Source organism: Haliotis rufescens, unplaced genomic scaffold (assembly GCF_023055435.1).
Source record: "Haliotis rufescens isolate VD_foot unplaced genomic scaffold, xgHalRufe1.0.p SCAF_83, whole genome shotgun sequence".
Classification (NCBI taxonomy): domain Eukaryota; kingdom Metazoa; phylum Mollusca; class Gastropoda; order Lepetellida; family Haliotidae; genus Haliotis; species Haliotis rufescens.
This window is the reverse complement of record NW_025964376.1, coordinates 953,753-1,025,841: the sequence shown is the minus strand read 5'-3', so window position 1 is coordinate 1,025,841 and position 72,089 is coordinate 953,753. Positions and strand designations below refer to the sequence as shown.

At 41.2% G+C, this 72,089-nt stretch overlaps 2 protein-coding genes across 14 annotated transcripts; both read left to right on the top strand.

The window, feature by feature from the left end:
- The first annotated feature begins 32,796 nt into the window (after window positions 1–32,796).
- Window positions 32,797–52,143, top strand: LOC124145344 (calpain-A-like). 7 transcript variants are annotated; one of them, XM_046515073.2, is made up of 13 exons: window positions 34,199–34,279; window positions 35,897–36,063; window positions 37,464–37,754; window positions 39,122–39,253; window positions 39,598–39,794; window positions 40,368–40,551; window positions 41,855–41,920; window positions 42,555–42,643; window positions 44,863–45,026; window positions 45,942–46,055; window positions 46,479–46,573; window positions 49,984–50,195; window positions 50,457–52,143. In XM_046515073.2, the coding sequence occupies exons 3-13, from the start codon at window positions 37,482–37,484 to the stop codon at window positions 50,503–50,505; spliced, it is 1,575 nt and encodes a 524-aa protein (XP_046371029.2). In that variant the 5' UTR covers window positions 34,199–34,279; window positions 35,897–36,063; window positions 37,464–37,481; the 3' UTR covers window positions 50,506–52,143. The 7 variants fall into 7 exon arrangements, with proteins under 7 accessions (XP_046371031.2, XP_046371033.2, XP_046371029.2 ...); XM_046515071.2 differs by lacking the exon at window positions 34,199–34,279 and adding an exon at window positions 34,744–34,860; XM_046515072.2 differs by lacking the exon at window positions 34,199–34,279 and adding an exon at window positions 34,789–34,896.
- Window positions 52,144–52,577: 434 nt separating this feature from the next.
- Window positions 52,578–71,147, top strand: LOC124145345 (calpain-9-like). 7 transcript variants are annotated; one of them, XM_048390116.1, is made up of 13 exons: window positions 52,578–56,811; window positions 57,143–57,418; window positions 57,890–58,021; window positions 60,053–60,249; window positions 61,669–61,852; window positions 62,622–62,687; window positions 63,051–63,139; window positions 64,900–65,063; window positions 66,783–66,896; window positions 67,386–67,471; window positions 68,129–68,340; window positions 69,756–69,771; window positions 70,112–71,147. In XM_048390116.1, the coding sequence occupies exons 2-13, from the start codon at window positions 57,161–57,163 to the stop codon at window positions 70,145–70,147; spliced, it is 1,554 nt and encodes a 517-aa protein (XP_048246073.1). In that variant the 5' UTR covers window positions 52,578–56,811; window positions 57,143–57,160; the 3' UTR covers window positions 70,148–71,147. The 7 variants fall into 7 exon arrangements, with proteins under 7 accessions (XP_048246073.1, XP_048246072.1, XP_046371041.2 ...); XM_048390115.1 differs by having other exon boundaries at window positions 52,579–56,811; window positions 69,756–69,790; window positions 70,131–71,147; XM_046515085.2 differs by having other exon boundaries at window positions 52,579–53,816; window positions 69,756–71,147.
- The last annotated feature ends 942 nt before the right edge of the window (window positions 71,148–72,089 follow it).

The window sequence follows — 72,089 nt, the reverse complement described above, 5'->3', positions numbered from 1 at the left end:
TACGTTATTGAATATTTGCTGCAGATATACAGACCGAGGGTCGTCTAAGACGCCACAATTTGCTGTTCAGAGGTACGTTCTTCAGGCGTGCCAGAAACCTTGTTCGTTGGTTCGAATCTCAGATTCGCGTTGTTTATGTTTCCCGGTATGTCAGCACAATACCCGTGATAGTGGGTTACACGTCAAGGACGTGCATCTTATTTGGATGTCTTCACACAATCAAGCTGACAGGCGTTGATGTACCAGAAATACTGCTCCAAGTGGCTTTAAACCAGAACCACTCTCTTCCTGCAGATACAATTTCTAAGACATACTTAGTCCGTGTAAAGTGCACGCACGGACCTCATAGTCATTTCGAAACAGGAACAAGTGGTATATTATATCACATTAAGGACAGATTTCCATATATCTGTTTGTTTATATGTATTATTTAAATGCCATGGAAGATAGAAAAGAATATCCAGATTTACTCTACAAAGACATTTCTCTTCAGTCAGTATATTGCATGATACAACATCATCAATCTGTGACAAGTACTTATTTATCTCAACAGTATGGCAGTATTGTGGAATGGAAAACCGGTGGTTTAATCCCCTGGCCGCGGCATAACAAAATACGGCGTTGCGGGATAAAACACTGACTGGCTGGTTCGGAGTCAGTACAGTGTGTCTGAGTTGGGGATCCATGTTAAACTGTTAAACTGTTAGAAACTCTCGAGCTCGGGTATGTGCAAACCTAGAAACATATTCGGGGCAAAACCGGGATTCGAATCCATAATCATAGGTTTCTGGCGTGCCCAAGCGACGCAACTCTGCACAGCGAATCGCGGCGCCTCAAACGACTGGGCCACCCCTGACCCCCTTGTGCTGCCATGAGACATTTACCTTATTTCATATCAGATGTCTCTCTGTGGTAGTTCAAATAAACGTAACATGTTTTGTTCACAGATGCTCAGGGCAAAAAAACCATTGCAATAACACCAACAGATAAACATCCTTTTTCGATGAATACCAAGCTAAGTAAAACCTTGGCTAGCAACAAATTACGCATTGTAGATGATTAGTATCACGCAAACTTGGTACTAGACATTTATTTCAAAGAATTTGTCATGGCTTTTTTGTCATGAATGATATTCTGGTTAGTAAAACAACATCATTATTGTACTTTCCTTAACATATGTCATATAAGTTGATTAAAAACGCAATGACATGTATAAACCTAATACATAATATCCTAATTGCATTGTCTTTTAGACCCATATGTTTCTGTTTATAGTGCTTTGGACATACAGCGTCACTTCACATCCCTAGTGCTATTATATTGCCTCTTAACACGACAATTATTGTAAGAAAGAGTGTGCTTATCCGATTCGATTAATAAATTATTTTGTAAAACTTTTTGTTATTTCCGCAACGTTATAAATTAGATTCCTGTTGAGAGTAAAAATATGTTTGGAAAAACAACGTAATTTGATTTGAATTATTGGAGTTATTATTTGTGTGTTTGGTTTCTTATACATCATGTTCTAATTAACGGAAACCGACGATTTCCTTCTTGACGGATGCTGATCGATTATCTAAAACCTCAACACTTCTTCTCGCGCCATTTACAGTGAGCAAAGCGATTAGCATTCCAAGCACAGAAATCAATTTTCAAATGGATATGTCTTATGGCTAGGATGGTTTACTCGAGTACCCGGGTCGGGTGGATACTGAGTAGGACCCGGGTACCCACAGGACTCCCCGAGCCCTTGGTTAGTCACGTGATATATTGTCTAATGACTAAAATTATCTCGAACTCTATGGTTACACTACAAGTACTTAATGTTCGCATTTCCTTCTGACTATAATGCACCCATTCCTTCTGATTTTTCATATGGTTGAAGAAAGATATTACTTAATTCAACTTCAGTGTTGCATGACCAGATTATTTAAAACATGTATCAAAATACGTTTTGCCAGGGCTATGCTCAAAAAAGTTCCCAATGGGACATTTTGAGACATCTGAGACCTACAGTGGGTACCCGGGTAGGGTAGGTCAATAGGGGGGCGGGTACCCGGGTAGGGTAGGGTAATAGTACGGCGGGTACCCGGGTAGGGTAGGGTAATAGGGGGGCGGGTACCCGGGTAGGGTAATAGTATGGCGGGTACCCGGGTAGGGTAGGGTAATAGGGGGGCGGGTACCCGGGGAGGGTAGGGTAATAGGGGGGTGGGTACCCGGGTAGGGTAGGGTAATAGTATGGCGGGTACCCGGGTAGGGTAGGGTAATAGTGCGGCGGGTACCCGGGTAGGGTAGGGTAATAGTGCGGCGAGTACCCGGGTAGGGTAGGGTAATAGTATGGCGGGTACCCGGGTAGGGTAGAGTAATAGTATGGCGGGTACCCGGATAGGGTAGGGTAATAGGGGGGCGGGTACCCGGGTAGGGTAGGGTAATAGTGCGGCGAGTACCCGGGTAGGGTAGGGTAATAGTATGGCGGGTACCCGGGTAGGGTAGGGTAATAGTGCGGCGGGTACCCGGGTAGGGTAGGGTAATAGTGGGGCGGGTACCCGGATAGGGTAGGGTAATAGTGGTGCGGGTACCCGGATAGGGTAGGGTAATAGTGCGGCGGGTACCCGGGTAGGGTAGGGTAATAGTATGGCGGGTACCCGGGTAGGGTAGGGTAGGGTAGGGTAATAGTGCGGCGGGTACCCGGGTAGGGTAGGGTAATAGTGGGGCGGGTACCCGGGTAGGGTAGGGTAATAGTGGGGCGGGTACCCGGATAGGGTAGGGTAATAGAGTGGCGGGTACCCGGATAGGGTAGGGGAATAGGACTTGCCCCAGCCCTAATATGTCTAAGTTTGACTTTGTATGCGTTCAAGGTACTTTTGTCTGATAAGACTTACGTGATCCATGTTTTGAGTGTGTCATAGCGACTGATTTACGACAACCATTGTCTGAAGAACATTTGATTCCACAGGCTAATTACCCTGTAACAAAGTATGTTGTAACAAGGAATCTTGTTGTTTTCGAAGTAAAGAATGATTTTAATGTGTTTTCAGTGGATGTACAATAACATTCTTTAAACATTGGTGAGCTGTGCTCGAGTTTTCTGAGCATTTATAGCCAAACACTTCAAAAGATGTTCCTACTTGTTACCCTGCGTGGCGCAGGGATAAAAGAAGGATAGATCAGTTCGTTGTCGGTACACTGTTGTCTCAGTGTGATAGCCACGTTTAACTGCGGCATGGTATATCGGTGGGAAAGCACTATAAAGCGACATGAGTCCGGATTCGTACAGCAGCCATCCTCACGTGCATGCACGTCGCTATATAGGTGAAACAATCTTGAACGCGACGTTAAACCATATTTCGCCTCACCTTCTGAGCATTAGGTGTGCATTGAATATTTCCGTTATGATTGTTTTAAAGCTGCGATACTGTCTTCTGAAGTTAGTTCCAGGATTATTGTCCCCCTGAGAGGGAATGTAAGACCACATCATGCTAAGTAGCTGTCTTCCTACTACCGTTTTTAGTCGTAGTATACTTGTTTTTTGGCTTAACTTGATGATAATCGCCAGCAGCTAAAGGTTGGTGTAAATCCTGCTGGGGAACCGTGCAGGTAGCAGAAGTATTGTAAGTCCCCACGGTTCCTGGTAGAGTGGCCTACCTTAAGTTGCTGGCGATCCCTAGCCGCGTTTTTATGATGTATTGCTATTTATCGTGATATCTTTTTATAGTTCCATACTAGTTTTAAAATATACATCTGTGGTAATCTTGTTATTTAACTGTCCTTTGCCGAAAGGTTTTATAATCAAATTGTATCTGTTACTGTCTAACTTGATTGAGTCACGATTTGGGTGAAATATTGCCGATGTGACTATATATATTCATCCACTACATCACTCACTAGTTCCAGCAGTCTAAAGGTGACAATGCAGGTAACACTATGTCACAGATATTGGAGTTCCACACACGATAGACATTACTGTGCGTTAATGAAATATAAAACGTTTAAGGCAAAAGAACAACCAGTCCCCGAAACAGATTCTATTTGGCGTAAGCGGTGAAAATTATTTGAACGGATTACGGGGAATCAGTGATGACACCAGGTGTGCGCGAAAAGGGCAAGAATGGGTAAGCACTCAATGGTGGAAACGTTTTGGGTCGGTCTACTTTCTTTGAAACACAAAGAGTATTTCTCCGAATCGTTGAGTTCCTTTACTTGGGCACACCAGAAACCTATGATCATGGGTTCGAATCCCGGTTCGCTCTGATTTTGTTTCTAGGTTTGTCAGCACAATCCAATGCTCTTGGGTTTTACCATATTGTTCACTTTCTTGCCCTCATCAAGCTGACACGCCGTGAAAAACCTGGAATCCTGTTCAAAGCAGCGTTAAAACCAAACTCAGTCACTCGCACACGTTATATATATGTAAACGGTACATAAGCTTGCGTTACTTTTGCGTCGCCTTAAATGAAGTAAATCTTACACTATTATACTTCTAGTTGTCACGACAACATGTTCACATCTTTTCAAACGAGGGTCCACGATGTTCAGTGTAGAAGAAAACGATAATATGCCAACTTGAAAGAAGATGAATCTGTTAAATGGCGAAACCTAATTAAGATTGACCTTCCTTGTCCTGTATGTCAGGGTCAATTTTCGTTTTACTGTCAGTGCGCGTGTCTCGATCATGAATTTGACAAACAGCTGTCAGATGTCATCAGTGGTGTCAGTTCGAAACATCTTCTGGCACGATTGATTTGAGATGTTAAGTTTTCGCTCCTATTCGCATATTTAAAACAATGTCAGAAACTGAGTCAACACTTTCTGTTTTAAAATATACTTTTTTACGTTCCGTTTTTTGCCACAAATATGTCCAAGTCCACGTCTTTAACGCGACATTCTGCTCCAATCCATTAGTGTCGAAGCACCTCCGGGTCCCAGACGCCGACATCTCTGGTCCTATAAAAATGTAGTCATCACAGCAATCTTTTTTTCATGTCTGCACCTTGAGGAAATTGTAAAACCGCTGAATATTGATGTTCCTCTTCTTGCTCTAGGGTAATTGCCTTCGTCGAGTCTTTTTCCTGTCCATCAAAAACATTTTTGAAACACTTGCAACAGGGAACCCCTACAAGGTACACCTCTTAACAATTTCTGCGAGAAAGTATAAAAAAATTGTGTGTGTCACGGAGCTGTGCTCCAGAGACCAGGGTGTCATTAAACAAGAATAAAGTAGGTTTCAAGGTTTGTTGCTATCAGCTATTTGTATCAACAGACGACACTAAAAAGGATTTAAAACCAAATGTACACTGACCATGATCACTGACTTATTAAATCAGAGCAAATACACAAGCTGTTTAGCGAAGCAACTGTATAACAGTAACAGTCAACACTTTGACAAGATATTGACAAGATGCATAGACAGAAAATTAATTCGGCTGCAACCATTTACCACCCAAGAGTTAATTAACTCAACACTCTACTGAGTGAATAACCTCGGCTGGGTTATACAGCGGGAAATAAACACAGACTTATTTTAAGCCATCCCTAAAATAAGTCTCCTGGACATGAAAATAGACGGAAACGCCTGAATACTAGGAAACTAGTCTTATAGACAAAATACTCAGCCAACTTGACTAGGCAAGGAAATTCGAAACTTCCCCAAAGTATATGGTACTTGACCTACGGAGTACTTAGAATTACAGTTATGCATGAGGTACTTGACCACAAGAATAACTTGACTGAGTCTCTCAATTGTAAATAGGTAAATAGTTGGTTTTCACGGATTACTAGAAAAACGAAGTACGGAAAACCCTAGCTAAAACATTCAGAACAAAACAACCAGCATAGGTCAGAACCAGAGTAGCGCTGCCCCGTAATTACTTACGAACGAAACCTGAGTTTCGAATGACCACCTAGAAGCAAGACGACCTGTAGACGGACTAGCGGAGCCGGACGTTAAGACACATGACTTGGACAAGGGTCTTAACCCACGAGCACGTTCGTCGTAGATGAAAACCTGTCCTGGTCAGCAGTGGAAACAATAGCCTGGTGAGCTGACAAAAGTGTCTTTCTTAACACAGGAAAACCCGAATAGCAAACTAACTACTAAACCAATACGGAGGATGTTAGTACCAAACCTTAAGTGGTAAACATGAGCTGCACACGGTACCACTAGAGATTAACAACCAGATATGTACAGTTGTTGAGGTGGAAGAAATGACCATGGATACTTCATAATCCCGCTAATGCGTGCAAATCAAAGTTACAAAAAACATTTTTAATACATTAATAAGGTAGCAAACATATATGAGAAAACGTATTCTTTTCAGCGTATGTCTAAGTTGGTATTTCTGCTATCCAAAATGTCTTATTGTTGATATAAATGCGATGTTTAATAATGCGACCAAAAGCCACTCGCATTTTTCGCATTTAATTCACGCTCGCGTTAATATCAAGATTTACAGTATCAAATGATTACATGATAAAAGTGTGCTATTAAACCGCTAGAGAATGAAATTTACAGGTCATCAATTTTCTAACATGAATGTAAAGGAACTGGGAATCGATGACCGCGGAGCGGTGCGTTCACTAGACCGTGACAAGACTGGTTTTACGACCCGGTGACACTGAGTTACATCAAACAATGTTCAATCAATATTTTTAAAAAAATGATATGGTAGATGTCTGCGTTCTACATAAGTACGCTTCACCTTATAGTATGCTCTCCATACATATGTGCATATCTGATAATACATGACGATACTTATTCCATATTCCATCTTTTGTAAAACTGCATTGGTAGTCACAATTTGACACATTTGGCTCACATATACATCATCCATTGTCCGTTCAGCATCGTGTCCTGATTTCCTCTACATAATTATGCATAAATCAGAAAACATGTACAATGGAGATAATTTCATATTTTATTAGCCTCTGCGATTCAACGGCTGTGGCAGCGTTAAAACATTTGATAATGACACCGAAGTACAGTACATGTACAAGTTTCCATGTCTTACTTTAATACTTCATTGCATTGGTTTTCGTTTGAAGGAAATAAATTTCCCGTGTTTTACTTTAAACGAATTAATCGAGGGAGGTCTATCACATCCTGAAGGGACTGGCTATTACACATTGTGATGCAGGAAGATCTTCAAAATGGAATTTAGTGAAAAAATGTCATCAACATCATGATTTTTTTTAATTTAAATAAGTTTGGATAAAGTTTCGAAAATAATTTGTTTGATCAGGGATTTGTAATTTGGCAGTGCTACACGAGATATTTTGATGATAAAAGTTATTTTGATGAGGAAAATAATGGAATGAGCAGTGAGCATCGATCCACGCAATTGGGAACGATGACATGCATCAACCAAGTCAGCAAGCCTGACCACCCGATCCCGTTAGTCTTACAACAAGCATAGTCGCCTTTTACGGCAAGCATGGGTTGCGGAAGACCTATTCTACCCCTGATCTTCACGGGTCTATTACCATGTAACGTAGTTATCAGTGCGAGACAATACATGACAGGCTGCTAATGTTCTCAACAAATCAAATAGTTTGATTTCAAGGTGATGGAATTTGCAATTTGGGTAAACTGGTCATGTGAAAATACGGCATGATAGTGGCAGGAAACGACAGACATGCAGATTAGTCGGGAACTGTGAGAGATAGACGTTAAGCGTCAAGGGAAAGATTTTTTTTTATCAAACATAAAAGTGAAAAAAGGCAATTACTGATTGGCGATTAAGTGACTTTGTAACCGGTTGAAAGATGGAGGATGAAAACGTCTTCGCGGTCGCATGTAATTGCGATCAATATAACTAGTAAATCAATTCATGCGATCACTTATTTTCTTCAACGAGTATACTATAGCCCAGGAACGAACTGAAGGTCAAGATGTCGATACGTTTGTGCTAACGACGGTATGCTTGAAGCTGGAAGCACAGGTACGCATATATGAAGAGAACATCGGAGACATAACTGTTTAAGGGGGGAATCTTGTGAAAGTGTAAAAAGACATTGTTTTCTGGAGTGTACATTTAGATCTCTTGTTTTAACGTTCAACAATTTATAGAACTGGTGACTTCACTTATCATATGCCTTGGAAGCATTTATATCCACGAGTCGGTCAATATCGTTGTGGCCACTACATGTTTTGTTTGTTTGTTGTTTAACACCGCACAAAATTCCAACTATATGGCGGCGATGTGTAAATAATCGAGTCTGGACCAGATTATCCAGTGATTGATATCATGAGCATCGATCCACGCAATTGGGATACGATGACATGCATCAACTGAGCAAGCCTGACCACCCGATCCCGTTAGTCGCCTCTCACGCCAAGTATGGGTTGCTGAAGACCTATTCTAACACGGATCTTCACGGGTTACATGTCATTTGCATGTATATTGCATACCACTATGTTTGACGTGTGTGTAGTATCGTGTCTATCATCAACCTCAACATGTAGGGTCCCTGACCGACAGAGATGTCAACTGCGATGTAGCATGTCACTGGTGATAAGATGCATTGATCATCTGCCTAATCTCCCAATGGAGCGGAAAGGATGAACCTGTTTGATCTCCACGCTACTCACGATGTCACAATGGGATCATAAAGAGTCAATTTCTTCTTTTAGACTATATTTCTAAAGATCAGCGTGTGATATTTTGGGGGTTATTACATTTTTTCAAACGAAAGCCTGCCGTTTCTAATATAAAATAGACTGAGTTTTGTTGGATGTTGGATAAAATAAAAGTGAATATGACATGGTTGAACTCTCTCGACACAAGATATCCACCATCAGCCTCCAGCTATAATGGGAAGTCCATTCACTGCCACGAGAACCAGGGATGCGTGTACACTCAGTAATTCTGAATAAAATACACGTATCTGTGAGTTATAAAGAGGGAGTTACCTTGGTTCCCAAATATGGATCAGTTTTAGAGTGAATGTAGCTTCCAACAAATATATTCTACGATTGATTGTGATAATTGTAACTACCACCCGAATGCAAATACGTCTCTCTTTGCAAAGGTTTGGTAATTGGTTCTGAAGTGTGCAGTGATTTACTGAAGATGCTGTCTCAGCTTCAATGAAGCTTCATGCCATGTTCTCAGTTTACAGAGTAGTCAGGCGTTCTTCAACACGCTATTCACCTCACCTCTCATGAAGACAGATTGCTACATGCAAACATGCCCGTTCTCCGTGACACGCTCAACCCATGAAAACTGTTTTGTTCTCCAATTGCCCCAATGGTAATTATTCACTCAACTGTGCATTGAGGGTCAGTAACTTCGAGGACAGGTGGGTCACGTATTTAGTTAGGTGTGAGATAGAATGAACAGTAAAAGTGTTGTTGCTTGTAAAAAGTAATAAACTGAAACATCTTTGCTGATGTTTTACTGTAAAGCGTCTTGCAATTACTCCTTTCACGTTTCTACAAGAGCTGTTTGCATATGTCTTGAAACACTGTTCTTTTTTAGATGACTAATTATGTAAAAAAAACATCCCAGTAAATCATTTCAGTGTTGTAGCAACTTGATTTCCATTGGAATAACGTAAACATGTACCAAAGCTTCGATATATCGACGTGTCAGCTTAATGTGGGAGGGAATCCCGAAGTGATGCAGATCTCAGACGTTTACCACTTCGGTGTAACCCACGAGCACGGGTATGGTGCTGACAAACCTAGTAACATATAATCGGGTCGAACCGGGATTCGAACCCACAATCATAGTATTCTATCGTGCAGAGGGACCGTAACTCTGCACATGGAATTTCGGCACCTTAGACGTCTCTGCCAAGCGTGCCCACTCATCGCTTATTAGCGTGGCGGTACAAAGGATAATCGAGACCACTCCAATTCTCACCACGAACTTTCACACCTCGCTCGCACCACACTACACACGCAATGGTTTATTGTATCTACACGTAACCTGGTGGATATTCCAGGAGATCCATGCACTAGCTATATACCACTGAGGCGTCCATGTATGTCTGTACATGAATTAAATTTCCAATACAGTAGAAGTTACACACACCTCTTGTAATTGGCCGTTATCATTCTTTGCCGAAGGGAGGATTGTTCAATGTAGAGTGACAGATAAAGAATGATTCCCTGAACTGATGGCATGACTGACTGAGTGTTTCTCACATGGCTTGTGACCTTTTCTTTCATAACAGTCTTGTTTTTTTTATTTATGTACGAAGGGAAACCCTGTTCAAGGTAAAGGTTCTAAACGAAAAGGAACAACTGACAAATATCTCTCTCTCTCTCTCTCTCTCTCTCTCTCTCTCTCTCTCTCTCTCTCTCTCTCTCTCTGTGCTATACTGAAATGAGTAACGTTGTTTATTCAAAGTCAGTAACGTAAGGTAAGGTTTCTGACAACCCTCACACACTAAGATATTCTGACGACTTCTCACGACCATTCCACAAGATACAAGTAATTTGGGAGAAATCTCTCCATTAGGTTTTTATTCCATTGATGGACTGATGACGGCTTTTCGTTTAGGTATCAAGTGGGAAATGGTCTTTCAGATCTTTCAAAAACGTTTGGTAGTTGTAACATGGATATTTCATAACAACACAGAGAAAATTATAAACTTATTTACACAATGTTGAGGATTTTGATTTTAGTATTTTGAAATAAGTCATTTCAGTTCATATCGACTCATACTTTAGTTACTAAATATGGCGCCCCTCTACCATTTGATCTATTTCTCTTTGCATCGTATACGAATCGGATTTTTATAGTACTTTAGTTAACATGTTAACCATCATAAATAAGTTTCTTTGAAAGAAAAAACAAAGGTCATTTAGCCCCTAAAAACATTTGTACAAAAACGAGAGTGCTTCTGTTTTCGATATCATCGGTAACATTTAAAGACAGACGCTATCAAATCTAATATGCCGTATTCAATTGATACATGTACGGAGCAAGTTCCCAAACCTGCGCCTTTAAACAACTGATAACTTCGAGATGGCTATCTGGCCAGCTTTCGAAAAGTGTACATCACTTAGCTGTAGTAATCCACTGACCAGTAGTGTCAGGCCAATTACACGGTCCTATGTCATTGGCAAGAAAGAAGGCCATTCATCGACCGTGTCCTGACTTTAATTTGGTCTGTGACAGTCTGATTTGGCAGTGGCTATTTACGCGTACTTCCAACATGCAAAGAGTGTGCATCGAAGGCCAATGTAACTTTGGCCTGTAGCAAACATTATTCTTATCGATGTAAATTCATTCCTGTCAAAGATTTGATCAGTATTTGTCATTGATGTATCATCAGCGTCAGTTCTGACTGAATGTCATTGTTTCTTTGGTTTAAAACTTAAAATATTGGGTTGTTTTTTAAATGCATAAAAGGACAGGTATCCGAGATGAAACTCGTTCAATCATTACTAAATGGAAAGAACAATCGTGACCATTATCGCCCTATCTGACAGGCGAAAAAGAATATTAATCAGTTATAGTTCAAATTCGACATTAAAATGGCGTGAATGAACTACTATTACATAATGCGTCAGTTTACCGACCCCTCAGGTTGGAATCTCGGTTTGCTCTGATTATGTTTCTAAGTTTGTCAGCCCCATATCCATGCTATGGGTGTCACCAAAGTCGTAAACGTCTAAAACCGGCATCACTTCGGAATCAAATAAAGCTGTCACGACGTTATATAATTGCAATTCTATTGTTAACGCTTTAAGATCCAACTCAAATACCTACTCACCGACCCTAACACGGCTTCTTTAAGAAGGACTGACGTCGATACATACTCTGTCGAGAGTCTTGAAGATCGAGGACAGTAGACTTCTGTCTGTAAATCCAAGTACATCGGACTCTATGGTTTGTGTTTGAAACAGTTCTTTACAGAACAGCACTAGGCCTTGACTGATTCCAGTATATCAGACGCCTACGCGTCTGCATTAGAGCTGGACAGTAACTTGCATCATGAAGAGGCGGTCAGACGAAAAGGCATCAACGCAGATGCTGATGCATTGTTGATACCCTTATCGGAAATCCTGTCATGATGAACAGTCTTCAATGGGAGATGTCCAGCCGTCGGGATTCCGGATTGGAATAACCAGCAGTCTATGCAATGACCACACAGATCAGATGCGGAGTGGGTGATTTTGTTGACAACGTCTCCTCGTAGCCAGACGTCGTGGATTGTTGCTCACAACATCAATCACTGGATTGTCTGGTCCAGATTATTGACATATGATGACACACTTTGATCCTCAATATAGTTTTAATAAATTGTCTTTCCGGTATTCAAAAGTAGCAACGTATTATGAAATATTGTTGTGGCATTTCCTTACAAGGCATACATGTAGCTTGTTATATATATATATATATATATACATATATTCCAAAGCATCAACTTAATTATACCCGTGAAGATCCGGGGTAGAATAGGTCTTCAGCAACCCATGCTTGTCGTAAAAGGCGACTAACGGGATTGGGTGATCAGGCTCGCTGACTTGGTTGATGCATGTCATCGACCCCAATTGCGTGGATCGATGCTCATGATATTAACTTTTGTTGGTTGGTTTTGTTGTTTAACGCCGCGCTCAGCAATATTCCAGCTATATGACGGCGGTCTGTAAATAATCGATTCTTGACCAGACAATCCAGTGATTGATATCATGAGCATCGATCCACGCACTTTGGATCGATGACATGCATCAACCAAGTCAGCGAGCCTGACCGACCGATCCCGTTAGTCGCCTTTTACGACAAGCATAGTCGCTTTTTACGGCAAGCATGGGTTGCTGAAGACTAATTCTACCCCGGATCTTCACGGGTTCCAAATATGTGCGGAAGGACAGCATTTCACATATTGTTTGCTCAATAAACTTGAGTTTCATTGGCTTTGAGGTTTACAAATTGTATTGAACCTTTGAAGACAGAGATGAAACAATATTACCTATTGATCAAGGAATGGAATATTTGCGTAAGTTTGTCGTGTGGGAATTTGGTGTATAAAGAGGAAAAATCAAAGGTTTTGACAGAAGTCAACTTGTTTCTTTTATGAGATGAACAAACAGATCCTCGAAGCTTTTAAGGATCGTCATCGTATTAATTCCACTTGTCTTTAACTACTTTCCGTGGATATAAGGAAAGTTCTTCTGTGATTGTATTAGGGATTTGGAATCCACTACAGAAAAGGAACGGACATGTCTTCGGGTCAAGACAAAAGTTGATAGTACTGATGTGTGTTCTTGGCAAATTGCTTCGTCAGTTAACATACTCATTTTACAGTTGGCATTACTGATATATTATTAAATAATTAATGTAGTGATGATTACATATGACTGTTATGTTATTTGAGGCCTTGTCAGTGGAAGCAACTACAAATTGTTCAAGTATGGTACCCAGATTTGGATGACAGCAGGCTGGGACAGACCAGGTTTATTGCAATTCTGTTCTGTCGAAGCGAATGCTACAAAATGGACCAAAGGTTTCGAAAGATGAACCCGTTCAATGTCTTGCGGTGTGGGTAAAGTGATTGTGTGATGTTACCATTGGTAGGGTGCACAAACTGAACAAGATGAAAAAGAATCCCAAAATAATTATATTTGTGTGAAGGAGGCTTCTCCCGACATTTTTGGACATATTTGAATTGTCAACAATAACATGATTATATGTCCTATTGATGAGTCTTAGCAGACTCAAGAGAAGCTGTTTTATTTTGACTTGCCTTTGCGTGAGTTTGTGATACACTCACATTTTCGCGAAAATCTGAAATCATAACTATTTGACAGTGGTTCATAAAAACATGCTTATGGAAATCGTGCAAATGACTCTGACTTTTAGCAGAGGTTTCGTGGTTGTGAAAAGGATTTTAAAATGTGTGCGTTTTACGGATGTTCAAACATGATTTGCTTGTTTGTTGTTTAACGCCGAACTTAGCAATATTCCTGCTATGTGACGGCGATGTGTAAATAATCGAGTCTGGACCAGACATTCCAGAGATTGATATCATGAGCATCGATCCCCGCAATTGGGATACATTAACATGAATCAACCAAGTCAGCTAACCACATTTAGCTTACCACAATTTGCTTATGGTTAGTCATAAATTTGTATTTGATAATGTCATGAGTTCAAAACCTTTTCAATCGGGACAAAAGTAGATCTTCTAATTCCCCATTCTTATGTTAGAACGGAAGAGTCGGCATGTGGGGGGTAGTTTTCGATTGAGCATAAGTGACGAGGTAACACTCTTTTGGTCTTATCAAGATGGAATGAATCTCAGATCAGTTAGTTAAAAACATTTTTATCATATGAAAGCAATTCAGCTTATCACGTTCAGAAAAGACTGAAGACTGAGGAGGGAAGCCTAACTAAAACAATGAACACACAAATTGTTTGATAGGCATTACTTTGAAGTTGACGGATAACAAGGCAGACACAATTTTATGGATAACACCTTTAATACTGTAAAAAGCGACGTTTCGGTATAGATCCTCATACGGTTGTCTTGCTTGACAACGGTATAAGGATCTGTACCGAAACGTCGCTTTTTACAGTATTAAAGAAGTAGTTATCCATAAAATTGTGTCTAATGAACACACAATGTACACGTATGAAATATATTTCTTTTTATCGAATTACCTGTAGGTCAAGGTGAGCATAGTGCTGATCTTAGACCAAAGTGTAAAATGTGATGGTGGAGTTCATTCTCCATAGTATGTTGTCATTAGTTATTGAGCAAATGAGATAACCAGGGTGGTACCCTTAAGTCTGGATCTGAATATTAAGTATTAAGTACCAGTATTAAGAACGTCTCCCTGGGATCTCCAAAGCACGTTCAACAGGATTGCATTCAGTACATCAATATATGTGTGATAGGTATAGCATGGAGGACAATAATTCACGACTCGTGCTCAACCCAAAGTTTGAATTATCTTCAAGGGTAGCTGTTTGTGTTCTTTTCTGCTGTCTTTGGTTTTTGGGGTGCAGATATTTGTTTTTTCTTGTGAGGAGTATATTCACCCTTTAAAGTTACATTTCCCGTCATTAATTACTCGAATGATAATCAAATTTTTATATTTGCCTCCCTTGAGACCACTGGCGTTCATATACATGAGTGTGATGTAATACTCCCCGTATTTCCAATTCAATGCATTTATTGTCGATAAAACCCTTCAGGGAAATTGTTTCTTTAATCAAAACGAGGTTTCCTACTACAATATGTGATATTCATTTAAAATGTTCTTTGATCTTTGATAAAGACCACATTTATGTGATTCCATAGGCTCTGGTGCACCTTTAATGTCAGTTTGTAACACCCTCCCATGATATTTGGGGAGCTATATATCCTTAAAAGGTTTTTTATCATGAAAATTGATCAGAAGGTCAGTACAAGTAGTTCCAGTCTTACCGTCGTACACATGCAATGCAAGAATTGAGCTAAATGACGTAAGATATATCTATCACAGCAGTTAGCATTATATGCACTGACATAGACGCCGTACCATGACATAATTGCATTCTCTTGCAAGCCAACATGAAGACTTGGAAACAAACCAATATCACAGTATCTCTATCAGTGGCTTCAGTGTCCTACCATTCCTACAACAGCTTCCATGTGGTGTCCTTTATCAGTATGACGTTATACAGTCTGAATCGTACAGAACTTCCTTGCAGCCAACAACGTCAACGTGTTGCCGTGGCCTGCACGCTCCCCAGACATGTCCCCATAGAACATGGATGTCGACAGCGACCACATCCTCCAGCCATCCGACAAGAACTGATCCAGGCCCTCCGGGCAGAATGGCGACGTAATTCACGTGACGTCATCAGACGACTGACTTTTTCTGTGCGCCTGGGAGTATGTGCATGTTTTGTAGCATAGGGTGGTCATACACGCTATGAATGTGACGTGTCACTGAACTTGAGAGATTCTGAATGTGTGTGCCCTTTGTCCATTACGTTGAAAGCTGATGTTGCTAGCCCACCTCAATTCATACTAATATCGGATGCAGTGTGACTGTCATTTTAGATGGTGTGTTAACAAGAATGTTTTAAAACTATGGTACAGTTTCTTTTGGCCTTCAGTTTATATAATTATATTTGACACACACCCCTCCCCCAGGACAGACGTCTGACGTCAACTAATTATAAGTCTTACTTCCGTAAAAATCGCAATGTGTGCCGACTGTACAAACATATATTTGTTTCTCGTTTGTTTCATACATGTCTACTTTCAAACAATAAGACTTTATATCCAAGACATGCAATTATTAAAAAGTCAAAAATCCGAAAATGGGACTTTGCAGAAAATGAGCCTGAATGTTTGATGTCATGTATCTCTGAAATATATTTTCATTGAAGCTTGTGAATTGTATTATTGTGGCCCTACTGTGGCTAAGTAAAGGTTAAAGTATTTGTACATATTACATTACCACGCGAAAGTCTTTTACTTTCAAATTATTTCTCAAAATTTCTGCAGAATGTTTGTAAAGTTTCTGCGTAGCTCCGCAAACACTCTGCGGAACTACTGCGGATTATCTGCGAAACTACTTGCCTCTGTGTTCATTCGAATTACAATTGATAATTGATAACTGATTATCATGAAAATATATTATGCAGTTAAAAGTAATACAAATACATGTACACTGTAAATGTATTCACTTTAATGTCATATAGGACCTTCGACCTTCGCGAGCGAGTTGAATGATCCATGTCCATTGGAACGAAAGGAAGAACGGGTGTATAAGTTTTTTAATTTGGTAAAATACACATAGGTTTGTTAGATATGATTATAAAACGAACTTCTTTTTAATTCCTTTCATTCAAAATGTCTTAGAAATTAAATCATGCTTGAGAAGTAGAGCTGACTTGATGGGAAATGTGACGTTAGCCAGCTGAGACTGTACATGTGGACACACATTGCACCGACTACAGCTTACATGTAGGCTCTTTGTTCAAGCAGGAATATTCAGGGAATGCTATGTAACAATGCTGTGTGTACTGATTACTTGCTTGGATGGTATCAGATACAGTGATGTAAGTATCTACCACAATTAACATTACATGTAGATCATAAAGTAATTATAAAATAAACAAACTCTCTCCTGGAATGTACATGGTGCCAATTATTCGAAAGGGTAAGAATCGTAAAATGTATGACTAGACGAATCAACTATTCGTACACGATGCCAGATTTTAGTAAAAGTGCTATTACATGACAATTGAAAATTCCAACTAACAGATACATTTGAGAAAGTGACAACATGTATGTTACTCCTATTAATCAAAGCTGTCCATCATCTGCAAATCAATAGTTTATCAACAATAATTTGCATTACAAGGTAGACACAATTTTATGGATAACTACTTCTTTAATACTGTAAAAAGCGACGTTTCGGTTTCGCTCATTATACCGTTGTCAAGAAAGACTGATGTCCAACTATGTCAATGGTGGCCCTATGTTGATATGATTTGCTGCAGGCAAGTGATTCACAACTGCAGAAATAACGACATTTGTGTTGAAGTGTCATATTGTATGTTTAGTACGTCGTGTTGATGCATTTGTAGACATATCTGTTCATATTAGTGCGACGCAAACCTTTTATTGTAACCAGCTCATACTCACAGCTGAGGCCGTGGCGAGCAAAGGCCATCAATCAGTGCATGAGAACTGACCTTACAATATCTGAAGCACTGACCCGTCCCCGCCTTTTGTCTTGATAAAACATAATAACATAACATAATACACAGTTTAGACAGTGGTGGATCTGTCACTTTAGTCACTCTGAAGGAGTCAAAATGTGGAGTTGTTTCTTCAGTTAGTGGTTGAGTTAAATCTGTCGAATATTTGAAGAATACCGCATACCCCCAAGGTTAGTATGTAATATGTACTGCAGAATGTTAAGAGCGTATTTGTATGTGCGTATGGGTATATGTCGGTGCGTAAGTTAGTGCATGCATGTATGTAGAATGAAATTTTCAAGACATAATTTGAGTTGTTTTTTATTCTTTATCTTGGTCATGTGTGTTGTTTCCTTGTGTGTGGATGAACATGTGGTACCATGTATGTATATCTATTGAACAGATTCGTACAGGCATTTATAAGTGACTCATCAATAATGACACTCTTTTATTTCAAATGTATGGCAGACAACGGATGCCCAACTGCAGCATTTAATAACACTCTGTAGTTTAACATTATTTTAGACAGCTGATGCTCAAACGCGACAGCAGCATATTTTCCCTTAAGACTAGGATTTATATTTTTCCATGGCCACTTCAGCCGACGTTCCCGCTAGACAACAAATATATAATGGAATATATACTATTCCAAAAAAGAAACGCATGAGGCAGAAATCTGAAGAGACAAAGGTTTAGTTCAAAGGTAACTATTCAACAAACATACTCAGGAGCATGAAATTTGACGTGCACATGGCAGAACCACGTGTGTATACGATAATACTGATCACCACAGGGTAAACAGTCATGATTTTGTTCAGCGTCCACAGAAGTGTCAGTACCTGTTATGTCCACCACGTGCACGAATAACAGTTCGGACCCGCCTCGTCATGGACTGGATCAGACTCTGTATAACTGGTTGAGGAATTCTCCTCCACTCCTGCTGAAGAAATGTAGCTAACTCCTGAAAAGTTTGAGGTTGACGTAAACGCTGACGTAGACGCCGATCAAGTTCATCCCAAAGATGTTCTATGGGCTTGAGATCCGGGGAACGAGATGGCCAGGGGAGCACAGGAATGTTGTTATTTGCCAGATACTCCATGTTGACACGTGCTGTATGTGGCCTGGCGTTGTCTTGCTGGAATAACTCCCGTCGGACGTCAATGACTGGGAGAAGGTGTTGCTGAAGAATATTGTCCCTATAGCGCACAGCCGTCAGGTTTCCTTGGACATGGATAAGATTAGTACGGTTGGTGTAGGATATCGCCGCCCACATCATGACACTTCCTCCACCGAATCTGTCCACTTGACGTACACAGTTAGGAGCATAACGTTCATGGACCCGTCTGTAAACTCTGTTTCGTCCATCCCGTCTCTGTAGAAGAAACCTAGATTCATCGCTGAACCATATGCGCCTCCAGTTTCGTAAGTTCCAGGCCGACATGTTATTGCACGAGCGGAGACGTTGGACGCGATGCTGAGCTCTCAGGGTTCTCAGTCTGTTCCGTACTGTTTGCCCCGATATCCTTCGAAGTCCATGCACCCTGGCCGCTGTGCTCTTAGCTGTAACAGTACGATCACGTAAATGGAGGACCCGGATGTAGCGATCCTGAGCTGCCTTGGTGACTCGAGGTCTTCCGGTGCGTGGACGGTCGTTTGTGGTACCCGTTAGGTTGTAGCGTGTTGCGAGTCGAGAAATCGTACTCTGGATTACATTTAGACGTCTTGCAACTGAAGATTGCGACTCACCAGCCCCTAGTCTTCCAATGGCGATATTGCGAGTCGCAGCGTCTAGACGTGGCATAATGATTCCGCCGTGAAACTCTTCAAAACTGATTTCACATTTCGAATGCGACATGGCATTTTATAGACAGATACAGCATGCAACTCATGGCCCAATTTGCACGTGCAAAATGAGTTTGGTTTCGTTTTGGTGATGTGTTTTCAGAAATTTGTAAAACGTCTTATCAATCACAACGTTTTGCGTTTTGGTGGTTTTTAAAAATACAGATTTGCATAGAAGTCTCCTATAAACAGATTTATAACATATTTTATCGATTCAGTTGAAATATTCTTTGATCAGAGGAATTTTTAAAATTCAGAAACACCTATGCGTTTCTTTTTTGGAATAGTATATAACTAAATTAGGCCCAGTGAGCTGAAACTTGCAGATCGATTGCGAGTAGCGAGTAATCCAAGCATCTTGTTTGGTGCTCTGAGTTTGCTGTTTTTTGCTCACTTTACAATGAGCATTTGATTTGTGCTCATGTGAATTGAAAATTATGAGTATATTGAGTTCAGAAGATTTTCCTAAATGGTCACTTTATAATATTATCAGCTATTCTGCTTTCCTTAAAAGTGTGATAAAGTGTCCTGATATCCTTTGGGTGAAGATCATGTGCCGTTGTGCTTAGCGTGAAGATCGTGTTCCATTATGCTTTCGTGTGAAGATCATGTGCCTCCCTGCTTTCTGTGATTATGCCATAGTGCTGCGCTAATGTGTATACCTAGTACCTAAATGGTTTGTGAATGTCACATGCTCAGCTATGGGCCACAACTGCAAGTTTTATATGAAGATCACTACTGCATATTTGGCATGACGATCACCAAGGCATGCTTTACATGAATATCACCACCACATGTTTTACAATCGTACACTTATGCAATCGCCTGTGCTTTTGGCAGAGATTTCTTAGGAATAATGAAAGTGTTTTGTCGCTTCTTTTTGCAAGAACATCACAACATCATCTAAATCCTTTCATTTGGCCTTTTGGTTTTCTTTTTAGATAAGTATTGATTAATTATATACACATTGCCGTCTTTATTTGCTTGTTCCTTCCTTGGATCCGACTTCGAAAGCACCACTGATGTCCAACTGCAGCAGCAATGACACTTAATATCAAATTTATTCCAGACACCTGATGACCAAAATGCCGAGTCGTCTGAGGCGCCGCGATTCGCTATGCAGAGTTGCGTTCCTTGGGCACACCAGAAACCTATGATTGTGGGTTCGAGTCCCGGTTCGCCCAGATTATGTTTCTAGGTTTGTCAGCAACATACCGGTGCTCGAAGTGGTAAACGTCTTAGACCTGCATCACTTCGAGCTTTCCACCCACATTAAACTGACGCGCCGCGATATAACTGTAATACTGTTAAAATCGGAGTTAAACACAACTCACTCACTCACTATGCATGTGTCCATGAGCTCAGGTTGGCCTCAGTTGTTAGTTCAGTCGGACATTGGAAGACAAAACTCATGTATGAAGTTTAACACAATAGCCATGAATATTGTTGAAGGTTGACTAACGTTCGAAAGGGTATACGTCAGCAAGCATAAGTTCTAACTCGTCGTGTCAGCTTGTTGCAGGAGGAATGCCCGAAGATGTGCAAGCCTCAGAAATATACCATTTGGGGGGAACCCATTAGTACGGTGCTGATGCTGGCAAACATTGAAAATATCAGGCCGAATCTGGGAATCGAGCCAACGATCATAAGATCTGGCACGTCTGAGGAAAACAATTCCACTTAGCGAATTACGGTGCCACAGACGATTGGGCCCTGATGTCCCGGTGTGTATGACGGCGTAATGAAGTTATGAAGTCACCAACCGTCTTATATTAAGCAGTGTAACTGTATTTAGTTTGACAATATACGTCCAGTAAGCCCAGTCTGAGATAAGAACCTTGGAAGAATGTATATGGCATCAAACGACGATCCATTTGTCTGAAGGCTTAACATGATGACAACTTGTCACCTTGTGTTCCGAATAATCAGATGTGATTGGTGCGTCTTATGCAGTTCCTGGACTGTCACCTTGTCGACAGACTTGATAGGGATACATAAAACATCGTGGTTGCATTGGTACATTACTGTTGAGGGGGGCAGTGGGGGTCTTGTGGTTAAAGCGTTTCTTCGTCAAAGTGAAGCCCATGTTCGATTCCCCATATATTGAATATAACTTGTGAAGCCCATTTCTGGTGTCCCCAGAAATGATGTTGCTAACATTTAATATATATTTGCAATGACACTACAAGGGGGCGGTCCTTCAGTATGGAATTTCAAAGACGTCAAAATACAGAACTGATACTCCATGGTATAACTATAATTCTGTTTAACGTGGCGCCAATCCCAACTCCCTCACACTGCCATGTTGGATGTTGTAAATGTCACACAAACATATCACATTGCAAGCTCACTAATGGAAATACCAATCATAAGGTTGTGCCATGGCTTCCCCAAGATGTGGTCTCCATAAGCCTCCGTGGACAATGCATGATGAGTAGTCTGTTGTGTTACATATTCATGTACACGATAACGTTAGCTGTGTTAAATATTCATGTAGACGTTAACGTTGGTTGTGCTACTTATACATGTACACGCTAACGTTGGTTGTGTCACTTATACATGTACACGATAACGTTGGTCGTGTTACTTATACATGTACAGGTTCACGTTGGTTGTGTTACTTATACATGTACAAGTTAGCGTTGGTCGTGTTACTTATACATGTAAAGGTTAACGTTGGTTGTGTCACTTATACATGTACACGTTAGCGTTGGTTGTGTTACTTATACATGTAAAGGTTAACGTTGGTTATGTCACCATTTACATGTACACGTTAACGTTGGTTATGTTACTTATACATGTAAAGGTTAACGTTGGTTGTGTCACTTATACATGTACACGTTAACGTTGGTTATGTTACTTATACATGTAAAGGTTAACGTTGGTTGTGTTACTTATACATGTAAAGGTTAACGTCGGTTGTGTCACTTATACATGTACACGTTAGCGTTGGTTGTGTTACTTATACATGTAAAGGTTAACGTTGGTTGTGTCACTTATACATGTACACGTTAACGTTGGTTAGGTCACTTATACATGTAAAGGTTAACGTTGGTTGTGTCACTTATACATGTAAAGGTTAACGTTGGTTGTGTCACTTATACATGTACACGTTAGCGTTGGTTGTGTTACTTATACATGTAAAGGTTAACGTTGGTTGTGTTACTTATACATGTAAAGGTTAACGTTGGTTATGTCACTTATACATGTAAAGGTTAGCGTTGATTGTGTTAATTATACATGTTAATATTAACGTTGGTTGTGTTACTTATACATGTACACGCTAAGGTTGGTTGTGTCACTTATACATGTACACGATAACGTTGGTCGTGTTACTTATACATGTACACGTTAGCGTTGGTTGTGTTACTTATACATGTAAAGGTTAACGTTGGTTATGTCACCATTTACATGTACACGTTAACGTTGGTTATGTTACTTATACATGTAAATGTTAACGTTGGTTATGTCACTTATACATGTAAAGGTTAGCGTTGGTTGTATTACTTATACATGTTAATGTTAACGTTGGTTGTGTCACTTATACATGTACACGTTAACGTTGGTTGTGTTACTTATACATGTAAAGGTTAACGTCGGTTGTGTCACTTATACATGTAAAGGTTTACGTTGGTTGTGTTACTTATACATGTAAAGGTTAACGTTGGTTGTGTCACTTATACATGTAAAGGTTAACGTTGGTCGTGTCACTTATACATGGACACGTTAGCGTTGGTTGTGTTACTTATACATGTAAAGGTTAACGTTGGTTGTGTCACTTATACATGTAAAGGTTAACGTTGGTTGTGTCACTTATACATGTAAAGGTTAACGTTGGTTGTGTTACTTATACATGTAAAGGTTAACGTCGGTTGTGTTACTTATACATGTACACGTTAGCGTTGGTTGTGTTACTTATACATGGACACGTTAACATTGGTTGTGTTACTTATACATGTAAAGGTTAACGTCGGTTGTGTCACTTATACATGTAAAGGTTAACGTTGGTTGTGTTACTTATACATGGACACGTTAGCGTTGGTTGTGTTACTTATACATGGACACGTTAACAGTGGTTGTGTTACTTATACATGTAACGGTTAACGTTGGTTGTGTCACTTATACATGTAACGGTTAACGTTGGTTGTGTCACTTATACATGGACACGTTAGCGTTGGTTAGGTTACTTATACATGTAACGGTTAACGTTGGTTGTGTCACTTATACATGTAAAGGTTAACGTTGGTTGTGTCACTTATACATGGACACGTTAGCGTCTGTTGTGGTAATTATACATATACACGCTAACGTTAGTTGTGTCACTTATACATGTAACGGTTAACGTAACGGTTGGTTGTGTCACTTATACATGTAAAGGTTAACGTTGGTTGTGTCACTTATACATGGACACGTTAGCTTTGGTTAGGTCACTTATACATGTAAAGGTTAACGTTGGTTGTGTCACTTATACATGTAAAGGTTAACGTTGGTTGTGTCACTTATACATGGACACGTTAGCTTTGGTTAGGTCACTTATACATGTAAAGGTTAACGTTGGTTGTGTCACTTATACATGTAAAAGTTAACGTTGGTTGTGTCACTTATACATGGACACGTTAGCGTCTGTTGTGTTAATTATACATATACACGCTAACGTTGGTTGTGTTACTTATACATGTACACGTAAACGTCTGTTGTGTTAATTATACATGTACACGCTAACGTTGGTTGTGTTAATCATACATGTACACGCTAACGTTGGTTGTCATCACTTTCTGAAAACTGGTTAAATCTTAGTATTATATATCTGAAATATATTACAAAAAACATATCGGAAAATGAAGCATGTATTGTCACATTATCTTTTCCTGAATCAGATGAGCCTTTTGCATCAACTCGTGACACAAATTGACGTTTCGGCGCATTAAGTGTGAATAATACGAATACCTAAAGGACATTTTCTGCGCTAAAAACAACATATGCTATATCGTGTCGATATACATCATATGTGATAGGCATTTCATAAGTCGATATTCATTAGCAACATTTTAGATGTCGGTTGCCTGAATCCTAAGTGCACTGTGGCACTAAGCAGCTTCCTGGCTATACAAACATATACACAATTCTCGGGTCAATAAAGCGACAAAATTTCCATATGCAATAGATATCTCTGCATAACGCAGAGTCGAGTGTACGATTCCGACTATATCGTGACCACGTGTTTATCAATCACTGTGAAATAGTGATGATACCAGGTGTTCACGAAAAGGTGAGCGTATCCTGTCCCACCGGTGGCACCCGTCACAAACACATGGAAAGGCTAGTCAATTGTTCATCTGAAAAAAGCACGGGGAAATCATGGTTTGTAGATACACAAGTATTTGCCAATGGTCCTATCACTCTATTTGGCTCTCCAAGATGCATATGTATTAATTTAGCAATGGAATTACGGAAGGAATCCATTATTTGCGTGTTTGAATGAGTGAGTGATCGAGTGAGTGAACGCCGCTTTAACAGCATTCAAGGTTTATCAGGGGGTGTCAGCTTAATTCGGTAGGAAAGCCCGAAGTGATGTGTCTACCACTTTGGTGAAACCCACGAGCACGGGTACTGTGCTGACAAACAGCCTAGAAACATGATCGGGAGGAACCGGGTTTTGATCCCACGATCATAGGTTTTTGGCGTGCCCAAGGGACGCATCACAGCTCTCCCGAGTGACTTTCAGACCCGTTGCCCCCCAAATGACCACTATTACAGTTTATAGGAGGAAATAAGTTTCCAGTTGACATCTTGCTCAAATGTCCGCTATTACGGTTTATAGGAGGAAATAAGTTTCCCGTTGACGTCTTGTTCAAATGTCCACTATTAAACCACAACATTATTACCCTATTGGTGTTCCAGTAACAAGCTTAATGCTTGCTCCACGTCCGCACTTAGCTACTCCAGCAAACACTTCGTAACAGACTTATGGCTTGATGCAACGACCTACTCTCCTTAACTACTACAAGTACTGTATTCAAGTATATAGCTATAGGCTGCATACAGCATGTACTATTTAGGTCACCTGAAAAAGAGAACATTTTCGTTCAAAACTAAATTTGATGTTATACGAATTCCCATTTCGCTTATAGTTCTGATTGAAAGATAAATGGTTTTTAGTTTGACCTGTGATGTACTTAACTTAGTACATCTTTTTTTTATATATTAATTTTGTTGTTTTTTATGTACATGACCGGTCTTCCGCAATAAGTATAAGCATTATTCAATATCGTTGTGATAATTCCCATCCTAGTTACATACATGATCACAATCACTACCACTGTCACCATACCCCATTTCCATATCACATCACATCACATCATCATCATCATCATCATCATCATCATCATCATCATCACTATCATCATCATCGCCGTACTTCAGTATATAACTGCGACCACCACCACCATCATCATCATCATCATCATCCCCGTACCTCAGTATATATCTGCCACTACCAGCATCATCATCATCATCATCATAATAATTATATCATCCCCGTACCTGAATCTATAACTGCCTCCATCACCCACAGTATCAATCCCAATCACCATAACATCACATCGACATCACTTTTCACTACGCAGGCGGGGTAGCCTAGTTGTTAATGCGTTCGCTCGTCACACCGAAGGTCTAGGTTCGATCCCCAACAAGGGTCATACAATGTGTTAGACCATTTCTGGTGTCCCCGTGACATTATCGGAATATTGCTATGAGCTGTGTAACTTCATATTCACTCCGTTAGCAACATCATCATCACATGTCCCATCCCAATTACAGCAACAACTGCATCAAAACAACAATACAATCACCATCACTGCCATACAGACCCTGAAACAAATATATCCGATACTGCCCTTGAATGCTGTAACATTGAGCAAGTCTACATTACTTTTTTTCCGGTTTCAGAAAATGACGAGATCCTCTGGACTCATTTCTACAATATTTTATGAAGAAAATTTAACAACACTATTTCTTAAAATAGTCTCATTTCAGAGACTAGATGTTAGTCTACCACTTTCGCAGTGCTGACGTTGTGTAATTTGAATTTGAGAATGGATAGCAATATCAGTAACATGTAGAATCAATTAATATACGGCGTGTCAACTTAATGTGGAGGAAAACCCGATGTGGTACAAGTCTCGGACGTTCAGTTTGACGAGAGGAGAGTAGGCTGAACTGCCGTATCCAAAATAGAACAGACGTGTACCATACAGTATCGACAGTTTGGCGAGAGGAGAGTAGGCTGAACTGCCGTATCCAAAATAGAACAGACGTGTACCATACAGTATCGACAGTTTGGCGAGAGGAGAGTAGGCTGAACTGCCATATCCAAAATAGAACAGACGTGTACCATACAGTATCGACAGTTTGGCGAGAGGAGAGTAGGCTGAACTGCCGTATCCAAAATAGAACAGACGTGTACCATACAGTATCGACAGTTTGGCGAGAGGAGAGTAGGCTGAACTGCCATATCCAAAATAGAACAGACGTGTTCCATACAGTATCGACAGTTTGGCGAGAGGAGAGTAGGCTGAACTGCCATATCCAAAATAGAACAGACGTGTTCCATACAGTATCGACAGTTTGACGAGAGGAGAGTAGGCTGAACTGCCGTATCCAAAATAGAACAGACGTGTACCATACAGTATCGACAGTTTGGCGAGAGGAGAGTAGGCTGAACTGCTGTATCCAAAATAGAACAGACGTGTTCCATACAGTATCGACAGTTTGGCGAGAGGAGAGTAGGCTGAACTGCCATATCCAAAATAGAACAGACGTGTTCCATACAGTATCGACAGTTTGGCGAGAGGAGAGTAGGCTGAACTGCCATATCCAAAATAGAACAGACGTGTTCCATACAGTATCGACAGTTTGGCGAGAGGAGAGTAGGCTGAACTGCCGTATCCAAAATAGAACAGACGTGTACCATACAGTATCGACAGTTTGGCGAGAGGAGAGTAGGCTGAACTGCCATATCCAAAATAGAACAGACGTGTTCCATACAGTATCGACAGTTTGGCGAGAGGAGAGTAGGCTGAACTGCCATATCCAAAATAGAACAGACGTGTACCATATAGTATCGACAGTTTGGCGAGAGGGGAGTAGGCTGAACTGCCATATCCAAAATAGAACAGACGTGTACCATACAGTATCGACAACAACCTATATTTTACTGTAAGAATCCAACTGAGCCTTCACAGAACCAGGCTGAAACACAAGCTGCCACGGATTGAATTTCTCTGTGGTGTGCCGGCTAACGGATGCTTACCCACAGCAGGTTCTTTAGTAACAGAATTGGTTCCTTTAAATTGGTATCATTGGGGATTTAGGAAGATATATTGCTCTGTGGCTGGCCTGTATTTTACCACTGTAAACGGGGGGAAAAAAAGAAATGACTACATCTAATATGCCATTTATGCCAATTATCATGCAAAAGACCGGCTCTGAATGTATTTGATTGTCTATGCTTTATTCACGTGGATCACTTTTTGCAAGAGTTTTTTTCGCTAATGTTCTTGATTATCTGCTCTGTCACGATCAAAACAGGACATTGATTAATCAATACCGCTTTCTGAAAAAATGGAGAAAGTTTGCCACTGCTGTAAGACTGCGCTAATGTACAAATACCAGTCGCCAACGACCAGCTGATACATGCGTGGCACAATAGCTGACATGGGTGGCGAGAGGGCTTCTCCATAGTGGTGTACTTTCTGTAATGAAAATGCGATTTTTGTAATCGTGAAACCACGAACATCACTGATTAGAAAATCAAACACGAATGACATAATTTTCTAAAGCTATAGCTGATATAAACAACTTTTCAGATGCTCTTAGCACTAAAATAAACTAATCGGCAGTAAAGTTGTGTTTCTGATAATCGCCAGGATCAGTCTTGGAGGATATTGTTTTTTGTGATAAATGTCATGAAAAAAATGGGCTGCCTGACATAAATCGTTTGTCGACCAAACCTCTGTCTCAAAGATTACCCATAATCCTCAAGGCAACCAAGGAAGAACTTTTTTGTATTCACAGAAAGTATATTAGGGTTTGCTTGATTTCTTGAGAAAAAACAAGTTCTGTCAAAACATTTGACTTTTCAGTTTTGTGCATTACTATCCCATATGACAAACGTATGGAAAAACTCCAAAACTTGATCCTTGTGGCATTTGCCACGAGACGTTGTGACCATAGATATAGTTACATCTCTGTCCTCGGGGGTCGAAAATTCTTCATTTTAACGTGGATGTGAAATTAAGGACATTTAGGAAAGAAGTATGCACCCTCATAGGCGCCGAATGTGCTTCAATTCGTGTTGATCTTGTAAATCGAAAATAAAAGTGCTTCAGACTGTTGAAAAAAGGAAATTGCCTGCCACAAAAATGACATTGGTACAAGGTGGGTTTTTATCTTCTTTTAATTTCTGGCTCACATTATTAAAAGAAAAAATATGGTTGTGTAGGTGAAGCTGAAAAAGATCAAATCTCGATCAAAATTCGGTATAACAAGTGGCGTGTTTCAAGGTGAACAGTTGACAAGGATTAAGCCGCGATATCGTTCTGACATACTCTTTCTTTAGACTGTTCCACAAGGGAATATGTCGTCTTGACGGGAATAATATGTTCCAATATCCAATGTTGGACGTGCTGACTTAAATGTGGTGGGGGAGTTGGACTGACTAAATATGTGTCTCCGTACCCATTGGCGAGCATCTTTGATCATTTTATCAATCAACTGTTTACCTGGCCCAGATTCGACTTATTTATACTGAACCGCAAAAGAAACGTCACCCCAAGTAACATTGCATGAAAAGTTGTCATTTGAATATCTGGGTAATTTTTTCAAAGTTTCTAAAATTTAACATTACCTTGTCCGGAAAAATGAAATTTGATTATGAAAAACAAAGCAGATGACAATAAAACCGATCGCCCAAACGCATCACGGCAACGGCCATGGTAACCCGATACACGTGAGTTCCATGCAAATTGAAATGCACATGCGTTCCCCCATTTCTTGCCCTATAAAAATCCACCCAGATCGGATAACATTCATTTATTATTGAATTGCTACCACATGCCAAGATTGACAAGAATTCAGCGACACCAAGCCCTTGGACGATTGCAAACTGGTCAAACCGCCCTGCAAGTACCCTATGCATTTCAATGCCACGTAAGGACCATATACAGGTTCCAGCAACGGCACCAGACCACCAACACTACAGAAAACCGACCATGTAGTGGAAGACCAAGGTTCACCACCCAACGTCAGGATCCTCAGATTGTTCGACAGCATCTTCAAGATCGCTTTGTTACTGCTGCTGAAACTGCTCGACAGACCATGGGGACACACCAGCGACACATAATTGCGGACACCGCGCGTCGACGATTGACTGTCACAGGCCACACCGAAGGCCCATTCTGACACCACGTCATCGCCGGGGTCGTCTTCGGTGGGCAACACAGCACCAGCATTGGCGCCACCAGCAGTGGAGAAGAATCCTCTTCTCAGATGAGAGCCGTTACTGTATTTCAACAGCAGATGACAGAGACAGAGTCTGGCGACGCCGTGGGGAACGTTATTCGGATGCTTGTGCTGTTGAGAGAGACTCGTGGGGTTGTCTGAGCATCATAGTGTGGGGTGGAATTGGTTTTGCACAGAGGGTCGGCCCTGTGGTCTTCCAGAACATCAGTCCAGGGAGAGGCAACGGTGCCGCAACCACGATTTTCAGCATGATAACGCCCGTGCCCACACTGCGAGAGCAACAAGAGACTTCCTCCAGCAGAATAGCATCAGAACCATGCAGTGGCCTGCCCTCAGTCCCGATTTAAATCCCATTGAGCGCCTGTGGGACAAGATTTAAAGAGGGGTGAATGACGTCCGACCAAGGCCGACAACTACAGCTGAACTACGTCAGGCGTTCCTCAGAGTGTGGGCTCAAGTGCCTATGGCCTTCATCAACCGCCTCATCTATCCCATGTATCGACGTTGCACGGCAGTCATCAGTGCACATGGCAGACACAAGAGATACTGACTTGTGATGCCATTTTCTCAGAGACTAGTGTTGTGTTTCACTTTCAGAACATTTGACACTTTAATTTCAACCTTGGTGATCAGTTTTGCCAAGTTTCATCTTTTTAACATGTCTCAAAGTATGTTTACAGTGTTTGGACAAATAGGATTTCTCATATATCTACCCATGGTGACGTTTCCTTTGCGGCTCAGTATATAAATACAATCTTGATGCATCTTTAACTGTAATTTCGCTTGTTGAGACGGTAAAAGACATTCATTCACGCATTACAAAGTAACTTCCACTAGGTGGTTAGATAAGGAAAACTGAACGGAGAGTTAATTCAGTGTTGGTTGCGTGACCTGATTCAAACTTGATTCGACTGACAATTGGTTAAAACCTTGTTTCCAAGATAGTTACAATACAGCATACCATAAGACAATGAATGAAGCGAATTCATACACATGTACTTATAACAGAATGTTTGTCCATAACATCTGAGACTAAACACAAACGACCGCCTCTGTGGGCACGTGGTAGAGCGTCTGTCCGGTGAGCGAAAAGTTGGAGTTCGATCCCCGGTCGCGTCGTACCAAAAGACGTTAAAAGATGGTACTTGTTACCCTGCCCGGCGATCGGCATTAAGGGGCTTAAACAAGGACTCGGAGTCAGTATACTGTGTTTGTGTGGGGTATTTATGTTAAACTGCGGCATGGTCTCTCAGTGGGCTAGCACTATGAAATCGGCATTTGTCCGTGTTCGAAGACATATACGTACGCTGAAGTATACCAACACGTTCACAAGTATACCAACACGTTCACAAGTATACCAACACGTTCACAAGTATACCAACACGTTCACACGTTCACAGGTATACCAACACGTTCACAAGTATACCAACACGTTCACACGTTCACAAGTATACCAACACGTTCATAAGTATACCAACACGTTCACAAGTATACCAACACGTTCCCAAGTATACCAACACGTTCACACGTATACCAACACGTTCACAAGTATACCAACACGTTCAACAAGTAAACCAACACGTTCACAAGTATACCGACACGTTAACAAGTATACCAACACGTTCACAAGTATACGAACACGTTCACAAGTATACCAACACGTTCACAAGTATACCAACACGTTCACAAGTATACCAACAACAATATGGCCCCGGGAGAGTGTGGCAGACTCCTTGGTATATCACTATACATCCAGAGCAGTACTGATGCTGACTGATGCAGCTTCCACAGCAGTGTATACGCCCCGATCAAGCATAGAACATTTTTAATAATGGAAAACATACATTCGCAGCTCATCAATATCAAAAAATATCTTTTTTAAATAATAATGGTACTTTTTACCCCGATTCGCGCTCGCCATTAAGGGGGATAATGGGTAGGGTATTCATGTTAAACATGTATGGTGTCTCAGTGGGCAAGCACTATATAACCAACATTTGTAGTTGTTAGTAGATATATACATATGTACGCACGCACGTTGTCATATAAACGGTAAACCCCATCACACCATTATCTCGCCTTGATTCTTCTCATCACTCCTGGTAGGGCTCAAGCAAACATTTTACGACTGCTTCCATCATTATTACCACTCCCTCGACCATTCATCGTTAAAGCAAATGCTATTCTGAGATTAAACCTCTCCTAAGTGTGCTAAAGCTCCACGTATTGACACGTGAACGATACTCCCAAAGGAAAAGAGGGTGTCTCGCCAACCATGTCATCAATATATTGAATATTCTATTGCTGCATGTATGTCATTTGGTATGTCGTGAGTCTTCACAATCTATTACATTCAGCACGTTCCTATGTGCCAAAACAATCCCACTCGATTAATATAGTTCTACCAATAACCCTACTTGGAACTTCGGCTTTTGTCTCGAGACTCAGGGTTCCTATTCGAGGACATCACAAATATTACCTCTCATGTTCGCGAGATTGTATCCAATTAGGGAGAACCGGAATCAAACCTAAGATCATAGGTTTCTGGCACGTATAAGAGAGAGAACTCTGTACAGGAATCGCGACTCTGAGGAGAAAACGAACAATGGCTGATCATGAAAATGACGATTGGAAAATTGGAGTCATCCCTTTCATCATCAAACTGTCTGGAGTAATGACATCTATTATGCATTGCAGTATATGTATTATTCTAAATGGAACAGATGCTGGGCTGCATAACCCTGACTCATCCACGCCAGCACATTAACAGCGAGGACGGTCCTGACACATATTGCTCCCTCATCATATGGTACAACAGATTGCGTTTACATGGATGTCCTACAGTCTGTACCGTGACCACGATGTGACGGGGCCACAGAGGTCGTGGGTATCATCAGGGCCACAACTGTGCTATCGGTTTCACTAAGTGGTGAAACGTCTTCTTCGATCTGTCATCAACGATAAGGTAACACGTGACACTGACATAAAGGGTGGATTTAAACCGTTAACTCACTTGCTGCAGTGTCGGGGACATTAATGTGATGTTATTCAATTATTGTTTGGATGGCCGTTGGCATTCTGAAGGACGTATCAGGAAAAAAACATATATTCTCGTCGGTATATCTCTGTAGCATGTCGATGTGGCGCTAAATGTTGACTCACTATTGGAAACTAACACCATGCATGTTTGCACAGCCTGAACGCGCTCCCGTATTTCCCGAATCCTATTATGATCTGATCCGAATGTATCGGAGCCAGTCATTATGCATTTATTCATTGTTGTTGACCGATGACAGGATAATCATAGGTATTTGTAATCTCGGGCAGCAGGTGTGCGTTGTGCGTGGTGTCAATTCTACATGGCATATACAAAATGCATATAAATATACCTCATTCAGTTTATAATGATCGATAATGTTCATTAATATTTATGGTCGGTTGTCTCCTATTACCACACGTCGTCGCACGAAGTATAAGCCTCTGAACACGTCTGTTTTGTTCATTGGCCTGGAAGCAACGACATGGAATCGAGTGGTCATGTTCGGGGACTGGGTTGGTGGCATCATGGCGCTCGAACCCTCCTTTGGAAAATGACTTTTGAATGTATATTAATATATTATTTCATAATTGGAATGCATATCTACGTTCAAGTTTTGAACACCTTTATTGAAAATATAGAGGAAATATTTGGGCTTTCCTCCCACTTAAATACTAGTATCACTCTTGATCTAACAGAAAGACTAAGTGGCTTTAAAATTAGAAATACCTTTCAACCACTCACTATTGCTGCTGTTGCATTAAGTGCATTCCATGTTTAAATGACTCTGGTTGTGGGACTGCTACTAAAGATGCTACAGTTACTACATCTTATGGTAAGTTACAAAATCAAGATTAGAAAAAACCTCAACAACATGTTCTTGTCACAAGGCGACATGGTGACAAAGAACCCCGATGGCGTTGGACGTTGCTGATAATATTAATCACTGGACTGTCTAGTTCTGACGGCTATATTTATAGAGAGCCGTCATATAATGTGAATATGTCAGAGCTGCGTCAAACAATAAAACAAACAATAATTACACACACAGATGTTATATGAATCAATTCCGTAACTCAGCAACTAGTCGATATACAGTGCACGGTACACAAGTTATGCTACAGCCAGCCACCGCAGCATTAACGCTCCTATAGCCCTACCATAGCCATATGTAGGTCGTTAATCACAAACATCATGCAGAAGAATGGATACATAAATTCAGGTCAGAAATGTTTTATCTTACAGGCTTATCTATTTTCATTTGGTAACCTGCTCTAATCACACTGTATACATTATTATTTAAACTGTGCGCAGGGGGAAAGCAACGTATCCGTTACCACAAGGTTGAGGTGACACATCTGGTTCATACCTTCGTATCTAAACAGGTTCGTGTAGCATTCTCACGATAACCTGGACCTTTGTCACTATCTCATCTACTCGTTCATTTAACATGGAGTGAGTGAGTGAGTGAGTGAGTGGGCGGGTGAGTCAGTCAGTCAGTCAGTCAGTCAGTCAGTCAGTCAGTCAGTCAGTCAGTCAGTGAGTGAGTGAGTGAGTGAGTGAGTGAGTGAGTTACGCTTTAAACACCAGGCTACCCCGCCGCTCCAACAGAGTAAGCGATGCGCCACAGTTGAGAATATTGCTAGCGCTTTTCGAGTCGAGTTAATAACAATGAACGTGACCTGTTCGGGGTTCAAGTTCCGTGCAGCCGTGCAGGAATAAATAGGTCCCAGCAATATATTGCTTTTACTCGAGGGCGACTGCTTTGGGAGGGGTAGGCTCGGTGACTTACTTGATCGCAAGGTATGGACAAGGCTGTGTCACGATAAGTATACTTCGGTAATTACGTCAGGGTAATCTTACAACTTCATGCAGTCGTCTAGCATAAGACTATGTCATGATAATTATATTTCGGTAGTTAAGTCAGGATAATCGTGAAACTTTCAAGCGTATCCTCCAGCACATGGTTGCGACATGATAATTATGATAATCTCCCTTTTGTACCCTAACCTAGGGCGTTGTTTTAGATCCTTCCGTCCGTCGTTCCTTCCTTCAGTCCGAGGACATTTTGTGTGTGGGACCTGTTACTTGAAAACTACTACCTAGATTCTCTTCAAACTTGGTGAACATTTTTTGTACCTATAGGAAAGGTGAAGTTCGACGTTTGATTTCAATATTTCGATTTTTTGAAAAAACATAGCTTTTTTCATTCTTTTGCTTAGACCCTATTTTACTTTTGGCGACCTATAACTTGAAAACACACACTTTTTTTCCAATTGGAGTACAGTTTCTATACCAAAAGGAGAGGGGCAGTGCAAAGTTTGATTTTGATAATTTAATTTTCTGAGAAAATATAATTTGCCTTTTTCATGTTTTGAACTTAGAAATATTTTGGAGTCGAAGTCGAGGGTATTAGTGAGCCCTGATCACTTTTTGTCTAGTTCGTTACTGCTCGATTTATCGAGACCCGAATGAGACCGTTTAGTACTGTATACACACACGCCTATTCTTTATTGAATAGAACATCTCATACTCGTCAATATGCCTGCCATGCATGTCTTATGAATACTATAAATAGTGCACATTTGAATTCATGCTACGCTGGTTCTATATGGCGCTCTATTTCATACATGCAGAGATGTTCCCGGGAAGTCATACCTCTAATAGACTTACACTCTGCCCTTACATGAATTGTCAGATTAGGTCAGCATGACATGTGTGTAGAGTTTCCAACACGCCAGCTGAATCCCCCTGCATGAATAGATAATAAAGGAAAGCTTTGCTGAATAGCCCCAGTCCTGTATAGTTAACCGCCTTACTTTGTTGTTATCCCGTACAGCCGCGGGCACGTTCACTGAAGCGGGAAGCGTGTCAATGACAGTGCACAGGATATAGGAAAGAAATTCCAAAATCCGACTTTGTAATCACGCAGAAACTGCACGTGGGTAGCCATTCAGCGTACCGGTAGATGTGGACAGATGTGGAGATAGCTTTACACTACTGAAGGTAAACAGTGATGCTAGTGAGCCGGTTTTATCGTATGGTCGAATAGGATTGAAATCTAAGATATATTTTGGAAACGTTCACATGGATCGTGCATGACAATGATCAATGGCGAAGATAAGCAACCGCCGAATTCGTTTGTTCTTACAACACTTTTGTGTGGTGCATTCCTTCATACAGTGGCTGTGTTATGGTTGGGGCAGTTGTCTTATGCATTTGTTCTTTCACTTGTATTGAGGTTAGGACAGGTTTTTAAAATTCGTTCCTTCATATAATGTTTGTGCTATGGATGGGACAGCCGTTGAATGCATTCTTTCATATAGTGCTTGCGTTATGGATGGGACAGCCGTTGAATGCATTCTTTCATATAGTGCTTGTGTTATGATTGGGGCAGCTGTCTAAAGCCATCCTTTGTCCTCTTGGTAATCACCGCCCCATTTTGTTAAGATTTAACTTAGCGTTAGGCTGCATACAAATATTGAAAGTGAGGAGAGCGGTTGGAAATTGATGCGGGTGGAACACTTTTTGTATGTTTTGTCACACAACTGGGCACACATAGAACACGGCCCTTTGAGACGACTCATACGTATTCATAAGACGCGGGAAGTTCGAATATATTTTATAAGGACAATACAAATGACTAACGCGCAGGATTTAAACTGACGCACCTTGAAGCGACTCCTTTTCAACCTTAAATGTCAACAATGTGAATGTGTGTGTCTGTGTGTCTGTGTGTGGCTGCTTGTACTAGTCCGGACGATTTTATAGTGCTATCCCACTGAGTAACCGTGCCACAGTTTAACATGAATACCCCACTAGCTGAGACACAGTATACTGACTCCGAGCTGACCAGTCCTTGATTTAGCTCCTTAATGCCGAGCGCCAGGCACGGTAACAACAAGTACCATCTTTGAAAGTCTTTTGGTATGACGTTGCCCGGGATCGAACCCCGGACATTCCGCTCTCCTGGCGGACACACTACCACTAGACCACGGAGGCCGTCTTTTTCGCTTTTAACAATTAAAGGTTCAGCAGTCAGATATAAATCACCTGCTGTCCTGAGGGGCATACATTCAACACAGACTCGATCCCTGTCCATTTGTGTCTGTGAAGCCAAATTCTGGAGGAAGGTTGGATGTAATTCTTAAGTGGGGTTATTTGTGCATACATCTTTTGGTTTTGTTATCGATTGAATGCATATGGTTAGTGTGTACATGTATGTGTATATTTTTTAAATAAATCTGATTGCTTTAAAAAAAAAAAAAATACATTTACAATTATTTTGCCGAGAAGGGCTGCAAAATGGATCTGTTTGATTATGGAAATATTTACTCGCTCAGTCACGATAAAAAGATAGAGATAAATTATTTTTACCGTATTTCTGTTTGTGTCATTTTTTATAGTCTGATCACATGTGAACGATGGGTTGCTGTTCGTCGAAAGAAAGTAGGGATTTCAACAACATCAACGACATCGATGACGACAGTGAACCTTACACCGACGTATACCATGACAACACCCAGGGTCTTGGTCTGAAACAGCGCACTGTTGACTTTAGAAGCACTAAGGTGCCGGATGAGGGGATGCAGAGACCCGAGGTCCCTACTGGTCAGATGTGGACGGACCCAGAGTTTCCACTGGACGTTGCAATAACTGACGAGTCCAGGAGGGAGGTGGAATGGAAAAGACCTCAGGTAAGAAGTAGCTAAGATGCATTCTTCTAAAACCAAGGACAAAATCCATGCCATTAGAATTCTCCATTGTACAATTTCGGCAATGTCAGAATCATGGTCTCCTCCGTGGTCTAGCGGTAGAGCGTCCATCCGGAGAGCGGAGGGTCGGGATTTGATCCCCGGCCGCATCATACTAAAAGACGTTAGAATATGGTACTTGTTGTTACCCTACCTGGCGCTCGGCATTTAGGGGCTAAAACACGGCCTTGGCTACTCGTAGTCAGTATATTGTGTCTGAGTGAGGTATTCATGTTAAACTGCGGGATGGTAACACACACGTGCATGCGCGTCGCTATATAAGTGCAATAATCTTGAACGCGACGTCAAACCCCATGTCACCTCACCTCAGAACCATTTGTTTATAAATCAATATCAAATAGTGTTTGAGAAAAAGTGAGTATATACTGCTCTGCCAACGTTTATATGACAAAACACAGGCCCCTAACATACAAGTAAAAATAACTTCTTTGAGTGGCATTTAGAAGTTGGAGTGATAAAGTAAAAATAAGAAATCACACGGGACATCATGCCTCCAATTTTGAACTGTCCTTCACAAGTCTACCATAAGTCTATTTGAAAGTTTACTAAGGCCTTGATCAAACAACTTTGGAACTCTGAACTATACGTAGAAAGAGCATGCTCGACTATATCGCAAAAGTCGTGAAAAGCTGTGGCTCCTGGAATATTGCTCGAGAAGCAAATCGTGTTGGTGAATGTGTGAATTGTGCTAAACCTCGTTTTATACAGCATTTGATTTGCATCATGAGGTGCCAGTGTAATGTGGCCGGAAAGTCCAGACACTGGAAGTACTGTGTACCTTATCTTGCTTGTAAAACTTGTAAATCACGTCTTTAGAATTGATGTAAATATGACATTTACGAACCTATGCGATTGGTGTAAATATGACATGTACAACCCTTAACATACATTTACATACTTTTTTTCAAATGGCAAACCTACTTTTCACGTACGTCTAAATTCATAACCTTGTCCATATTGTGAAGACCAAACAGTTTGGTGATTAATAGGTTGGGTCTAATATGGGATTAAGTTTCCGAGACAGACCAAACAATTGTGAAGTAGCTTGGAAACTTTCATGCGTATAGTGTATGCTGGAATGTATTAAACATGATTGTCATAACGAAATATATGCTCAAATTTGCATATGTTGTATGGTGCTATCTTTGTCTCTGTATATAACCGTGTGTTTACCCTCACCGTCCTACCACATGTACACTTGGCAGCTGAATCACTGCTGATGTATGTGCAGACGGAACTGGTTCACACGTAGTATTTGCCTATTTTCAGAAGAATCATTATTTTGTCAGGAAATCGTCCCTGATCCTGTATTGTTTGCCGACGGCCCTTTCAGACTGGACATTCAACAAAGGTCTTTTGGAACTTGTTGGTTTTTGTCAATGTTATCGGGTCTTGCCGACAACCGAGATCTCTGCAAACGGGTATGTAACAGTTTTACGTTCAAATCAGGCGTGTTACCGAAATTAAATTAGATCCTAATATTGCTGAATGATTCATTTGGAATCGTCAATTGAAGGCTATGACAAGAAATTAGATACCTTGGTAGAGACGTACACGCTTACCTAGCAATTAATGATGGTAGAGTGATTACCCTGTTGAGATAAATGATTTGTGCGTATCAACCGTGCAACTTCCTGGGTACATTTGAACCCGGCGATAACTACCGTTACAAGATATTGTGATACAAATTGTTAATATACTTCAAAGTGTGCAAAAGTCAATATTTATCTGTTAGAATAACCAACATGAACATTGACAACTCAAGGTTATCAACGACGCCTCGTACACACCCGAGACAGATGGAATATGTCACTGCAGGTTCTGGAACTTCGGGGAGTGGAGGGACGTCTACATCGACGACTATCTTCCTGTGATTGCCGGGACGAGACATCTGTATGGCGCGGCATCGGGGACAAATAGGAACGAAATGTGGGTTCCCTTGATGGAGAAGGCCCTAGCAAGGTACCGTAACAGACTCTGTGTAATTATTGATGACATTAATTGCTGTCTTGCTCTTTGTGGTACTATTCAAGCGGGGATTCCGGGGTGGAACTGGTCCCCAGCAATCTATGCTTGTCGTATGAGGCGACTGAAGAGATCGGGTGGTCAGACGAGGTGACTTGCGTGTCATCATAACCCTACGGCGGGATTGTTTGCTCACAATATCAATCACTGGATTGTCTGGTCTAAAGATGTCTAAAAATGTTAAGCTATCATCCTGAACATCTTCCATGAGACGAAGAATAATAACTTAAACATGAATATAATTGTTTTTCTAATCAATTTAAACGTGAATATGGGTGGTGTTGAAACTAAGATAAAAAAAATTCAAACTTCATAATGTTTTTCAATCAGTGTGGTATCCATTTCGCCAAGCTGAATGGCATATTGTGCAAACTTGGGATGAAGAAAAAAGATGCTTTTCAAGAAAAGTATTCATACTCAGAAAAAAGACGAATCCCATAAAGTTTCCGACCAGTCAGACAGCAGCACATTCTCCTGTTTACTTTACAATAAATTGTATTGCCTTATCAGATTTCACGGGTCCTACACGTTGGTCAGAGGTGGTCTCTCCAGTGATGCCTATCTGCTGCTGACTGGGGGAATATCGGAGAGGATTGACTTTCTGAGAAACAACTCAAGACTTGCACCTGCCGAGCTGTTCAGCCGAATCAGGACTGCACTCAACAATGGGGCTTTGTTGACTTGCGGAGTGTCGGTACGTTAGTCCATTCTACACCTGTCGCGTTGGGGATTCTAGAGTAGGCCATGCCTCAAGTACACTGTGTCTGTTATCAGTCGAAATGGTTCTGGTATTAAGGTGCTGTGACTTGGCAAATTGTATGTCATGCTGCCCCGATGACGTGGATCGCTGTTGATACTCTCAACCACCAGTTTGCCTTTTCAAGAATTCATTATTTACAGGTTTGCCGTGATTTAGCTGGAATAGTGCTGACGTCAGGTTTAGACACCATTCACCAGCTCACCCACCGCTCAGTACTGTCTTCCACGAAACCCGATGCAATATCATTAGTAAAGTAAGGTCGGCCATACCCAAAGAAGTCAAAGATGGCACTTGTTGTTACCCTGCCTTGCGCACAGCATTAAATCAGGGGTATAACAGGGTCTGGGCGGCTCGGAGTCAGTATATTGTGTCTGAGTGGGGTATCAATGTTAAACTGCAGCATAGTACATGAATCTCAGTTGGCTGGCACTATAAAACCGCAATAAGTCAGGATTAGAACACGCAGCAACACACACACACACACACACACACACACACACACACACACACACACACACACACACACACACACACACACACACACACAAACACACACACACACACACACACACACATACATACGCGCATGCACGCGGCTAATCTCGCTATAAAAGAGCACTTAAAAGTGACGTTAAACCAAATTCCACCTCCCGATCAAGGCCCCGTACTTCTACTGGTGTGTGACATCTGGAACAGGTGGGGTGAAATGGGGTTTAAACGTCGCGTCCAAGATTATTGCACCTATATAGCCACGTGTATGCACGTGTGTGTCTGTGTGGCTGCTTGTACTAGTCCAGACTGATGCCGATTTATAGTGCTAGCTCACTGAGATACCATGCCGCAGTTTAACATGAATACCCCACTCAGACACAGTATACTGACTCCGAGCCGACCAGTCCTTGTTTTGGCCCTTAATGCCGAGCGCCAGGCAGGATAACAACAAGTACCATCTTTAAACGTCTTTTGGTATGACTCGGCCGGTGTTCGAACCCCGTACCTTCCGCTCTCCGGGCGCAAGCTCTACCAACAGACCAGGGATGAAGTCCATCTGGAATACAGTTCCCAAGAGTTTTCAAGGGGTGCTTTACGCATCACATAATGATGATAGCGTGACGCATCCTGTTACAGGCCTCATACCTACTAACAAAAACAAAAATCAAACTTACAAGGGCTTGCAAAGGTGACTTTGAATTTGAGACACACTTTCGAAATTACAATGTTTGTGTTTTTATTTCAGAAAGATGGCGATGGTATTCTTGGATTGATGGGACCCCACTCCTACTCCCTGAGTGCCGCTTCCGTGGTACGTAGCCATAACTGTATACGTGTCAGCATCACTACGTTAGTGATCCCTGTGATGATTAAGGCTCAGACTGGGTCACAAACACACGGTCCCAGGTGATCTTGTCGTAACAACCGACTGACATGGTGATTGGTTGGTCATAAAGTATGACGTGTGACATTGCGTCTTCAACCCCGACGGCATGGTTCGTTACTCGTGCTATCAATCACTGGTTTGTCTGGTGCAGATTCGACTATTCATATGTCGTCGTTGTATTGCTGGAATATTGCTGACTGCTATATAAAACGTTTATCAAAAGTGAATCATTTGCGTCAGTGTTATGTATATGAGCATAGTTATTTATGTTCGAGCTGAAATATCGCTGACTGCGCCGTAATACAATATTCACTTACAGTCACGTATGCACATTTGTGTTGGTGTAATGTTTGAGCATGTTGATTAAGACTGAGTGAGAAAACAACAAACTTTCACTTCATGCACAATCATCCCTGCACCATATGCATTAGGGTAGTGTTTTGGTGCATACTGAATTAGGCCCAAACATGACTGTGATTTCGTGTCTGTTGTAAGTTTGTGAGTAAATTTTTTCATTTAAAAAAGACGTGTTTTATACATGTTCGATCTAATGTTTAAGGTGACGAGGGCAAACGGTGAAAAAGGATATCTGTTAAGAATTCGAAATCCACACGGGAGCAACGAATGGACGGGAAAATGGAATGATCAGTAAGTATTATCATGTTTTTTTAAACTTGTTATTCTCATTATTCATTTTAGCTAAATATTTAAATGGTGACATTTACAATTGAATTGCGAGGCTTCGCAGCAAGAATTAAGTAATTAATGAAAATAAAATACACGAACAAATGAATAATTAGCTGAAGGGACACATACATGGAAACTTGGTAAATCTCTCGGAGCTGCGGCACAGTGGCTCTAAGCTACCATGCCGTCATATTGCTGGAATATACCACGCCGTCATATTGCTGGAATATACCACGCCGTCATATTGCTGGAATTTACCACTCCGTCATATTGCTGGAATATACCACGCCGTCATATTGATGGAATATACCCCGCCTTCATATTGCTGGAATATACCACGCCGTCATATTGCTGGAATATACCACGCCGTCATATTGCTGGAATATACCACGCCGTCATATCGATGGAATATACCACGCTGCCATATTGCTGGAATATACCACGCCGTCATATCGATGGAATATACCACGCCGTCATCTGGATGGAATATACCCCGCAGCCATATTGCTGGAATATACCACGCCGTCATATCGATGGAATATTCCACGCAGCCATATTGCTGGAATATACCACGCCGTCATATCGATGGAATATACCACGCCGTCATATTGCTGGAATATACCACGCCGTCATATCGATGGAATATACCACGCAGCCATATTGCTGGAATATACCACGCCGTCATATCGATGGAATATACCACGCAGCCGTATTGCTGGAATATACCACGCCGTCATATCGATGGAATATACCACGCAGCCATATTGCTGGAATATACCACGCCGTCATATCGATGGAATATACCACGCCGTCATATTGCTGGAATATATCACGCCGTCATATCGATGGAATATACCCCGTCGTCATATTGCTGGAATATACCACGCCGTCATATCGATGGAATATACCACTCCGTCATATTGCTGGAATATACCACGCCGTCATATCGATGGAATATACCACGTCGTCATATTGCTGGAATATACCACGCCGTCATATTGCTGGAATATACCACGCCGTCATATTGCTGGAATATACCACGCTGCCATATTGCTGGAATATACCACGCCCTCATATCGCTAGAATATACCACGCCGTCATATCGATGGAATATACCCCGCCGTCATATTGCTTGAATATACCATGCCGTCATATTGCTGGAATATACCACGCCGTCATATTGCTGGAATATACCACTCCGTCATATTGCTGGAATATACCACGCCGTCATATCGATGGAATATACCCCGCCGTCATATTGCTGGAATATACCACGCCGTCATATTGCTTGAATATACCACGCCGTCATATTGCTGGAATACTGCACAAAGGGTATCAACAAATTTTGGCATGTCAACCAAAGTTAAAAAGAGTTTTCTCTAGATATTATATTCAAAATACATCCCTCACATTAAGACTAACAATAAAGATTCATGATGAAATACCTGCCCTCATTGGTGTTGATGTGACATAGGCATATATCTGTGTCAGTAAGGCATCGCCATTTGAAGAAGCCAGTTTAACGAGATATTAACGAGAACAACTCTAGACTGTTATCATATACGACCACAAGACGTTGGAAAACAAACTAATTGTTTGGCACTATATGCCAAATAACGTGGTTTGTCTGTGAAAAACTAAAAGTGTGCTTGGCACTGTATGAAAAAATAACGTGGTTTTGTTTCTAAGAACCTAATTCTGTGTTTGGCGCTGTGTATGTAAAATAACGTGGTTTTGTTTCTGAGAACCTAATTCTGTGTTTGGCACTGTGTGTGTAAAATAACGTGGTTTTGTTTCTGAGAACCTAGTTCTGTGTTTGGCACTGTATATGTAAAATAACGTGGTTTTGTTTCTGAGAACCTAATTCTGTGTTTGGCACTGTGTATGTAAAATAACGTGGTTTTGTTTCTGAGAACCTAATTCTGTGTTTGGCACTGTGTATGCTAAATAATGTGGTTTGTTTCTGAAAAAGTAAAAGTGTGCTTGGCATTGTATGCTAAATAACGTGGTTTTGTTTCTGAGAAACTAATTGTATGTTTGACAATATATATGTTAAATAACGTGCTTTTGTTTCCGAGAGACTAATATGTTTGACACAATACGCTGAACAACTTGGGTTTGTTTTAGAGAAACTAATGGTACGTTCGGCACTGGTGTTGAATAATGTGGTTTGGTTTCAGAGATCCTGAATGGGAAACCCTTAGGGAAGGTGGAAGCATAAAAACAAATCGGAACGATGGGGAATTTTGGATGAGTTTAGAAGATTTCCTTGAATATTTCTACCGGGTCACGATTTGTTCGCAGCTCCCGGACTTTGACAAGGACGGACAGCCTGATTCACTGAGTAGGTACAGCGTCAGTGTGTACAGCAAATATCAGCACAAAATCAGCGTGACAACTGAACATGTCAGACACTTTCAACGTACTACGTGTCTGATTCCCACAGGTTGCCGTCGCTTGGCAGGAGTTGTTGTGTGGCGTCGGGCAACAAACGCTTACTTTTTTATGAAATGCAAATGTAAGTGGCGAGGCCACCGGTAGGGCGGAACCTGCTTACCCTTTTCGCTACCACCTGGTGTCATCACTGATTTCCAATGATCCATTCATGTCATTTTCACATCCACTTTGCCTGTTACGCCTAGTGTAATCTGTTTCAGAGCATAATCGATAACTGATATTCTCTGACGTTGAAGTTGTATTTTTATGCGTACCACGTGTCAGATGCTTTATATGTACCATGTGGCAGACACTTTATACGTACCATGTGGCAGACACTTTATAGTACCATGTGGCAGACACTTTATAGTACCACATGTCAGATACTGTATACGTACCACGTGGCAGACGCTTTATACCTACCACGTGTCAGATACTTTATACGTACCACGTGGCAGACACTTTATACCTACCACATGTCAGATACTGTATACGTACCACGTGGCAGACGCTTTATACCTACCACGTGTCAGATACTTTATACGTACCACGTGGCAGACACTTTATATATTATTGATACGTCTCTTCTACTCTATATACCTAGCGATCGGTATAAATGTGCATTTTGTCTGTATTGGTTAGTTGCGTCCATTAGATAGTCAGGCCAGTGTCTGATGAACGAGGGCTTGAATCCCGCCATAATTCTTGGTGTGTTAGAATCTTACTGATTTCACCGTTGTGGTAAACACCTTCAACATATCCTCTCATACACGACACTCAATCTGCGCTATTAAATCTTCTCACTCGCTTCTTTGTTTAACAGGATACGTGTTGAATATATTCGGGGAATGGCGGGGTAAAGCAGCCGCGGGCCCGGGACGAACTCTGAGGGAACGCCTTCGCAACCCAAGATTTTCATTTACAGTTCCTCGGAAAGGTAAGAAGAATGTATTAGATTACTTAATGTGTGAATTTCAATTATGTCAATATCAGTTTCGCTTGTGTTCAGTTTTGTGTACTAGTATGTTCTACAGTGTGTTTTCGTTAACTCCATCTTCAGATAAAATTGTCTATATTTTTCGAGAACAAGTGATTGATACTATGAGTATTGTCAGATTTCCATGACACGCAATCAATCACGTCACCGAGCCTGGCCAGCCGATCCTTTAGTCGCCTCGAACGCGGACCAGCATAGATTGCTTGGGGCCTATTCTCACACGGAGTCGAAATGGAAGCACTTTCAATCCCTAGCATGTCTGTTCCAAGCATACTTACACATATCTTCCTGAATTACAGCTGAGTGGGGCGTTAAAAGACAAACAAACAAAACAAGATTATACTTAATGCATTTGGTTTGCAGGTTTTGCAGACAAAGACCATGTCCCTGTGTTGGTCCAGCTCATACAGAAAACGGACTACAAGGAGTATGCTGCCATATCTTGTGACCTCTTCAAGGTAACGACCATCTGTTACTACACCTGGCATTTTGGCCTACCAGGGCCAGGTTGGTTTTGAGTGAGTGAGTATTGCTTCACGCCGCTTTTAGCAATATTCCGGCAATATCACGGCGGGGGACTCCAGAAATGGGCTTCACACATTGAACCCATGTGAGGAATCGGACCCGGGTCTTGGGCTTGACAAGCGAACGCTTTTACCACTCGACTACCCAACCCAATACAAAAGCGCGTGCTAATGTCCTGCGGGGTCACGTTTCACAAACAAATATTGAAAACTCCGAACATCCCATCGCTTTTGCTCGTGAGATACCGGAGCTATTCTCTCGTTGCATAAAATCAGTAGATCACGGGAGCTCGTTTTGTATTTTATATATATAAAATCGTATCGGGTGATATATATGGTACACACTGCGAGATAGATATTTCGTGTTTGTCAAAAATGAAAGCAAGTGTCAACAAGTGGGAGAAAATATGTGAAAAGCTGGACTTCCTCATTATTAAAGTCTATGTGAAATATTGGGATTGAACCTCCCAGAACTCCATCAGCAACAGGTGTTCTCTCTTTGCTAATATGTTTCTTTATGCATATGGATCTGAATGTCTGTTCGTGACAAACAAGTCAACACAAGATTGTACGACAAAAGGGTATGTCTTAAACTTTCCAAAACTCAACGTCCCCCTTAGGCTGATGACATTGCAGCAGCTCCAGCCTTTTCGCGTGATTATGACATGATTTTTTCGTTTTTATTTCGTTTTTGCTAATAAAATATCTAGTACAAACTGTGAGGTAGATATTACATGAATCTGGAGAAGGGCAGGTATTCAGGACATGCATACCCTTCTTGCGAACACCTGATGTTATCACTCAGTTTCAGTGATCCATTCATATGATTCTCACCCTTATTACCCTGTACTCCTGCTGGAATCTGTGTCGGCAGATAATCGAGAGTGATTCTTCTTCTCTGGCGTTGATTTATGCTGTTTTAAGATGACCTATGCCAGTGAAGGATCACGCAACTAATACATTCCCCCATTAATGTAATATTTCTGTTGTTACAGATGACCTATGCTAATGAAGGGTCCTCCACCTCCATGTATTCTGTTGTTACAGATGACCTATGTTAATGAAGGGACCTCCATCTACTACGTGTATTCTGTTGTTACAGATGACCTATGTTAATGAAGGGACCTCCATCTACTATATGTTTTCTGTTGTTACAGATGACCTATGCTAATGAAGGGTCTCCGTCTACTACATGTATTATGTTGTTACATATGACCTATGCTAATGAAGGGTCTCCGTCTACTACATGTATTCTGTTGTTACAGATGGCCTATGCTAATGAAGGGTCTCCGTCTACTACATGTATTCTGTTGTTACAGATGACCTATGCTAATGAAGGGTCTCCGTCTACTACATGTATTCTGTTGTTACAGATGGCCTATGCTAATGAAGGGTCTCCACCTACTACATGTATTCTGTTGTTACAGATGACCTATACTAATGAAGGGTCCTCCACCTACTACGTGTATTCTGTTGTTACAGATGGCCTATGCTAATGAAGGGTCCTCCACCTACTACGTGTATTCTGTTGTTACAGATGGCCTATGCTAATGAAGGGTCCTCCACCTACTACATGTATTCTGTTGTTACAGATGACCTATGCTAATGAAGGGTCCTCCACCTACTACGTGTATTCTGTTGTTACAGATGACCTATGCTAATGAAGGGTCCTCCACCTCCATGTATTCTGTTGTTACAGATGACCTATGCTAATGAAGGGACCTCCATCTACTACGTGTATTCTGTTGTTACAGATGACCTATGTTAATGAAGGGACCTCCATCTACTATATGTTTTCTGTTGTTACAGATGACCTATGCTAATGAAGGGTCTCCGTCTACTACATGTATTATGTTGTTACATATGACCTATGCTAATGAAGGGTCTCCGTCTACTACATGTATTCTGTTGTTACAGATGGCCTATGCTAATGAAGGGTCTCCGTCTACTACATGTATTCTGTTGTTACAGATGACCTATGCTAATGAAGGGTCTCCGTCTACTACATGTATTCTGTTGTTACAGATGGCCTATGCTAATGAAGGGTCTCCACCTACTACATGTATTCTGTTGTTACAGATGACCTATACTAATGAAGGGTCCTCCACCTACTACGTGTATTCTGTTGTTACAGATGGCCTATGCTAATGAAGGGTCCTCCACCTACTACGTGTATTCTGTTGTTACAGATGGCCTATGCTAATGAAGGGTCCTCCACCTACTACATGTATTCTGTTGTTACAGATGACCTATGCTAATGAAGGGTCCTCCACCTACTACGTGTATTCTGTTGTTACAGATGACCTATGCTAATGAAGGGTCCTCCACCTACTACGTGTATTCTGTTGTTACAGATGGCCTATGCTAATGAAGGGTCCTCCACCTACTACGTGTATTCTGTTGTTACAGATGGCCAATGCTAATGAAGGGTCCTCCACCTACTACATGTATTCTGTTGTTACAGATGGCCTATGCTAATGAAGGGTCCTCCACCTACTACGTGTATTCTGTTGTTACAGATGACCTATGCTAATGAAGGGTCCTCCACCTACTACGTGTATTCTGTTGTTACAGATGACCTATGCTAATGAAGGGTCCTCCACCTACTACGTGTATTCTGTTGTTACAGATGACCTATGCTAATGAAGGGTCCTCCATCTACTACATGTATTCTGTTGTTACAGATGACCTATGCTGATGAAGGGTCCTCCACCTATTACATGTATTCTGTTGTTACAGATGGCCTATGCTAATGAAGGGTCCTCCATCTACTACATGTTTTCTGTTGTTACAGATGACCTATGCTAATGAAGGGTCCTCCACCTACTACGTGTATTCTGTTGTTACAGATGACCTATGCTAATGAAGGGTCCACCACCTATTACATGTATTCTGTTGTTACAGATGGCCTATGCTAATGAAGGGTCCTCCACCTACTACGTGTATTCTGTTGTTACAGATGACCTATGCTAATGAAGGGTCCTCCACCTACTACGTGTATTCTGTTGTTACAGATGACCTATGCTAATGAAGGGTCCACCACCTACTACGTGTATTCTGTTGTTACAGATGACCTATGCTAATGAAGGGTCCTCCACCTACTACGTGTATTCTGTTGTTACAGATGACCTATGCTAATGAAGGGTCCACCACCTACTACGTGTATTCTGTTGTTACAGATGGCCTGTGCTAATGAAGAGTCCTCCACCTACTACGTGTTTTCTGTTGTTACAGATGACCTATGCTAATGAAGGGTCCTCCACCTACTACGTGTATTCTGTTGTTACAGATGGCCTATGCTAATGAAGGGTCCTCCACCTACTACGTGTATTCTGTTGTTACAGATGACCTACGCTAATGAAGGGTCCTCCACCTACTACGTGTACCAGATGGAAGACACAGAGTACAGGAACAGCTACTTCCCCAACCTGCAGGCTACATTCCGCTACATGCTCCCTCCGGGCCGCTACTTGGTGCTCCCCTCCACCTTCCTTCGCGGTGTTCACAGGGAATTTCTCATACGAGTGTTTTCACCTGGCCCATTGTATAGATGCAGGTAATGCTGTCACAAAAAGATTCGTGTTTGTTTAAAAATAGTTTTGTTCCAGACAATACTGAAAATATATTTGCAAGTTTTATTCACCCAAATATTGTTCCCTCGACAGTGAAGATATCTTGTGTTGCGAAAGAAAATTGGTCTTCCTTTCATAAATGAATGCTTTGAAGCATATTATTGTTTCTAGAAATTGTATTTAAAATGACCTTAAATTGCCTTATAAAAAACAGTTGTCATGGTTATTAATTTCTTAATTTACAGGAGCATACCAAGTGAGATAAATCTCATACCAAGTCATCAATGGGAATAAATCTACACATCGACACCAGCATCACCAGCATCAGCATCAGCATCATCACCAACATCATCGTCATCTCCAACATCAGCATCATCTCCGGGATTCTGCCCTGGTTGGAAAGTGTCACAAGACACCTGTGACTGCTGTCTGCAGCTACACTGCCAGGATCACACAGCATATGGCAGGACATATTTCCAATTTCACGAACTTGTGAAAAAATATGTGTAATATGTTAATGTGTGTTTGTCCCCATCCGTTCGTCGTTAATCATGCTGTCCTGCGTGTCACTCCGCAGGGGCTACAGATCGATCCGTCAGAAAAGTGTGCTGTATGATTTACTAGCACTGTTACATCTCCGACTGCCAACTCGTAAAATAGTTCAATATAGTTGCCTGTCTTCCATATTCACTATCCTCCTGATATGAATACTTTATGTAATCGAAAACGAACTTTGAATAAGGATTCCTGATTGCAAACCGGTACCAGTTTCGAAGGAGCCGACATTCTTACCGGTAACAGTTCGTTATTTTAACTGTTTAAAGGAAATAAGGACTGTAGCGTGTAACTTTTATTCTATCCATGTTATTAGAATAATACATATTTTGTAATATTCCTTTTAAATAGATTTAGTATATATATAGTAGCTGTTCAAATGTATTCATCACGTAATATATCAATTGTGTGAGGAAATATTATAAGTGCCTTAATAATATTGCTTGATATGAATACAGTGATAATTGCTTGATTACGATTTCAGCTTAAAATGACATGAGGAAAATTGTATCTTTTGGGGAATACGCATAAAGTGTCTGAACTACACTAACATCTAAATGAATAATAGATACATTCAAACACGGTTGAAATGACCTACGCAAAAACTTCGAGTTATTCGAAGTTCGACACAGCCGGAAAATTACGAATAAAGAAGGTGTGAGCAGGGACCAACCGTTTACTTCGAGACAACCGTAAGTTCGACACATCAAAATTTGACACAACGGTGTTTGACTGTATCACAAATAGGTAAAATAAGATTTCCTTTTTTTCTTACATAAAATACACCTGTCATTCCTATGTTCCCCAATATGTCTGCCGGTTTCTATCCTGAGTGACAAATTTAATCGGTCAAGAACCCGTCTGTTTTCATATTTTCTAATTATGTTGATGTAGGGTTCAAACACAAAATATGCAATTTGAGTAAAAACGCATACCCATCCTGCTCATATAATTTCAATCTACAAAGTATTATAAGAACATATCTACGTTTCTCCCAAACTGTTCTTGTCTTCCCAATACAAATACATACAGTGATAAAATATTTGTTACTTTAGATGTCCAATTTCTTTTGTCATTTACATCATACATCAAAAGCATCATTATTATATAATCTCTTTTTAACATACCAGCGGTCCAGCATGTACACTGTCAGCATCAATATTTCATGGACAGTTTAAAGTATTTTTGCACAGTGGGCATCGTGCACATTTGCCTCCTACAATGCTAGATGCTACGTAAGACTTAACCCCAAGAAATCGTTCACATCCTGACATATGTGCCTTTATTTCATTGACGATATCCAGTCATTACATGTCTGCACCATGTAACAATACTGAACACATTTGTAATCGAAATATTAAAGAATATTTTATATGGTGTGGGTTTAAGTTTATCCAAAGATGTTTTTTAAACTGTAAAGAACTTGACTGGCATGCGAACAATCATTAGCTACACGTTTATTACATACCAAATATCTTGAAAACATAACACTTAAATACTTAAATGACTTAACTCATTCTTATGTAAGTCATTGTATGTCCTGGTTTTCGTATTTCGACAACATACCACCATTGTTGAATACCTACATTTGTTTTGTTTAAACTGACAGTTAAATCAAGACGTCGTTGTGCGGGTGCCCCAGTCGTCTAAGGTGCCGCGATTCGCTGTGCAGAGTTGCGTCCCTTGGGCACGCCAGAAACCTATGATTGTGGGTTCGAATCCCGGTTGTAAACCTGAATCACTTCGGGCTTTCCTCCCACATTAAGCTGACACACGCGCCGTGATATAACTGGAATACTGTTAAAAGCGGCGCTAAACCCAACTCACTCACTCACTCACTCTTAGAATGGTCCTTAATTTTGTCCTGTAACAACATCAAAAAAATTAAATTTACAAAACATACGTATATTTTCCCTCGCTTTTTGAGAGGGCGTTACAAAATGGATTGCAGAATAAATCGACATTGTCATTAGTGCTCTACCTTTTACGGAATCCCGCTTGAGATCATTTCACAACAAAACGTCAATCTCTTGTTAAAAATTTGGATATAGAGTTTACTGAAAATATTTGTCATATAGTGCGGCGGGGTAGCTCAGTTGATAAAGTGTTCGCTGGTCATGTCGAAATCCCGGGTTCGATTCCCCACATGGGTAAAATGTGAAAAGCTAATTTCTGTTCTCTCCCGCCGTGATATTACTGGAATATTGCTAAAAGCGGCGTAAAATCATACTCACTTAGCTCACCTGTTAAAGACACTAGTATTCGTCTGTAGTTATTATGTAAGTTCACATCGCCTTTCTTGTGTGTCGGTACAATCAAACAATGCACCAAGAGTCAGGCAAATAGGAACTATCAAACAAAACATTAAACAAAATCTCAATATTAGGGACTAATACGTGCTCATATAAAGAACTTCATGATCAGGTCCGGTTTTTGACATGTAATTACATCTACAATGGCTGCTAATATCTCATTACTTACATAGAGGTAAGACTCTTTAAGTACTTCTTTACCATCTCACAGTTAATACGATTATACATGATGATTTATATTTGCGTATTATTTGTTAAATTGCACTTTCAAAAAGTTCAGACTTATAACCGTCGCTAAATAACACCGTCTTGTTGCCTCATCGGACCTAAAACTGTGTGGGACTTCATGACACGCACTACCGCCCACACTTCCACAGGCCTTCACACACACTTCCAGTGGCGTTTGTGACAAAACGCAATACACGCATACAGAGGAAAGGAATATAAAAACTCCTCCAATCTATAAAATCGGTAGAAGATTCTTCAGATTTCTGCCATCACAATGTGTACTCTGTTCGTTCTCTGCATGGCCTGTTTAGGCGTGGAAGAAGGACTCAAACACAAATGACCCACATTCAATGGCAGCCAACAACGCCCACTTTACCTTTACAACACTCGTAAAACTGTTTGATGGTGTACAGGTAGACTGGGCGTCTGTGTAAATACGTTCTCCACTGCGACTTCCAGTCCTGTAGTCGTGTACACGGAGCCTACAGTATACACCACACCTTGATTCATGTATGTACACTGTCCTATAGCAACATTAGTCGTAATTACAGAATATCAATCGATGACATTGCATATATGTCATATCGACATTTGTATTGTAGAACATATATGGTGTGATTGTAACCTGTTACAAAGCTATCAGCGGATCTGCACATTAAGTTATTCTGACTGTATTGTATATTTCAAAAGTGTATTTGTTGCACTATTCGATACGTTTCCAACTCAGGTCTCTGTTATCAGCAGAATATGTAACTATACTATTTAAATACCACTGACATCACGACGCTCTGCATTCAATGGTCGGCCATTGATTACTTTCCTGTTCATACAAAGATACCCTACCGTTGGCTGCTCAAGGTCGCGTGTGTTCAATCATCGTGAGATTTTCAAAGGCGTGGGATTGCTCGACCATAGCAGTACTGAAGGTACATTTCATTTACTTCGTAATTATACCCTTTAGACTGAAGGAAGACTGTTACTGATCTCATGCTCCCCTGACTGACAGACCGTGTCCGATCGCTACTGCTAATGTCACTCGCACAGTCGACGTGCAGACTTAGGGTGTGCATACAGGTGTACGTGCGTGCAACCAGGCGCTCAGTGACGTCATATTTGTATAAAGCATCTTGGACGATGTCAGTTTGTGGCGTGTGTTAATCAGAAAATAAAATCTGTGTGGTTTGACACGGGTAGCTTTTGTAAAGCAAGGTCCCAGCCTCCGTTAATTATTACCGGGAGGTCGTCATACGAATGTGAACGTATGTTTTGTTTATGTAGTGGGGAGGTCGCGCGGATGGTTGTAGGGACCAGTTCATTAACTTCAGGTAAGGGCACGGGAATCAGTCATTTTGTCGGGTTATCTGTCGTCGTGTCATTGAGGGAGTGTGAGTGTCGTTGGAAGCCGCTTTCAGCAATATTCCAGCAATATCACGGCAGGGGATACCGGACAATGGGCTTGACACATTGTACCCATGTGGGGAATCGAACCCGAGTCTTCGGCGTGATGAGGCAACGCCTTAACCACCAGGCTACCCTACCGCCTCTGTCTTATAAGCCAAAGCGTATTATCATTATTATTATTTATATTTTTATTATTATGTTTACGTGTGTGGTTGTATGTGATGTGAGTGTGAACATGTCTTCGTGCAAGTGCCTGTGAATCTGTTTTGCATATCTTATTTCTATATATTTTATTCATCTTATACATATTTGACTTATTGCCAAATGATATGCATTTTATTGAAACATGTTTAAATTCGAAACATGTTTACACGTGTTTAAATTCTAAAAATGTTCCAACATGTTTAAAACCTAAACATGTTTAGGTTATGGGGATTTTGTGTTTGGGTGGTGTTTAGGCTGTGAGACGATAGCTCATTTCATGTGTTTAGACCTAAATGCGTTCAGATTGAACACTCCAAATGTATTCCGTTTATCATTTAAACACGTTCCTAAACATGTTTAGATCTAAACATGTCTTGTCTGTGTTTATATTCTAAACACATTTGTACAATGTACACACGTGAAATCGAAAAGAAAAGATACCTCGCTCATGTTTAGCCAAAGCTTTACACGAAATACCAGCTGAACACTGCGTTTATGGAATTCAATGTCCCCCCACAATCGTCCTCCGTTACTGAACATGTGCTTTAGAGTATATTAAAAAATGTGACGAGTGTTTGTATAAATAAAGACGATCTCCGGGCTGAATACATCCTGTATGTTCTGAGGACGTCTTAGTCCTTGCTGAATAAGGCACGCCCTTACATATTCGTACTTGTCAAGACTTCCCTGAAAATTCCTGCGTCAGTCTATACTAAATTCCACACAGGCGCGTTCTCATATGGTTTGTCTGTGGTTGTTTATATCGCCTTTACGACCGTGGACTGTGTTTTATATGAGCAACACTAGACACAATGATCGGCTAAACGCTGACACATTACCATATAAAAGCTCAGTCAGATGTACAGATACACTCCGAGTGGCAGCGTTACCCAGGAGACCGCGAGTTTCACTTTACCCCCGGAGTCCAGTATCCAGGTCGGTGTGGTGTGTAGTTGTAGATGTGACGGAAACAATGCGCAGGTGGTCATGTCACTGACCTGACGAAAGGACCTGACGTAGCCCTGAAACATCACTACAGACAATAAACACGTTGTTACGTATAAACATTTCATGTTTTGATGTTCTAAATGTCTAGACCTGAGATGGATAAGACTGCCCGGATATATATCCCCTGATATTAAATTTCATTGCAGAATTTGTGTTGACAGAGTGAATGAGTGAGTTTAGGTTATCGGCGCTTTTAACAGTTTTCAATCATATCACCACATGTGATTCAGCCTATAACTGCCTATCAATTGCCTTATACAAACGCTCATTGAAATCTACATGGGCACATACTGGAGACTTATTCTCTTGCACTGACGGTAAGAAGATGAGGGAAAACCTGAAGTGATGCAGTTCTTAGCCGTTTACCAATTTGATGACAACCAAGCACAGGTATGGTGATGACAAACCAAACATCACCACGGAGAACCTGTAATTCGAACCCACTATCATAGGATCCTTGCATACCTGAGGAGGGCAACTCTACTCAGAGAATTGCGGTGCTTGCGAATTGCGGCGTCAGACAACAAACACACACTTACTTTTCTTTGGAATTTGTATGAGTTGAGGGCGCCGAAGGTCAGACAGGGCATGCTTACTCTTTTAGCAAACACCTGGTATCATGACTGATGTTTTGTGTCCATGCATATAACGTTTACCGCAATGGTGCTTTTCACGCCCAATGGATATTTAGACAACTGGGCAACCGTGGCCAAGTTTAAACTATTGTTACGTTACTCACTCTGTTCGTGGGTATCGGTACTTTATACTCGCGTTGTATGGTCTCTATACGCCCCACCTGCACAGAGGACACTGGAGGCGCTGGCCGCAACGAATGGGCAGAGGCTAGGACATGCTGTGCAGGCAGCTAGTGCAATAGAGCATAGGAGATAACGTGAGTCACTTGAAAAGCTGTTGTGTGTGAGTCACGAAAAACGCTGTTAAAGTAGGATGTCAGCACAGATTATATGTCACATATATCGAACGATCAGGTAAATACGTTGGTAATATTTCATGAAAATATGAGGTGTAAAAACGGGTATATATTTTATAATACCTTGTGGTAATGTAAGTTGCATACGCCACGTATCTTCATCTTTCGTTCATCCATGTGATTTTAGAGTTAGGAGGTACATGAAGGGAATATCAGAGGAAGAGGATCTACTTGTAATACTTGTATTTGCATGCGGGTATGTATTGAACTATACTGAGACATTTTTCACCAGGTGCAACGTTTTTGAACAATGGGCTGCTGTTTGTCTAAACGTAATGTTTACAAAGCTGACGACTACGACCTGTCGAATGTGGACTACACGGACGCTCCAGATGGTTCCGGCTTGAAGCTCTGCACAGTGGACGCTCGGGCATCTGCCAGGCGTGATGTACACAGACCAGAGCGCCCCCATGTCCGCCAGGGAGAGATGTGGACGGACACTGAGTTTACTCTCCCGGTTGCAGTTACAGATAATGCCAGCAAACATCTCCTCTGGATGAGGCCTCACGTGAGTGGCATTTAACCAGGGTTTTGTGACATCCCCGATTCAGATTGGGCAATCTGGAGTTTCAAATCACGATAACGGCCTCTGATCGAAACAGCTACTTTGACGGTCGCGAGGCCGCGACGGCTTGAATTTGGAGGAAAGGAATCTTTATCAATCACTTACGGTAGGCATTTTGAAAAAGAGGGTGTGTTTGGGGGATATGGGTGTGTTGTGGTGTGTAGGGTGTTGGTGTTGGCATAAAGATTTATCACAACTAAAGAGGTGGGGGTGGCGAGGGCATGGAAAACTGGCAGCTCTTTTTGTTCAAATACAAAATTTGCAAATTTGAATTATGTTTAAGGGACTGGTCATTATTACAGCCCCTTGATATAGTATATATACATTTATATCGTTCTTATTGGTTTACATTTCAACATTGCAAATAATTCTTCAGTGGTTTGAATTATTCAGCAAACGATATTACAATTACAGGAATTCGTCTCTGACCCTGTCCTGTTCGCCAATGGAACCTTCAGACTGGACATTCAGCAAAGGAACTTTGGAACATGCTGGTTCCTGTCCATGCTGTCAACACTTGCAGACAAGCCGGATCTGTGTAAACAGGTCTGTAAAGAACCAATAGATAGATAGATTTATCAAATATAAGGAGGATTCTCGACAGAATAAAGCCAACGGAGAAAAACGGTAACGGTCATAGACAGATAAAATCTTTAGGCCAGTTAGGTGTTTTCAAACTAACATGGGTCTAGCGTCGCCCTTGTCACTCGGCGATCAAGTCAGAATTAACGATCGGTATTATAGAAAAAAAACACTGGAATAATTGTTATCATTAGCAAGCAATAGTCTAAGATACTGAAAATCAGTGTGTAACTGGGACGTAGCTGAGACATTTTACAATTTGGGGCAACTTTGGAGATGTTAATTGCGAAACAATTTAGCGAGGACACCAGCCTAGTGTGATCCCCTGATTGTGTCCTTTTCCCAATTTAAAACAGTTTGATTTTCCGAAATATGTCTGAATTGTTAACTTGTTTCATTTTGTCGCTGTGCGTACACACGACTCTGCACTTCGTAACGTCATGACCAGCTCTGATACAAAGCCACACAGGCTAAAACACGTGACCTCTCATAGAGTAACTTCCCTTTGATAAAGGACAGCTACTCTTACAGGCAGACCGATGGATTGCTGCGAAAGGCAAATAGAAACAATTTGTGTAGGCAGTTGTTATATGCTTATAGTTGCTTATATGTAGTTACGCCACTGTCTAAGGAAGTAAGTTTCAGTTGGAACTATATTGGCTGATGTCCGACTGACAAATCACTGACTTTCTGATGTAATACACATTCATGCTGACATTCCAGGAAAAGCTGCAATGTTTAGGTACCGTTTGTGAGATAAAAACAGGTTTTTCGACGACAGAAGTTAAGAATGACGTCATAATGCTAAAGGACGTATCACGCCGATGTGCTTGGGAATGGTAAATGTCTTGTATTTGGAATAAACACTTTGTATTTGTCTCGCCAGGACCCGCTCAACACAATGTTATAGCGTATTTACCATCCCAAATCACAAATAAGCTCTATAGGTAGGTGGATGGATGGATACATGGATAGATAGATCTAAACATGTTCGTGCAACATTCTCATGATATCCGGGTCTTGTCATTATCTGATCTACTCACTTATTTTAACATGAACTGTTTGAGTGCGTGAGTTAGTGTACGCCATCACAAAAACAAAAGACAGGGGGCACAAAGTAAACGGTTCACATATGGGACGCAAACTCGGTCATTCAGTTTGACCAGCCCAAGTTTTAACCACTAGGCTATTCAAAGGTCAGATTACACGCGTGCATATCATTGGACAGCAAATGCCACTTACATTAACAGTGACAGGGGTACTGTGAAACGTACAGTAAATGACGTTTATAACGAACACCCTTATGACGAACTGACGGATTTAACGAAATGTTTTGGGTCCCGTCCATTTGCTGTAAATATGCTTATAACGAACTATGGTTATAACGAATTAAAATCAGTTATCCCTTTGAGTTCGTTAAATCCGTAGTTTACTGTAGTTACCTAGTAACACATATTTGTTTTGTTTAACGCCGCACTCAGCAATATTCCAGCTATATGACGACTGTCTGTAAATAATCGAGTCTGGACCAGACAATCAAGTGATGGACATCATGAGCAACGATCCACGAGGTTGGGATACGATGACATGTCTCAACCAAGTCAGAGAGTCTGACCACCCGATCCCGTTAGCATAGTCGCCTTTTACGGCAAGCATGGGTTGCTGAAGACCCCTAGTAACACAATGATTGCGCACACACAGGATCTGTGAGACTCGAGGTAGGTCGGTCTTTGGTGATTCCGGGGTACAAATGATTACCCAAGTAAAATATGTATGTCGACGGAAACGGATCACATGTGAATGTCTTTGTCTGCTTACTTGTATTGGTCCCCTGGTATTATGGTGGATAGTTTCTCGTGCTTTTAATCACTGGCTTGTCTGCTTCAGACGAAGTTATGTATAGGCCGCAGTGATACATCGTACGCTTCATCACCTCCCAGCATCCGGAATGAGCAACATGGCCTGCTATAACATGAAGCTACGCGTTGTTTTCAGGTGATCAACGAGGGATCGTACACCCCCAAAACAGACGGGATCTGCCACTGCCGACTGTGGAGATTTGGGGAGTGGGAGGATGTCTACATAGACGACTATCTCCCCGTATTTCCCGACGGCAGGAACCTATACGGAGCTGCGTCCGCGACAGCAAGGAACGAAATGTGGGTCCCTCTCATGGAAAAGGCTCTAGCAAGGTACGCTGTTCATCAAGGGTTGACTTTAAAACATGCACATAGATTTTTACGTTTGTATCTCAATAAATGCAAAAACATATTGAAGTCACTTCTTATGAATACATGAGTCACCAATAACAGCTGCGTCGACTGCTTGATACCATGAACATAAACTACTGTAGGCAACAATACGAAATCATTGACTGAAGTCCCGCCAGCCTGTTATCAGTCAATTAAGCAACAGTAGATCCCCAGAGGTTTATTGTGAGTGAGTGAGTTGGGTTTAACGCCGATTTTAACAGTATTCCAGTTTTATCGCGGCGTGGTAGCTTAATGTGGGAGGAAAACCCGAAGTGATGTCAGGTCTCAGACGTTTACCACTTCGGTGAAACACACGATCACGGGTATGGTGCTGACAAACCTAGAAACATAATTGGGGCTAACCGGGAATCGAATCCACAATCATAGGTTTCTGGCGTGCCCAAGGGACGCAACTCTGCACAGCGAATCGCGGCGCCTTAGACGACTGGGCCACCGAAGCCCCCTCGTTTTATTGGAACATATATGCGATAACAATTGCTTTGTTAGCCAATGTCATGAAATCACTTATAAGTTATTCATATAGATGGACCAGCAGAAGACACATGTAAATGTTATGTGTCTATAGTTATCGACGGGTGGCTTTTGTCGTTTACGCATTTAAGCCTCTCCATGAAAATGAATAAATGAAAATGGTGTGATCTTTCCTTTCCAATGGCAATTTCAATAAGGCTGTACTAAATTAATAATTTTTATTTAAACTCGCATTGCAATCAAACACAACGCCTCACACTGTTTTTTCTCTCTTCACTTGAAATACATCACAGACATGACCCTCCTCAACATTCATAGACCCGGGAAGATCCGGGGTAGAATAGGTCTTCAGCAACCCACGCTTGCCGTAAAAGGCGACTATGCTTGTCGTCAAAGACAACAAACGGGATCGGTCGGTCAGTCTCGCTGACTTCGTTGATGCATGTCATCGTATCCCAATTGCGTGGATCATTGCGTGCTCATGTTATCAGCCACTGGATTGTCTGGTCCAGACTCGATTATTTACAGACCGCCGTCATATATCTGACTGCATGGGTGCTAAGGTAACAAACAATACAATGCAACATTCATGCTTCATGTCGACAGTGAATGAACATATAGATACAGATACCTTAAACAATTTGATCTAAATGGATGCAAATAGAACAAAAATATAATGCCCCACGTTTTCAAGAGGAAAATCTAATACAAGTAATTCATTTATTTGGGACCTCAAGGAACACCAAACTATCATTGGTTAAAATGTTTGAGTTTATTTTCTATTCTTACACCTATTCTGTCAGTTATTATATTAAACTTGTATCGACTTCATCTGTGACATGCGTCTAATGTGTGCGTCTGTTTTAGGCTACACGGGTCGTACAGCGTGGTGGAAGGGGGGTACTCGAGCGATGCCTATCTGATGCTCACTGGGGGCATAGCTGAGAAGATCGACTTCTACAACACACAGTCTAGGGCTGCAGCGCACAGCATGTTCCGCCGGATCAGCAACGCGCTCAACACGGGGTCCCTGGTCACATGTAGTGTTTCGGTGAGGAGTGAGTTGGGGAGCTGAAGAGCGTATAAGACGAGTTATATAACTGTAGCAACCAGCTGTAGTACCTAGCTGTAGTACCTAACTGTAGTAACTAGCTGTAGTAGCGAACTGTAGAAACTGACTGAAGTAACTAGCTGTTGTAACTTACTGTAGTGACTACTTGTACTGACTAGCTGTGTTACTAGCTATAGTAAATAACTGTAGTGACTAGCTGTAGTAACTAACTGTAGTAACTAGCTCTAGTAGCGAACTGTAGTAACTAGCTGTAGAAACTAACTTTAGTCACTACCTGTTTGTACCTAACTGTAGTAAGTAGCTGTAGTAACTAACTGTAGTGACTAGCTGTAGTAACTAGTTGTATTGACTAGCTGTAGTACCTAACTGTAGTAAGTATCTGCATTAACTAACTGTAGTGACTAGCTGTAGTAACTAACTGTAGTGACTGGCTGTAGTGACTTGCTGTAGTAACTAACTGATTTGACTAGCTGTAGCGACTAGCTGTAGTAACTATTTTTTGTTACTGGCTGTGGTACTAGCTGTAGTAACTAACTGTAGTAACTAACTCGTACATTTCCAGCCACGTAGACGTATGTATACATAGTCATATTCGGCAATGTAACAGGTTGAATGGACAACTACAGATAACGTCGCTCATTGCCGATACAGCTGCAATATTGCCACCAGGTGTCTGGATATGCGTGAGAAGTATTAGTACGTGTCGCTTGCTAGTTTGTAGAATACCAAGTAAAATTGTTGTTTTCAGCAACGGCATCACGGTATAATGGGTTTGATGGGACCACACGCCTATTCGCTCAGCGGAACGTACATGGTAAGATTTCAAGAGTCTCATTCATGGTGTGAATGAATATTGCGTTACGCCGCTGTCGGCAATATTGCAGAGCCATCTTGGCGGTCTTTTAAGCAATCGATGAGGGGTAAGAAACAGAACAGCAAGACAATGATGATGCAATCAATGATCGTCAAGGGGAATTAACTCACATTTATTAAATTCACGCATTGTATCCACAAGAAGCGTCAAGTTTTCGTTTATTGCGACAAGCGTGGGTTCCGTTGACCCGTTCTGATCAAGAATCCCCTCAAGGGACTTGTGTCAGTAATGTAATGCTTTATTTCTTTGATAAGTTCTTGATCGTGTTGTTGCGTGGTCGTGATGTCTGTTCCCTTGATGAAGGTGACGAGGCGTGATGGCGAGAAGGTGCCCCTCCTGAGTATACGTAACCCCCACGGCAGCCACGAGTGGACAGGGAGGTGGTGTGACGGGTAGGTCATGTAGTTCAGCTGATGTTGTCATGACATCAATGAAGTCCCGTGAATGTTGAACGGGTTTGTTCTAATACGTGTTGTTTTGTTGCATCCATCAAAAGACGGCAGTATGTCTAGTTTGATCATATAACAGGGGAATATGGGGTCCGTTTGTTCTTACGCCGCTCAACAATATTACAGTTATATCACGATGTGTCTGCTTGATGTATGAGGAAGGCCCGAAGTGATGCAGGTCTTAGATTTTTACCACTTTGGTGAAACACAAGAGCACGGGTATGGTGCTGGTAACCCTAGAAACATACACAGGGTAATTCTGGGATCAAAGGTTCCTGACACGGTTAAGGGACGCGACTCTGCGCAACGAATCCTGACGCCTGTGACTCATGTTGGCAGGCACTGATGACCCCGAAATTCACTGTGCAGAGTTATGTCCCTTAGGCATGCCAGGATCGTGTGTTGTCACTGATTGGTAAACGTCTGAGACTGATTTAGGGCTTTCCTCCCTCATCAGGCTGACAGACCGTGATATAACTGGAATACTGGACTCACTCTAACCATAAATTATGTTCCTCACTCACTCACTCACCCACTCACTCACTCACTCACTCACCAACTCACTCACCCACTCACTCACTCACTCACTCACTCACCAACTCACTTAATCACTCACCCACCCACCCACTCACTCACTCACTCACTCACATATCACTACAGCTTATGGAAGTCTCTAAGAACTGGAGTTCTACTCCATAACGTCTTGTCTGACTATAATCAATCTGTCAGTATGGCTTAGAGAAAGAATATGAGTAGTTAGGCGAGAATTATTATCCGTGTGTGACATTTATAGTTGTATCTCATGACAAGTGGAGGATCGAAGTCTATTTTACAGTTACAGCGACGTTACGGTGTAGATACAGAACTTGATAACGGTGTTCAAATCGACATCGAACCAGGTCTACAAATGTCATAAAGACGTTCACTATCCATGCTATCTAGTTTCTTTACTCCAGGAACTGTAGGCCATAAACCACTAGCACAGATATAAGCTTACAGAGTTTTATTGAATTGTGTATGCTGTTTTGTGTTTTTTGATGCCACGACACGATCTCATTACCTTACTCATCGCCAAATGTTTTCGCGAGAAGTGCGTTCTAGATTGCTAATTTTTAAGCTGTATAATGAAGTGTTACTGTTTCAAAGTGTTTTTAGTATATAGCATATATAAGTATCCATTAATAGCGAATATAAAGCGTGTGTAGTAACCTTTTTAAAAATCCTTACAACATAGCAAACAGAGCTATTCGTGTAATGGACAAATAAAAAAGTGATACTTATTTTCTGTTTCTTTCAAACTGCATAATGTACACATAAGTCCTTATAGTAGAAATAGTCCGAACACTGAAGTCATAGAACCCAAATCGACATTCAGCTGATAACAGAATGAATATTCACAAGCGTCAGTAAAATCTGTACTAGCAGCACGAACGAGCAGCTTTGAAATGCATGTACAACGAAGTAAGCATAGTTTCCATTTTGATTCCGACGAGAATTCATATTAAGAGAAAAATATCCACGGTTTTTCTCTAGCAAGGGAGTCGAAGGCCTTTAAAACGTAAACATGTATAAATTAAAGTTTCCCACCTTTCGGAGTTATCAACCCATCTTGCCTTGAGTTAACAATTATATGGAGAGTATAAATGCGTTGGAATAATTCCACCTTGAACAAGATGTGTTTCCATGGTTACACGGTGTTCCAGGAGCGGGGAGTGGGCCACCCTGGCGGAGGGGTCTCACATCCACAGGAACAGGAATGAGGGAGAGTTCTGGATAGATGTCGCCGACTTCCTGAGATATTTCAGACAGGTCACAATCTGCTCTCTCACTCCCGACTTTGACAAAGATGGGCGATCTGACTCACTGAGTAGGTAACATTCTCACGTTTCATATTTACAGTAAGTCTGGAATAGACAGACCAGTGATTGATATTATGCGCATTATCCCACGCCATCGGCGCTTCTCAACACAGATTCCGTATCGCCGAGTCAGACCATCCGATCCGTTTAGCTGCCTTTTTACGGCCAGCGTAGGAGGCTACGGGCCAATTCTATCCCAGAATCCTCTCCGAGCATATAACTAGAATGTAATTACGGAGATATTCACAGTCTGTATAGAAAGTCGTTATTGCAGGTAACACAAACATTGGAAAGTCATTTAGTTGATTTGGCCTGAAGGGCCCAGTAAGCTGAAATCGTCGCAACTTTTCACATGTTCGACGTCTTCTCCGAAATTGCTTTAAATCAGCTCAACTTCTGTTGCTATCAAAGCATCAAAATTAAAATTTCAATATGGCCGCCGGGTAACCATCTATTTTGCGTCTCCAAAAAAGAAAGGGCCAGAAGCCTGAAATTTGGTTGGTAAATCGTCATCATATGTAGTTACAAGTTTGTTCGAGGCATCTTGATCGGAAATCAAATACGGCTGCCATATTGAAAAATAAAAAGATAATAAAGCATCATTCGTCAGAACATCTATTCAGAAACCACTGGACCAATCAAGCTGAAACTTCACGTGCTTGTTCCCGCCAATAGTAACACGCGTGTTCAGTATGTCCAACATATTGACATAGCTCTTTATGGCCGTTACTCAGCCATTTTGTTTCAAAATGTCACGAAAATGGTATATGTGTAGTCAGTAGTGGGTCAGCACATATGATCGTTTTGCTATAATTTAAAGTTTGACCTTTATTCCACCTTTGCACTTTGGCCCATGCTCCTAAATTCTCTCAGGATACATTTCCTCACACTGTAAACATCAGCTCGTGCTTGTGCCCACCAATGATAACACCTGATTGTTTTCAAAATGTTTGCATCCGATTTTCAATATGGCCACCATGGCAGCCATATTGGAAAGTCTATTTATGCCCATTACTCTGTCATGTTTGTTTCAAACTGTACACCATTAGGTTCCGTTTTTCGCGATATTATTATTTTGACCTTATTTGACTAAACTTTCTTTTGGCTTTTACTCAGCCATTTTGTTAAAAAGTAATTTGATTTGGTATTTCTTACGTTTGATGTGGGATTCAAGACCTTTGTTCCGGGATTTCTTTCAATACTTTAAAATTTGACCTTGTTATGACAATGCTGTGACATTCGCACTAAAATATAGTACAACATGGGATACAAATAAGCCACAGACAATCACAGAAGAATAAAGGCATTTCTCTTGAGCCGTTTGATGTTTACGTTGCGTTTTTATACGGTTTCAGTATATGGTGGTATCTCGTGGCACTGTCCCTACATCATATGTTTCGAAAAGCACTAAGACTAAGAAATTTAATTATTGACTTTTGCTTACATAACTTAATAGTAAATGAAATTTTGTTGGCAATGCTACATATTCGAACAAGAAATCGAATCGTTGCATTGTACAGCATGATTACAAAGGTGTAATTTATCATTTGTAACATTACCTCTTCAAGTCGCTGTTCTAACCCTTAAATCACACAACTGTTACCATTGTGAATTTCAATAATAATTTATTTCCCGCGCTGTCGATTTAGCAACTTTCCAACCACTCTGTCTGGTTTGTATAAATCACATATGTTAAATGTTATGTCTTGACTTTCTGCTTTATATAGATTACGTACTGAGGGTATTTAGCGAATGGCGAGGAAAATCCGCTGCTGGCCCGGGTAGCTGGTTGAGCCAAAAACTCCGCAACCCCAGGATTGCCTTCACAGTCCCGAAAACAGGTGTGTGTCCAATCGAGTTTGGACCCGACAAATCAGTGATTGATGTCATGTACAACACCCCACGCCGCTAGGATACGATGACACGCAATTAGAGTATGAGCATGACCTCGAGAATCACCAAGTCGCCTCGTAGGACAAGCATGGACTGAAGGGGGTGCATTATAACCCCGAATTCTCACGGAAACGTGATGTATGAACATACTCCTAATAGGGGTGCTCAGTTGGCCCAGTTTTTTTTAAGTATCGCTTTGTAGTTGCCGCTACCCGCCATTTTTGTCGGTTCGATTCAAGATGGTTGTTTTTTTCTGCTTAGTATTCATGTTTCATGAACATTGTAAGCGTCTCTGACCTTTCTCCCGTAGGGTTTTCTTCGCATTAAGCTGACATGCCATGATATAACTGCACTAATGATAACTTGGGAACTCAATGACTATAATGTAAACAGCAACACGTGAAATGGTAACCATATGTCATGTTGGTATCTATCAGATGAAGACTACACACCTGTCGTGGTGCAGCTGATTCAGAAGGCGGAGTATGGTGACTATGCTGCTATTCGGTGTGACGTGTTCAGAGTAAGTACAATAAGTATAAAACACACTGTAAACCCTTGACGTGCAATATTCGTGTAAGTCTGGTAGGCGCGTTGCCAGTCGTTCTACCGTATACATGACGGTCAACCGTCAAACATTTTACCATGATATATTTGTGTGTCAGACAGCAATGTGCCCTTGTACAAAAACTTAATGTTGCTACTTTGGTGGCAATATTTTCAAGTATTTCCTCGTTAAATTAATTATTTTCTAGAAAATCGAGTTTTTAAAATTCGATTTTTCGAAATTTCTTTTTTAAAACTTGAATTAACGAGAAAATAATGGAAGTGATCAGGAAAAATACCAAATTTCGATTTTAAAAAAAAAATTACTTGAAATAACGAGAAAATAATCGAAATTACGAAAATATAATCGAAATAACGACAAATTTCGACCTGAAAAGTTTCATGTTCAAGATTATTGCATTTATATAGCGACTTTCATTCACGTGTGTGTGCGTGTGTGTGTGTGTGTGTGTGTGTGTGTGTGTGTGGCTGCTTGTACTGCCGTTTTATATGACATAGACTCGATGACATAGACTGTTGCACATGCTTGCAATCACTAATGTCATGTTCGACTATAAACAGCTAAAATATTGCAACTGCGGCGTTAAACAATAATCACTTACACGTGTTATAGGTAGTCAGTGGTGACGAACGGTCCGGAACACTATACGTGGATGATATCCCAAACGCGGACCCCAGTCGACTGTACATCGAGAGCCTCCAGTGGTCCTCCCGCTACAAGCTGAGTCCAGGCCGCTACATTGTCCTTCCGTCCACGTACACCAGCGGCATGGAGAGAGAGTTCCTCATACGGGTGTATACCCCGTGTCCCTTGTACAACTGCGGGTAATGCCATTTGTTAACGCTCAAGTCCGCATCCTTGATTATCCAGTGTATTATTCCTCCATCGTATTATGATCAATACCTTGGACTGCTACTGTAGCTCTGTCCAGGATGTGATGAACCCATCTCCATCTCTCTTAGGGGTGAGACCCGTGAAGATCCGGGATAGAATAGATCTTCAACAACCAATGCTTGCCGTAAAATACGACTTTCTTTGTCGTAAGAGGCAACTAACGGGATCGGGTGGTCAGGCTCGCTGACTTGGTTGATGCATATCATATCATCCCAATTGCCTGGATCGATGCTCATGTCAATCATTGTATTGTCTGGCCCAGACTCGATTATTTACAGGCCGCCGTTATATAGCTGGAATATTGATGAGTGCGGCGTTAAACAGCAAACAAACCAAACCAATCTTAGGAGTGAATGAGTATGGTTTTACGCCGCTATGGTGGCGAAAGGTTCCAGGGTATGGGTACAGAATGGGGATATCATCCCTGGACAATTGAGGCTGTCATGTTTAGTGAGCAATTAAAAAGTTCGATGTTGGATAAAAGTTTTATTCTCTGTATTTGTCTGTAGAAGTGTTAACAGATCTGCAACCTTTCCGTCCGACAAAATCCGATTTAAGAGTATTTACATTTAAAGGCAAGAAATAACAATAAAGTCATTATGATTTCAAATTTAATATTTTTTGGATTTTGATTTGTGGAAAATGTGTCATGAATGTTATCAAGCACTTTTCAGAGTACTTGTAGTTATACCTAGTGTTCGTCCTAACTATATTGATGGAAATGTGTTGAACACTAAATGTTTAGACACAGTAAAATGATGTGCTATCATGGGTTCCCAGCCAATTTACCAAATACGCGTTGGTAACAATGCACACAAACACATCTAGTTGATTCTGACATGTGTTGAATTTGTTTGCGCGCTATTTCAATTGCTCTGACAGCTTATGTCGCTATATTTTTCATTGTTCCCTTATTTGTTTCCATGAGTATATTTATAACACTTTGAGAATGTACAGGCCATTCAACATCAATGTATATCGCTTGTGTGTGTCAAGTAGGTAAACGATTTGTGATCTGTTCCTGCTTAAGTCCGGATTTCAGCCTCCGCGATGATAAAACACCATAACTTGAATTGTTTGCCAACAATCGTGATGCTATGGGTCGGCGTCTCCGTACACCAGGTGATGATGACCGCCCGATAATTAATGGAGTGCCAGGAGAGACTTTGCTGCATACGGGTCATACCGGCAGTGGTCAGTTCCACTTGTAGGAACTGTTTGTCTTAAGTTAGTTCTTCAAGACCCATTTATCACTAAGATATTTAAACAAAATGCCATTGGCCTTTTATGTACCTTGTACAATGATGTGAATTTTGCGCTTTCTAATGTATTCTTTAATTTACAGGAGTATACCAGGGGAGGTAACGCTCAAACCAGAAGGCGTGTGTTTATGCTGATTTATACCCGGGGAGGTAACGCTCAAACCTCAAGGTGTTTTCTTGCTGCGGTATACAAAGGGAGGTAAATCTCAAACCAGAAGACGTTTGTTGATTCAGTACACCAGGGGAGGTAACTCTCAAACCAGAAGACGTTTGTTGATTCAGTACACCAGGGGAGGTAACTCTCAAACCAGAAGACGTTTGTTGATTCAGTACACCAGGGGAGGTAACTCTCAAACCAGAAGACGTTTGTTGATTCAGTACACCAGGAGAGGTAACTCTCAAACCAGAAGACGTTTGTTGATTCAGTACACCAGGGGAGGTAACTCTCAAACCAGAAGGCGTGTGTTTATGCTGATTTAGTATACCAGGGGAGGTAACGCTCAAACCCCAAGGTGTTTTCTTGCTGCGGTATACAAAGGGAGGTAAATCTCAAACCAGAAGACGTTTGTTGATTCAGTACACCAGGAGAGGTAACTCTCAAACCAGAAGACGTTTGTTGATTCAGTACACCAGGGGAGGTAACTCTCAAACCAGAAGGCGTGTGTTTATGCTGATTTAGTATACCAGGGGAGGTAACGCTCAAACCCCAAGGTGTTTTCTTGCTGCGGTATACAAAGGGAGGTAAATCTCAAACCAGAAGACGTTTGTTGATTCAGTACACCAGGGGAGGTAACTCTCAAACCTGAGACGTTTGTTGATTCAGTATACCAGGGGAGGTAACTCTCAAATCAGACGACATTTGTTTATATTGATTCACTGTCGTGTTACAACAACATATTTGTTCCGGAGCACCGAAAACAAATGTCATACCTCTGAAATTATCAGCTGGATAGATAATGTACAAGCTACAGGTGAAGACAGCGGAACAAGTGTTTTCTAGCATGTTGAGATGTGGTATTCCACATGTTAACATTGTAGAATGAGGATGATGTCGAACTTGGCGGAATTGTGTGCCCCGACGGCGTGGATGTTTGCTCATGCATGGAACCACTGGTTCACATGGCACAGACTTGAGTACTTTACGGGCAGCCATTGAAACGTGTTTGTTTATTGTTAAACTCCACTAACAATAATCCAGCTATATGACGACGGTCTGTGAATATTCGAGACTGAATCAGACAGATATCATAACGTCAATCAAGCAAACGACCAAGCCACCGAGCCTGGCCCTACGTCGCCTCCTACGACAAGCATTGATTTGTGGGGACCAATTCTAACCCGGAATACCCACTGGGGCTACAGGCCGCCGTTTTATAGCTGAAATATTGTTTATGCGACATAAAGCAATATTTTTTTTAATCCCATATATTCATCTATTTGTATAAAACTTTGCAATTAAATTATGTTTTGTTTGATATTTTATCTTGATGTCTCAAAATGGAGCTTTAAATTTTTACTTGAGTTTCACCATGTATACAAATGCTGTATCATTTGGTTTCTCACATCATTTGGTTTCTCACCAACATGGCTAAGGCTCAAGCTCATGTTATGCCTCGCATATACAGAACGTAAGCAATAAAAACACATTCACATGTGTGTCTTTCATACGTGCCAGAAACTTATGATCCTGGGTTCGAATCCCATTGTCGCCCTGTTTATTATTCCTGGTTTGTCAGCAGTCGTGCTCGTTGGTTCTACCTATGTGGTACACGTCCGATTTCAAAACCTGCATCACTTGAGGCGTTCCTCCATTAAGCTGACACGCCGTGATATAACCGAAATGCTGTTCACACTGGCGTGAGACTGGCCTGACGAACCAGTCGCTCATACTAACTCAAGCTACGGTTCATACACTTGAATCGCCCTCACCAAAGGAAGTATAACGAAAACGATAAGCTACGTTTGCATGTTTATTTCAATTAATGAATTCCGTTTGACACACACAGTTCTGGGTGGCATGCCTATTTTCTGGTTGTGATGATGATGATGATGATGATGAAATAAGTCTGTTCTGCGGGGCGTTGCTCATAAAATCAATGGCTGGTTTGTCTGTTCCCGATATTTATTTACAAGACCATGTCATATAACTGGAATATTCACGACAGAATATTGCGAATGTGGTATCTGCCAGTACTCTGGAAATGCTTGATTTGCTCATCCGTGTTGACACCGACCTCTCTGTGAATGCCCCCTGGTACACAGTATGTGAAGTAGAAATCATCAGAATCTGTCGAGTCTGGAGGGGGCTCGTTGATTCTTCTTCCGGAAATAAAATATTCGAGTGATTTCTCTGACTTAGACCCTGTTAAGGTTGATATATGAGTTTGCAATATGACCTATTGGTGCGTCGGTTTTAC

What these genes read in the sequence shown, in the direction of transcription:
- LOC124145345 (XM_048390116.1), top strand. Translation starts at nt 57,161, where the DNA reads ATGGGCTGCTGTTTGTCTAAACGTAATGTTTACAAAGCTGACGACTAC. An exon ending in TGGTCACATGTAGTGTTTCG is followed by an intron (nt 61,853 to 62,621) that starts GTGAGGAGTGAG and finishes TGTTGTTTTCAG; the next exon opens with CAACGGCATCACGGTATAAT. An exon ending in TTCGGTGTGACGTGTTCAGA is followed by an intron (nt 67,472 to 68,128) that starts GTAAGTACAATA and finishes CACGTGTTATAG; the next exon opens with GTAGTCAGTGGTGACGAACG.
- LOC124145344 (XM_046515075.2), top strand. Translation starts at nt 37,482, where the DNA reads ATGGGTTGCTGTTCGTCGAAAGAAAGTAGGGATTTCAACAACATCAAC. An exon ending in ACGGGAAAATGGAATGATCA is followed by an intron (nt 42,644 to 44,862) that starts GTAAGTATTATC and finishes GTTTGGTTTCAG; the next exon opens with AGATCCTGAATGGGAAACCC. An exon ending in ATTTACAGTTCCTCGGAAAG is followed by an intron (nt 46,056 to 46,478) that starts GTAAGAAGAATG and finishes TTTGGTTTGCAG; the next exon opens with GTTTTGCAGACAAAGACCAT.